General features: G+C 40.7%; 1 protein-coding gene and 1 long non-coding RNA gene across 2 annotated transcripts; one reads left to right on the forward strand and one right to left on the reverse strand.

Moving 5' to 3' along the window:
- Nucleotides 1–3623: 3623 nt before the first annotated feature.
- LOC116644815 lies at nucleotides 3624–48936 on the reverse strand. Its single transcript, XR_004301835.1, has 3 exons — nucleotides 48851–48936; nucleotides 46135–46234; nucleotides 3624–3810 (listed from the first exon to the last, which is right to left on the reverse strand). It is a non-coding gene; the product is annotated as an uncharacterized LOC116644815 (long non-coding RNA).
- ID4 (inhibitor of DNA binding 4, HLH protein) lies at nucleotides 47600–51031 on the forward strand. The gene is made up of 3 exons (XM_032424652.1): nucleotides 47600–48478; nucleotides 48881–48939; nucleotides 49516–51031. The coding sequence occupies exons 1-2, from the start codon at nucleotides 48038–48040 to the stop codon at nucleotides 48923–48925; spliced, it is 486 nt and encodes a 161-aa protein (XP_032280543.1). The 5' UTR covers nucleotides 47600–48037; the 3' UTR covers nucleotides 48926–48939; nucleotides 49516–51031.
- The last annotated feature ends 21058 nt before the right edge of the window (nucleotides 51032–72089 follow it).

A 72089-nucleotide genomic window follows, 5' to 3' on the forward strand; every position in this document is an offset into this window, starting at 1 on the left:
ATCAAACATTTGTCAATGTAATTAATTCATTTTCCTGATTTCATAGGTGTGATATCACACGTACAAATTATAACATACAGATCTGCTTCCTAGCAGGGAGCACCATGTGTTTAGCACGGCAATCTATTACGCCACACACACATTATTCATTAACACTAATGGACATCGTGTGCATAAAGCCGCACTCATTAATTAGGAAATTAAACCCCCTCGTGTATAAATAAATCACACCCCCAGCTATAGAAAGGCACTTATTTTTATCTTTAAATTTGTACTTTAGCGCTTGTCTAATAAATGCAATTGGACTGTTCTATATCTTTTATTGTAGCAAAGATTTAGCTATGCTGGGTACAAGTTCCATGTCCTAAACCTGTCCATTTCAAGCCCAACACAGTGCAGGCCCACATCAGAGATACTGTGGGTTCAGTTCAAGACCATTGCAATAAAGCAAATATTGCAATAAAGTGAGTGAAATTGTTTTGTTTGTTTGTTTGTTTCCCAGTGTGCACAGAAGTTATGTTTACAGTATACTGTGGTCAATTAAGTTTGCAATATCATTATGTCTAAAAGAAGCAATGTATGTACCTTCATTAAAAAAATACATTATTACTAAAAAATGCTAACCATCATCTGATTTTTTAGCAAGTCCTAATCTTTTTGGCTGGGGGAGGGTCTTGTCTTGATGTTGATGGCTGCCGACTGGTCAGGACAGTGGTTGCTGAAGGTGGGGCTGGCTGTGGCCATTTCTTAAAACAAGATAACAATGAAGTCTGCTGCATTGGTTGACTTTTCCTTTCACGAACAATTTCTCTGCAGCATGTCATGCCATTTGTTAGCCTTTTACCCACAGTAGAACTTCTTTCAGAATTGGAACCAATTCTTTCAAACTCTGCCACTGCATTGTCAACTAAGTTTATGTAATATTCTAAATCCTTTGTTGTCATTTCAACAATCTTCCCAGCATCTTTACCAGGAGTAGATTCCATCTCAAGAAACTACTTTCTTTGTTCATCCATCAGAAGCACCTCCTCATCCATTCAAGTTTGATCATGAGATGGCAGCAATTCAGTCCCATCTTCAGGCTCCCCTTCTAGCTCTCTTGCTGTTTCCACCACATCTGCAGTGACTTCCTCTATGGAAGTCTTGAACCCCTCAAAGTCATCCATGAGTGCTGGAGTCAACTTCTTCCAAACTTCTGTTCATGTCGATATTTTGACCTCTTCCCATGAGTCATGAATGTTCTTAATGGCATCTAGAATGGTGAATCTTTTCCAGAAGGTTTTCAATTGACTTTGCCCAGATCCATCAGAGGAATCACTGTCTATGAAAGCTTTACCCTCACAAAATGTATTTCTTAAATCATAAGGCTCGAAAGTCAAAATTATTCCTTGATCCATGGGCTGCAGAGTGGATGTTGTGTCAGCAGGCATGAAAACAACATTCATCTCGGTATTCATCTCCATCAGAGCTCTTGGGTGACCAGGTGCATTGTCAAAGAGCAGTAATATTTTGAAAGGGATTTTTTTTTTCCTGAGCAATAGGTATCAACAGTGGGCTTAAAATATTCAGGAAACCATGTTGTAAACAGATGTGCTGTCATCCAGGCTTTGTTGTTCCATTTTTAGAGCACAGGCAGAGTAGATCTAGTATCATTCTTAAAGGACCTAGGATTTTCAGAATGGTGAATGAGCATTGGCTTCAACTTCAAGTCAGCAGCTTCGTTAGCCCCTAACAAGAGAGTCAGCCTGTCCTTTGAAGGCAGGCATTGACTTCTCCTCTTTAGCTCTGAAAGTCCAACATGGCATCTTCTTCCAATTGAAGGCTGTTTCATCTACATTAGATATCTGTTGTTTCGTGCAGCCACCTTCATTAACTCTCTCAGCTCGATCTTCTGGATAATTTGCTGTAGCTTCTACAACAGCACTTGCTGCTTCACCTTGTACTTGGTGTTACAGAGATGGTTTCTTTCCTTAAACCTCAAGAATCCACCTCTGCTGGCTTCAAACTTTCCTTCTGCAGCTTCCTCACCTCTCAGCCTTCATAGAATTGAAGAGTTAGGGCCTTGCTCTGGATGAGGCTTTGGCCTAAGGGAATATTGTGGCTGGTTTGATCTTCTGTCCAGACCGCTCAAACTATCTCCATACTCCACAATAAGGCTGTTTCACTTTCTTATCATTCATGTGTTCACTCAAGTGGCACTTTTTATTTCCTTCAAAAACTTCTCTTTTGCATTCACAACTTGGCCAACTGTTCGGCGTAAGAAGCCTTACTTTCAGCCTATCTTGGCTTTCGACATGCCTTCCTCACTGAGCTTAACCATTTCTAGCTTTTGATTTAAATTGAGAGATAGATGACTATTCCTTTCACTCAAACACTAGAGATCATTATAGGGTTATCAGTTGGGCTAATTTCAGTATTATTGTGTCTCAGGGAAAAGGGAGGCCCGAGGAGAGGGAGAGAGGTAGAGAAACCGCCAACTGGTGTAGCAGTTAAAACACACATAACATTTAGCAGTTAAGTTCGTCATCTTATACCGGCCCAGTTCATGGGTTCCCCAAAACAATTACAATAGTAAAATCAAAGCTCACTGATCACAGAGGACGTATAATAATAACACGTATAATAATAAAGTCTGAAATACGATGAGAATTCCCAAAATATGACACACAGACACAAAATAAACAAATCCTGTTGGAAATATGGTGCCGACAGACCTGCCTGACGCAGGATTGCCATACGCCCCATACAAAAAAAAAAAAAAAAATCGTTAACATCTGCAAAGTACAATACAGCAAAGGCAATCAAACAAGCTATTCCTATAGTCTTAGAACTGTTATCCAGCACTTGGTCATTAATGTTTCCTGCCAAAAGACACACGGTTAAATTGGGCAAATGTTTTGCAGGCTGATGGTGATGCACGTAGGTCCTATTAGTAGGGAAAACTTTTGGTTGACTTTCAGGGGGGAAAATAAAAGGCTTTTGAACTCAAAATGCCACCTCACCTGTGTGTTTCTGTCTGAAATGGTGAGTAAATTACCATCCGCCTCTGTGTCCTAATATCCTCAGCTGTAAATGGGACAATAACAGCACCTACCTCACCAGGCTGTTGGGAGGATAAAAGAAATAATGACACGAAGTGCCTGCCACAACCTGGCAAAGCTGGGCAGCAATCAGAAAAGGAAGCTGAGATGTTCCACTCATTGAAGGCACTCCAGTCATGAGAATGAGGCCCTACTATGTGTCAGCCACTCTAAGTGGTGCTTTTCTTACTGGGTCCCAAGCAATCCTCCCAATTCTGACAGACAACTATCATTCTTCCCATTGTATACATAAAACAGCGTTATAGTTTATAGCCCTCCGGCCCAGAGGTTAAGCAGCTCTCTTCAGGCCACACAGATTTTGGCCCCAGGATTCCGTGATTAAGGTCTGTGCTCTTCTTCTGATCAGAAAAAGCTCAAGAACAAAAGCAAGAGAACTTTGGTTCCAGAACAACAGCCCAAACCCCATAAATCGCCACGATCTCTTTTTCGTAGCGTCTCAGAGAGTTTTTATAGATAATAGTTGTCTAAAACTGGATGCCATTTTTAACAATATCACCAAGTATAGATAGATTGGGGGGGGGGGTTGAAACTAGAATATTAAGCATCTTGAGAATGAAATAATGAATATTCATTATCAGAGCAACTTTAGGACCGCACACGCAATCTCAGCTCAAACTTGCCTTGCTTCACCCATGAGGGGAAGAGATATCCAGTCAAATTCTTCTATATGTTTGTTGAAATTTCCTGGTAAAATGGCAGAATGTCTAACCTAGTTTAAAAAAAAAAAAAAGGGAAAGAAAAGAGTTGGTTTGGAATACAAACTGCAGAAGAACAAGTATGCTTTTATCCGCATTTATACAGAGATTTTTAAAATGTTTACTTGTAATATGATTAGTGTTTGAAAAGATTTATCTAGTATAAAAATAGTTTTAAAGTTGTAAAAAAATGGTTTAAATAAATAAGAGGCTCTGAGAACCATCTAGCATTTACAACATTGTTAGTACTGATTGAAGTGTCATTTTAGTAATGCTTCTAAAATTTCCTGCATAAACTAGTGCCCTTATATGTCTATATAAACAGTTTCTCCCTTGCAAACAGTCTGTATTCTTGGCTCTTAACAAAGACGAATACCTTGAACAGGGCATTAGTATTAGCATTTCTTCAGCAAATGGTAAAAATTCATTATGACCTTCTCTTTTAATCTATCCCTACATATCTACTTTATATTTGGACCCAAGAAAATAGTGTAAGAATTTCCATGGGGAGAAAAAAGTGGCATTTTATTGTAAGTCAGAGAGATTTTTTTTCCATACAGGAATGGCTACCCTTCCTGTATGCAAAAATTAATAGAAAATATATTCTTTAAAACTTTACAGTTTTAAAACACATACCATCTATATGCAAATATATAGAGGACATTAATACTTTCTATTTTTTTCTCAAATTCATTTCTCATATTCTTTGATTTTGTATTTGTTACCACTCAGAATACCTAAGATTCTAAAATGCTGGCATTCTGAAACATAACCATTAGGAGAGTTGTTACATATTTAATTTCATGCTCCACTCAGCATAAAGCAGTTGTGGGATTACAGACCAAAGCAAATTAAGTGGCTTCTTAGATAATTTCCTGCTTAATTGAAAGCAGGTAGCTTTTTAAAAGTAATAATTGACATTTGTTTCAAATGATTGTAAGGTTATTTCTTTTTTTAATACATGGTTGTAGGATAACTTTCTGCTGAGTCCAAGCACAGTGGGTTGGGAGCCCTCCCTGCCCAGAGTCTAAGGGACATGAATGCGACTTGGTGCTGACAGCCAATAATTGGGAGCACTCCATGAAGGTATGTGGATGTGGGGACATAGGGGCAAGGTGAGAAAAAAAAAATACACACACACATACATATATGTACAGATAAATAGATAGATGATAGATAGATGATAGATAGATAGATATTTACCATTGACATGTATAATAGATTGGATTTCCTTTCTATCATGCTGCTTAACTCTTAGCATTGGTTTAATGCTAGCAAGTGGTCTATGATGCGGTTGGTATCCCAGTTCATATCTAACTGGTCTTCCTCATTACAGTATAAAACTGGCCATCAGTTGTGATACATTCTCCCTGCTGGAGACATAGTCCTAGCAGTGAATGTGAGCATACCAATAAGGAAAGATGAAAGCAATCAGTTTGACGTAAATGCCTATATAATGAGTGTAACTACGGAGTTCTGTTTTGTCAGGAGTCAGTTTTCAGATGTTTTCATATATATTGAACCTGCTAAAAAGCTTTTAAATTACAGAAAAGAGAAAATGCTTTCTTATTCCCTAGATTTAATAGAAAAACAGAGACAGAGAGAGAGACAAAGACAAATAGACATGGAGGGGAAAAGGTATTCTTCAGAACCAAACATTTTAAAACACTCAAGGGAAAAATATACACTGAATTTTTACATTCATCAATTGCCATGGTAATTCATGCAACTAACAACGACATCCATGCCCTAGAGCTATAGGATAAGGGCAAAGAGATGCACTTTGGGTCTTTGCTAAAAGTCTAATTTGCCTGCAGTCTCTTTAGGCCCTGATTCTATTATCTGTGCTACTTTAGATCACTGTGCATAGTCAGCCTGCACTTAGAATCACTAGCTAGGCAGTTAGAATGCAATGTATTAGCAAATCAATTTTTTTCAATACTTGTAACCATCCTGTAGTACTGAATGCTTAGCTTCCCATTTTTGCAGAATTCCCAGGAATGTTTTTCTAGTCATGTGCCAAAGGTCGAAGGAAGGAAGGAAGGGAAGAAGGAAGGAAGGAAGCGGGGTAGAGAGTATGAGACCGTAGGGGAAAGGAGGGAGAGGGAAATGAAGGAGAAAGAAAGACAGGGAGAATTGCCAGCAGAAGAGCCTTGAGTGAGTCATTTGAGATGTTCACCAGCTATACCAGTTTTCCATTTTCTTGGCATAGGGTAAAACTACACTTCCCAACCTACTTGAAGTTGGGCATGGTAACATGACATGCTTTGGTCATTAGAAGATGAGCTCAATAGATACATATCACTGCTAAGCAGAAACCTTTCAGAGAGACGTAAGATATATCTGCTTCCCCACTTCTTTGTGGCACAGCAACAGACAACCCTCCAGATGGTAGAGGCTCCATCACCCTTATTCACATTTAGAAGAAAAAGACTTGGAAAAAAAAGACACAGCGCAGTGTCTTTAGGCAACACATGATGGACATTTAGCAGAAGCAAGAAATAAATCTTTGTATCTCTAAGCAACTAAGATTTTACTTTAACATAATCTACACCCCAACTAATACAATGAGTGATAGGAGAGAAATAAGAGCTCCACTTATAACAGTGATTACCATAAAGTTGAAAGGAGAAACAAAAAACCAAAGATGGTATATGAGGATATGGAGTTCTACAAAGAATACGAAACTAAAAATTCAAATACTAGCAGTAACTTACTGGTCTAGATGCTAAGAACAATACTAACAATTCTATCAGGTGCCCCATTATGTAGACAGATGGTAAGGGGATATGAGTTTTGCAACTGGGGAGGTTATTTTACCTCCTCGCTGCCATATTTTGTCATCCTTCCAACGTTCCTTCCCTTAATGCTCTATAAGTTTTGAGGAATTCCCGAAGGAAAAATCAATAGGAGTTGCTTGTCGCCTAAAAAGATGATACCTGAGTTTCTGGCCTGAGTATCTGAATTAATGGAGGTGCTATTTAATGAGACAGAGAACACAGATGAGTGGGGGTATCTGGACATGTTGAGATTGAAAAGCCAGCGACACATCCAAAGAGAGACATCCCAGGATAATCAGAGACCCACTACATGAGTCTAGAGCTTAAGGGAGAGATTTAAGCTGAAGACATAAATTAGGATATTCTAGCTTTTTCAGACTACTTTGAATTGGACAAGATTATCCAGAGTCAGTACACAAACGAAGAGGAAGGCAAAACCTCAAATTACACCAATATTTAAGAAACAGGTAAAGAAAAGGAACTCTCCAAAGAGAATGGGAAAGTAAAGTGAAGTAGGAAGACTTTTACTTAATGAAACTTCTGCCCTTCACCTCTAACTGTTCTCCCAGTTCTTTAATTACCTTCTGTCTTGGATCAATAAAAAATAAAAAACATTTTAAAAATCCACATTTCTATTTTTACAATGGTATCTTCCCCAGAAATATTTTTCTGGCTATTACTGAGTCTGAGGTTAAAAGGCTTCCAGGGTAAGTCCTCTGATTCAAGAACCCAGCCCCAAGTATTTAGCTTCTATAATCACTATATACAAGTACTATATTGAGCATGACCAAGGGAAGAACTACCTAATATTTGAACATATATGTTGGTCTTGCTCTGTGATGTATCTTTCACATATAGCATATTTAATCTCAAAAATATGGTGAATTAATTTTTACTGACTTTTAGAAAGCTAAAAAGCTTGCCAAAAATCTCATTATAATATAGCTACTCTGCTTCCAAAAGTCTTACCCATGTCACTAGGCTCAGCTGCCTTCCAAAGAATAAGGTGTTGTTCCCTCCTTGAAAGTATTTTCAATGCTGGCCAAGAGAAAAATCCACTTATGTTAGAATTATTTGAAAATAGTCCCAACCCTAACAGAAATAGAAACTGAGACCCCTTCATAATCTACAATGTTAAACAGATAGGCATAGCCCAGTGGTTCTCAACTCCGACTATATTTTTTTAGAATCACCTATGCTGCTTTTAGAAAACACTGGATCTTCTGTTTCCAGAAAGATGGACTAGAAGCACTTCTCTGTATTACTCCCACTAAGTACAACTAAAATCTGTAGGCATTACGTAAAAAAAATAAATAAATAAACACAAGAAGACTTAAGACAAGGCAAAGAAAAATAGGCAAACGAGCTAGGGAAGTTGGCACCTAAGGAACAATATGCAGTACATTCCCTGGGCTTTCTTTTTGCCTCAAATATCCCAGATGAAGTGCTAGAAAGCTGGCAATCCAGAAATGTCAGAAAGCACAGACCAAAAAAAACCTCAACAAAAGCCTGCTCTCTCTAGGCAGAGGACAAGGGGGCATTGTAGCCAGACAGAAAATGCTTACTCCAAATACCACAGAGAAAACTGTGGCTCCATCCTCATCCCCACCAGCAAAAACTGAGTGGAAGCCTAGACTTCTCCCCTTGCCAGGCACCCCAACACTCTTACCTGAGTGGTGTCAGAGAAGGAAAGTAGAGAGCCAAGACTCTCATCCCCGCAAGGCAACAGGGGGACTCCCCAGTGGTGTCCATTGAAACTGTGTGAGGAGCCAGGACATGCACTCCACTCAGAAGTAATAAAGTTTTCCTTCCTTCCCCACTGGAGAGGTGTCAGAGAAGGCTTACTGGAGGGTCAGGACTTTCACCACCACTCAGCAATAACAAGACCACTCCAAGTCTACAATGTCAGTGGAAGCCATGTGGGGAACAGTAATGAAGCCCTCATGCCCAACAGAGGCCTAGTGGGGAGCCAGAACTCCCAATGAAAGGCCCATTCCTTTCAGATGTCAACAGAGGCATGGATTTCCACCCCACCAGACAGCAACAAGGCACCACCTTTCTCCCTCTCCCTCAACCCTATGTCCTCTGCCAGATCTGTGTTAGAGTCCTTCAAACACAGAAGTTCTAAGTAAGATCCAGAGTCTCAACATAATACCCCAAACATCTAAGTTTCAATAGAAAATCACTCTTCATAACAAGAATCAGAAAAATCGGGCACCTGGGTGGCTCAGTCATTAAGCGTCTGCCTTCGGCTCAGGTCATGATCCCAGGGTCCTGGGATTGAGCCCCGCATCGGGCTCCCTGCTCCATGGGAGGCCTGCTTCTCCCTCTCCCACTCCCCCTGCTTGTGTTCCCTCTCTCGCTGTGTCTCTCTCTGTCAAATAAATAAATAAAATCTTTAAAAAAAAAAAAAAGAATCAGAAAAATCTCAGCTTGAATGAGAAAAGAAAATTGATAGACACCAACAGTGATGACAAAGCTGTTGAAGTTATGACCACAGATTTTGAAGCAGCCATCAAAAAATGTTTTAGTGAGCAATTATGAACATGCTTGAAACAAATAAAATAGGAAGTCTCAGCAAAGAAAACAAAGATATAAAAAAGAACCAAAAGAATATTGTAGAAATGGAAAATACAGTAACAAAAAACGAAACAAAACAAAACAAAAAGCCCAGTGGATGACCTCAACAGCAGAATGAAGGGACAAAAGAATCAATGATTTTGAACATAACAACACAAATTACCCAATCTGGAAGATAGAGAGAAAATAGACTTTTTAAGAATGAGTTGAGCCTCAGAGACTGGTAGTACAATAACAAGACATCTAACATTCACATCCTTGGAGACCAGGAAGGAGAATAGAAAGAGGATGTAGCTGAAAATGTATTTAAAAAAAATAATGGCTGAAAAATCCCCCAATTTGGCAAAAGGCAATAACTAACAGATTCATAAAGGTAAGTGGACGACAAGAGGGATAAACCCAAGGAAATCCACACCAAGGCCCATTATGGACAAACTTCTGAAAACTAAGGAAAAAAAATAAATCTTTAAAATGTCAAGGAAAAAACAATATCTTATTTACAGAGGAAAAATAACCAAAATGACAGCAGATTTTTCATGCAGAACCATGGAGGCCAGAAGGAAGTGGTACAATATTTTTCAAGTCTTGAAAGAAAAGAACTGTCAAACCCAGAATTTTATATTCACCAAAAATACCCTTCAGGAATGAAGGGTAAATCCAGGCATTCTCAGATGAAGGTAAACTAAGATCATCTGTCACAGCAGACCAACCCTAAAGTAATGGCTAAGGAATTTTCTAAACAGAAAGGAAATGATAAAAGAAGGAATCTTGGAATGTCAGGAAGGAAGAAAAATCAACAGAAATAATAAAAATATGGATAAATGCATAAAAACATGGATAAGTGCACTTGAGTTTTATAAATAATATTTGACTACTGAGGCAAAAATTATAACACTATCTTATGCGGTTCTAAATGTATACAGGAAATACTTAAGAAATTATATTGCAAGTGGAGGAAGGTAAAAAGATATAAAAGAAATTTCAGCATATCACTTGAATTGGTTAACTGTTAATACCAGTAGACTGTGTTATGTATATACAATGCAATTCTAGAGCAACCACTAAAAATGCTATTTGAAGAAATAAACTCAAAAACGCTATACATAAATCAAATTGGCATTTTTTAAAGCTCAAGTATCCTGCGGGAAAGCAAGAAAAAGAATGCAGATAAATGAGGGAACAAATGTAAAATAAAAATAAGATTGCAGACTTGTCATAATATGTCAATAATTACATTTAATGTAAATGGTCTAAATACACCAAGTAAGGAAACAAAATCAACAGAAAGGATAAAAAATAAAAGAGATGACCCAACAATATGCTGTTTACAAGAAGCTCACTTCAAATATACTGATACAGGTAGGATGAAAGTAAGGATGGAAAAAGATATACCATGCAAGCATTAATCAAAAATGAGTAAAAAACTGGCTATATTAACATTAGAAAAAATAGAATTCAAGCAAGAAAAATTGTAAGGGACAGAGAAGGATAGGACATCACATAATAATAAAAGGGTTGATTTATCAAGAAGACATGGTGATTCTAAATGGCATGCACCAAATAACAGAGTTGCAAAATATGTCAACAAAAATTGATATAGGCAAGTGCACAATTATATTTGGGACTTCAACACTCCTCTCTCAACCACTGATTGAACAATTAGACAGAAAATCAGTAAAGGTGTAAACGAACTCAACAACACCATCTTCCAACAGAAGCTAATTGACACTCTGCCCAAGAAGAGCAACATTCTTTCAAGTAACCACAGAACATACATGAGGCTAGATCAGATTCTGGGCTGTGAAACAAACCTCAAGGAATTTAAAAGAATTAAATCACACAGAGTGTATTCTTTGATAAGAATGAAGTCAAACTAGACATCATTAGCAGAAAGATAACAGGAGAATAAACCACTTGGAAACTAAACAACAGCCTTCTAAATAACCCAAGGGTCAGAGGAAGTCTCAATGAGAATCGAAAAACACACTGAACTGAGTGAAAGTGAAAATGTAACATACTAAAAATTTATGGGAAGCAGCAAAAACAGTGCTGAGAGGAAAACTTTTAGTACTGAAAACATATTAGAAGGCAGGAAAATTCTCAAAAATCCAAGATCATATCTCAAGAACCTAGAAAAGAAAGAGTAAAATAAGCCCAAAGCAAGGAGAGGGAAGAAATAATAATGATAAGAGTAGAAATCCATGAAACTGAAAACAGAAAAATAGAGAAAATTAGTGAAACAAAAAGATAGTTCTTTGAAAAAAATAAAAAATAAAATTGACAAATCTCTGGCAAGACTAACAAAGATAAAAGAGACAGGACACAAATTAATAATATTAGGAATGAAACAGTAATATCTGATATCACTACAGATCCTGTAGACATCAAAAGAATAATAAAAGAATACTACACACATAAATTTGACAATTCAGGTAAAATGAACCATTTCCTCAAAAAGCACCACTAATCCCAACTCCCACAATATAACATAGATATTATGAATAGCCCTATACCTGTTAAGGAAATTAGATGTGTAATTTTCAAGTTCTAGGAGAAAAAAAAATCTCCAGGCCAAGATGGTTTCATAAGAAAATTCTACCAAACATTTAAAAAAAAAGAATTAACACCAATTACTATGCACTTTCTTCCCTACAATAGAAAAGGTAGAACACTTTCCAGTTAATTTTAGGAAGCCAATATTATCCTGATACCCAAACCAGACAAATACAGCACCCCCCCAAAAAAAAGAAAAAAAGAAAGAAAGAAAAGTAAAAGGACTATAGTCTAATATCGCTTATGAATATAAATGCAACAATCCTTGACAAAATATTAGCAAATGGATTTTAGCACTATGTCCGCTCAGAATTATATACCGTGACCTAGTGGTATTTATTCCTGGGATACAAGGATGGTTCAAGATTGGCAAATCAATCAGTATAATCTATCAGGTTTATAGGCTAAAGAAGAAAAGTCACATAATCCTACCAACTGATGCAGAAAAAGTTCTTGACAAAATTCAGTATCAATTCATGATAAAAACTCTCAGAAAACTAGGAATAAGGGGAACTTCCTCAAATTGATTTTAAAAAATTAAAAAATAAACCTATAACTAACACTGTACTTAATGATGAACAACTGAATGCCTTCCCTCTAACATCATTTCACCATTGCTACTCAACATAGTACTGGAAGTTCTGGCAAGTACAATGAAGCAAGAAAAGGAAATAAAACAAAGAACAAAAACCCCCTATTTGCAGATGACATGATTCTCTATGTAAAAAAATCCCAAAGAATCCAAAACAAACCAATAAACCAACAAAAAACCTACCAGAACAAATAAGTAAGTATAGCAAGGTCACAGAATACAAGATCAAACATACAAAAATCAAGTAAATCTCTACATACCAGCAGCGAGCACATGTTCAGAAATTAAAAATACAATTAAAATACAGAAATTAAAAAATACAATTAAAATTCAGAAATTAAAAATACAATAATGTTTGCAATTGCCCAACAAGGTGAAACACTTAGGTATAAATCTAATAAACATGTTCAGAACTTGTATGCTGAAAACTACAAAATGCTAATGAAAGAAATCAAACAAGATCTAAATAAGTGGTGACACATACTGCACTCTTAAGCCGGGAGACCTCACAGAGTAAAGATAACAATTCTTCCCAAATTGATATATAGTTTAAACACAATACCTATCAAAATCAGGCAAGGTTTATTGCAGATATACATAAGATTATTCCAAAATTTGTATAGACAGGGAATGGAACTAGAATATATGGATATATATTCTCTCTATTTGTGTATACACACACACACACACACACACACACACACACAGACACAAAGGAACCTCAGAGGAACCAGTCTACCCAATTTTAAGGCTTATTACATAGCCACAGTTGTCAAGATAGTGTGGTTATTAATAGAGAGATGGATATACGATCTATAGAACAAAACAGAGAAACCAGAGATAGACTCCCTATAAATACTACCAACTGATTTTTGCAAAGGTGCAAAAGCAGTTCAGTGGGGAAAGGATAGTCTCTTTCAACAAACTGGATATTCATAAGCAAAAAATGAAACTTAATCTAAACTTCACACTTATATAAAGAATAAAATTAAAATGGATCACGGACTCACATGTAAAATGTAAAACCATAAAACTTTTAGAAGAAAACGTAGGAGAAAACCTTCAGGACCTAGGACTTGGTGGAAAATTCTTAGGCTGGACACCAAAAGCATGATCTAGAAAAGGAAAAATCAAAAGATCAAATCTCATCAAAATTAAAAACTTTGCTCTCCAAAAGACCTTTTTAAGAGGATGAAAAGACTAAGACAGACTACTTGTAAACCAAACTTCTGATAAAGGACTCACATCTAGAATTTCTGAACTCTCAAAACAATGGTAACAAAACAAACAATCTAATCAGAACATGGGCAAAAGACATGAGGATACATTTCATTGAGGAGGATATGTGAACAGCAAATAAGGACATGGAAAGGTGTTCAACATCACTAATAACTGGGGAAATGCAAATTAATAATACCACAGCGAGACATCACTACACACCTATCAGAATAAACTAAAAAGTACTGACAAGGATGGGAGAAACTGGCTTTCTCGTGCATTGCTGTTGGGAAAGTAAAATAGTACAGCATTCCTGGAAAATAGTTTGGCAGTTACTTAAAAAACTAAACATATACTTACCATATGAGCCAGCAGTCCCACTCCTGGGCATTTATCCCAGAGAAATGAAAACTTATGTCCACACAAAAACCTTACATACATGAATGTTCATAGCAGCTTTATTTGTTAATAGTTCCCAAAAAGGAAATAACCACAGTGTCCTACAATAGGTAGATAATTAAACAAACTGTGGTACATCCATACAATGGAAGGCATCTCAGGAATAAAAAGGAATAAACTGCTAATACATGCAGCAACTTGTCTGGATTTCAAGGGCATTGAGTAGGAAAAAAAAAAAACTCAGGTCATAAGCTTGTAAGAATGAATTTATATAACATTCTCAAAATGACAAAATAATAGAGATGGAGAATAGATTAGTGGTTGCCAGGTGTTAGAGATGGTGTGGGGAGGGAGGTGACTATAAAGGGATGACATGAGGAAGCACCTTGTGGTGTTGGAATAGTTCTGTCTGGACTGTCATAGCAGTTACAGAAATCTACAGGTGATGAGCTGACACAGAATTGCAGGAACACTTTATAACAAAGTCAATTTCCTGATTTTTATTATTGTACTATAGATAGATAAAATGTAACCGACAATGGAAAAAAAGGAAGTGTAAATAGGACCTCTCTGCACTATCTTGCCAACTTCCTGTGAATCCACAATTCAAAAGAAAACTTAAAAAAAAAAAAAGTCGATGTTGGGGCACCTGGGTGGCTCAGTCGGTTAAGCATCTGCCTTCAGGTCTCTGGGTCCTGGGATCAAGCCCTGCATCAGGCTCCCTGCTCAGCAGGGAGTCTGCTTCTCCCTTTCCCTCTGTAGCTCCCCCTGCTTGTGCTTGCTTTCTCTGTCAAATAAATAAATAAAATCTTAAAAAAAAAAAAAAGGTAGATGCTGAGGCCACACCCCAGATCAAGTAAATAAGAATTTCTAGGGAAGGAACCTAGCCGACAGTATTTTTTCAAAGCTCATGGGTTAATTCTAAAGTGTGGCTAGGATTAGGAACCACTGGCAGCTAGTGCCATTCCTGAAAGGTGAGCGGCATACCTGTAAGTCTAGTGGGGGAAATGAAGGGGACAACTAAATATGCGATCTATTTTAAGTCTCTTGAGGGTTTTTTTCCCCCCTAATGATGAAACCTGGCATTTAAGTTGAATCCAAATAATGTGGATGGGATAATCAGTTATCCATTATGTTATAGACCATTTTATACAAAATGCCAAACCTGATAGACTGTTCTTTGGATTCTAAAGCATTTGGTATCAATGTTACAATTTTAAAATGCTAAGGAGCAATTACAATCACATTTAAATATGCAGCAATTTTAGAAAATTAATGTTTCACAGAGTCCTCATTTTTGATGGGTAACAAAATGAGTTCGAGGGTTTTTTTAAAAAAATTTTTAACAAACTGCTGACGACTACCAACTGTAACCCTGGGGAACATATGACAAGTATTTCCTATCTTGACCATGAATTCTAATATATTAATTATTTTTATTAATGATCGTCAACCATTGCCTGGTGGCTCTTTGTAATGAACTATTTGGGAAGTGTGTTGAAGACATAGAATCCAAGGGTTATTATGAGCCAATAAATGACATCCTGACCAACTAAATGCCTTGTGCCCTTACACCATAATCAAAAGATACTTACTGTGCATCTATTCAGCCAGGCCAGATTTAAAGTTTTTAGGAAAGAGTCCTCTGCCTTCAGAGTTTAAAATCTGTTTGAGGACTAGACAAAATATATAAACTTAAATAACAAAGCAAAGAAGGATATGCTGAAATCTGGGGCCACGGTGCTTGTTTTCACTAGAGGTATTTTTAGAAGAGGTGGGAAGGGAGTGTGCATCTTCTGGGCTCATTCATCCTGCAGATAAGCAGCTTCAACAATGCAGATTTATCCTATCTATGGGAGGATTGCCCTTAGTTCCAAAAATGCAGCTGTTTTGAAGCAAGAAGTTTGGCCAAAAAAGTGAAATGAGGCATAAGGAATCACCTCCCACCCAACTCTGGTCAAGTTATGTCTTCTTTCCCCCCTACCTTCAGGACTTAAAGATTTTTGGATGGGAATAGGGAGTGACGGTGGGAGTGGGTTGCTTGCGGAACTATTTGCCTTACTCCCAAACCACCAATCTCTTCCATCTCTTCTTTTTCCTCCTCCTCCTTGTTCTTTCTCCCTAGCTCCCTCTAAATAGGATCCTCACATACTCTCCATTCTAATTTACAGCACTACAATTTCCCAGATTTGGGAAAGATGTATCCATTTGGAAGAGTTCATTCCCAACTTTAAGTTTCTAACTATCGTGAAGTCCGATTTAAAAGCATAATAAGAACCACCGCGTTTTAATAGGGGATAGTGTGAATTCTTTTAAAGAAAGTTGTTTTGTGATTGTGGGAGGTAATCAACACCTACTCAGACATTCTTCCCTAAGACAGCTGAGGTTTATCATTTTCGTTATTATGGCAATGAATTTTTCCTCCTTTGCTTTATGCCTTTTGGCATGAGCCTCGACTCTGCAGGTGTTAGCGCTGCAAGGGCTGAACCCAACCGCCAGCAGTCTGCCGAGCCTAGCATGGGATGCTGCCCAGCAAAACACAGAGCCCAGGGAGACCGCGACAGAGAAAGGGCGCCTGCAAGCGCGCTTCAGAGGAGACTGGGACCAGAGCTCTAGAAAACTACAGCGAGTGCATTTCCCGGCAGGGGGAACCCGCAAGAGTCTGAAAAGAGAGAGAGAGAGAAGGAAAGAAAGAAACCCACCCCCGCGCTCTTAAGCCCAGCGCGAGCAGCAAGCGCTCGGGCTGGCTGAGCCGCTCCAGCTGGAAGTCATTGTGCCGGCTGGCGTCTGCGTTGTCAGGACGACCGCCCGGCCGGCGCCAGCGGAGGGGGGAGGCGGGCTCGGTGAATGGGTGACGTCACGCGGCCGGCGCCAGGCAGTCTGGGCGGCCTAGCCAATGAATCAGCTGTCGGGGGGAGGTGGCGAGGCGCGCGGGAGGAGGTGCAGGAATGCGCCGCGAGCCGCGCGGCCTGGGCGGGCGGGAGGCGCCTGCGCCTGCGCCTCGCCCCGCCCCTCCCTGGGCGGCCCGGGCAGCCCGGGCTCGCCTTCCCCGCGCTCCCTGTGCCTCGCGCCGGGGTTTGGCTCGGCGGCTCGGGCCCTGCTCTCCGCCCACGGGCGCGCGCCCTGCCGGGACGCCCGCGAGCTGGGCCTGGCTGGGTTACATCGGCTTTCCACTCGTTGCGACTGTGCCACTCACTCCAGAAAAGGGGAAAACCAAATAAAACTTGCCCTTGTCGATAAAGTGAGCTTTGAAAGTGTTGATGAGTTAATTCACTGTAGCCTTAACTCTGTGCTCTGCCTAGTGCTGGTATCACTAGAAAGGAATCAGAGGTTTGGAAAAGCTCAAAATTGCACGGGGAAGAAAGAAATGTAAAGACTTCACGATTCAGGCTTGGAGCCGATTGCCTTTACTTCCATTATTGCACTGTGCTGTACTATACCGTGCTTTTGAGGGTCCAGAAGACAAGTGCCTGCCTCCAAAGGGTTCCAGTATTCCAGCGCTTCTTGGTTTTGTTTTCCCTCTGTCTTGCTGTCTGTTACAAGACAGTGACCTCCGGAAGACCAAGTACTGCGTCATGGTCATTTATGTATCTCCAATATTTAGTGCTCTCAGATGCAGGACTCTAAATGTGATGGATCATCTACGATGCGAGAGCGAATGATCTCTGAGTAAAGGCTCGGGTAAAATGAATACCCTTGAATTCCTAACCACCTATTTGAGGTGCTTACTTACTGGTTTTTGGCGGTGTCCAACACTGATGATGCGTTGTTACTGAAACTGGTAAACTGGAGAGTGTGCCTGAGGATTACAGAAGATGTTACCTCTGCCCACCGCCCACCCTGCTGTAGTCGTTTCTCTTTCTGGGTCTCCCGTTTCTTCGTCTGTGAAAGAAGGTGACCCTGTGAGATGTTCTCTTAAGACCTCTAAAGTTCTATAAGCCCATCAGTGTATTTATCAACCTTTAAAACTAAATTTTGAGTTCACTATTCCTCTAATTGCACTTGGTAAACACGATAATTACTCTTTCAACAAAACAGTTCAGGGTGAACTGCTATGTGAATAGAAAGTATTAGAAATTTTAGTTAAACATTTTTAAAGTTGGAAGATAGGATCCCAGAACTGAAAACATTTCTTAAGCAAGTAAGAAATAAACTTGAAAACAAAAAGGTGGCGCCTGGGTAGCTCAGTCAGTCAAGGCTCCAACTCTTGGCTTCAGCTCAAGTCATGACCTCAGGGTCCTGAGATCACTCTCCGAGCTCAGAGGGCAATCTGCTTGAGTTTTTCTCTTCCTCTCGCTCTCTCTGCCCCTCCCCCCTGCACTCTCTCTCTCTCTCTCTCTCTCAAATAAATAAATCTTAAAAAAGGTAGAAAGAAAGAAAGAAGCTAATAAACTGTTATAACAGTTTAGGCCAGTGCATCTCAAAGTTAGATGTGCATTGAATCACCTAGTATCTGGTTGAAATGCAGACTCTGGTGAGGCCTGAGATTCTGGATGTATGTAACAAGCATCCAAGTGATGCTGGCCCATGGACCATACTTTGAGTAAAGAGGGCCTATACTACAAAGTACTAAGGAAATCCTAAAGTAAGAATATGATGGAGATAAAATGCTAACATTTCCCAATGGTGAACTTGAGCCAGGTGACTGAGAATGTGGTAGGGTGAGGGGAATGAAAACACTTCCAGAAAAGCAAACAACATTAAAAAAAAAAAAAAAGAAAATCATTGGAGGGAAAAGAGCATGAATTAAGTAAGGCAGTGGAGAGAATTTTGTTTGACTTCTGTTAGGAAATACTTTAGGGAACTACAAAAGATGAGATTGGTTATTTACTGGTGGGGTGGGTAGTACGACAATGAACTAGGGAACTTACAGTTTCAGAGCTGAAAAGAACCTCAGACGTTATCAGTCCCAACAATTGGGTGTAGATGAAGAAACTGAGCAACAAAATGATTTCATTAGGTGATGGTACAGTTTAGGTGGAAACCAAGCTGAAGAATTTAGATTGCATACATTCTGTAGACAGCCAAGTCCTTGATAGAAGGAAAACCATTTGTATTGTGGTGCAAGGTGGAAACAATGAAGGAAAAATGAAAGCAAGAGAGACAGACCAATAGGAAATAATTTAATAATCCAAGCATGGGTTTTGGGGTAAGGTCTGGTTTAGGGAGATTAGGAAATAAAGGGAAAGGTTTAATCTGAAAAATTTTGTTTGTGCATAAATTAAATGGCTGGAAGCAGCTGATTAAGTCATCTTGTCCTATAAGAGAATTCCCTCCATCCCTCTCCATTCTAACACAATGATTTTCAACCCTGACTCCACATCAGCATCACCCCTAGGAGCTTTAAAAAAAAAAAAAAATAGGAATGTCTGGGCTCCACCCCACATGAATTTAATCAGAATCTCTGGGAGTGGAGCCCTGGCATCAGTATTTTTAAAAGCTCCCCAGATGATTATAATGTGCAGCCAGTGTTGAGAATCACTAATCAGATATATAGTCCCCAGCTCATTTCATAGACTTCATTTCTGTCCCTGAACATTTCCCAAGTGTTAACTATTACACTGGCACTAGATCATTTTTAATAATTGGTGTGTTTTGTGGTGGGTTTTGATGTTCTATAGCACATTCTCTAAGCTCAATGTCTTCTACCCCTCCTTAACTGTCATGACTTAGTTGTGAGCATATCCTGATACCTCTCATTGGCAAGAAAGGGAAAAGTGATTTGGCATATTATTGGATGGAAATGATAGACCCGGTTTATGAATCTATATGGTACCATAGTGTGGCAGTGCATTGCCTTGTAGCCATTTTATTTGATTTTACCATTGCTTTAATAATCTACATTAACAGGATTAATCTTTAGGATTAATCTTTAGGATTAGAGCTGATGAAAGAGGTAAGTACTTAAAATCACTACTTGGACTCTTGGAACTTTTGAGTCTTCTCTCAAAAATGATTTTAGTTTTTGCCGAAAAAAAAAAAATATTGTGAAAGTGAGACGTTCTTGTGGCTTTTTCCTTGATGACTAACTTAACTTTTAAACCTTCAGTGATTCATTTATTCTTCTAAAATTAACTGAGTACCTACTATGCGTCAGGTACTTTTTCAGGCCTGAGGATGCAAAGAAGGAAAAGCATTTTCCATGCACTCAAAAAGGAACAGATAAGCACAGTTAATTTCAGATATTCTCTTTATTCAATTTGGACCCTTAACAGGTCCTTGGCTTTTCCACAGGATCTTACAGTTCCATTTTATGAGTACTTTACGAAATTCTTTCAAAAACCAAATTATAGAGCATATTCTCTCCTCATTCTTTTCCTACATTTGCCTAATTTCCCAATTATACCCTACAAAAGTCACTATTATTAATTTTTGAGATATCCTTCCAGAGTATTTTAATGGGAATATAAGCAGATGCAAATATATTCATATTTTCTCCTTTTTTACACTGTTCTCTATCTTTTTAAATTTTTTTAAAAAGATTTTATTTATTTATTTGATTGAGAGAGAGAGAGCGAGAGCAGGAAGACAAGCAGGGTGAGTGGGAGGGGGAGAAGCAGGTTTCCCGTCGGGCAGGGAGTCCAATGCGGGGCTCGATCCCAGGACCCTGGGACCATGACCTGAGCCGAAGGCAGACGCTTAACGACTGAGCCACCCAGGCACCCCTGTATCTTTTTAAATTTAAAAGTACTGGTGGGGGAGTTCTTTTTATATCAACCATATTCTTTTTCATTTTGTTCTTCCTCCATAATATTCTGTTGTCTGGAAGTACCATAATTTATCCTACTGCTATTGACAGTGACCTAGTTTATTCTTTTATTACAAAGCTACATAAATAACCCTGTATCTGTGTCATTTTACACGTATGAGTTTATTTGTTTTTGTTTTGTTTTGTTTTTTTAGCGAGAGAGAGCAAGTGGGAGGGGCAGAGGGAGAGGGAGAGAGAGAACCCCAAGGAGGTTCCAGGCCCAGCATAGAGCCCAAATTGGAGCTCGATTTCATGACCTGGAACCATGACCTGAGCTGCGATCAAGAGTCAAATGTTAAACTGACTGAGCCACCCAGGCACCCCTGTGCGAGTTTATTTGTAGGGTAAATTCCTAAGTGAAATCACTAGGTCTTTAAAGAGTACATGTTAACATTCCCAAGTGTTTCCTTAAGATAAATTCATAGGCATGAGATTGCTAGGTTGAAAGGTATAAATATATTTAAGGTTTTTGATACTTACTGACAAATCATCTTGTACCACTATATTTTCTCACTCTGAAACCTTGCCTGCACTAGAAACTATTTTTCATCTTTTTTTAAATAAATCTTTGTTCACTTGATAGGTAAAGAATGGTGTGCATTTGTATAAATATATATATATGTATATAAATAATATGGTATACCATTTAACTATATATATACATTAATATGCATTTCTATAGCTATTAGTTTGACCTTGATTTCATAAGTTTATTAGCCATTGCATGATCAGGGACTTGTTTGTTCATTTTGTTTGTCCAATTTTGAAGAATTTTTATTTTTCTTGTTGATTTGCAATACATAGCTTATATTTCTTAATATAAATAATAGCTTATATTTATTACCCCCTTACCTTGTTTAGGTGCTGTGCTAAGCATTTTTAATTGATTTTGTATATTGTAAATATTTTATCTGAGTTTGATATGTGTCTTTAATCCTTATTTAAACAGCATTTCCACTTAAAAACCTAGAGAGGCTTTAAAAATTATGTGATAAAATCAATCGATCTTTTATGGTTTTTGTTTGTTTGCTTTAACACATAAAAACGCCTATGCCACTCTAAAATCAGAATAGTATTCACCTTTATCTTTTTCTAGTTCCTAAGGATTTTAAGTAATGTTTAAAACCCAAATCAACCATAAATATGAGCACATAACTATGAGTACTTAACAAATGTTTTATGCCTACAGTGTAACTATCTTTTCTGTTTTAAGAAAATTTTTGTATCCTTTTTAAAAAAAATTTTTTTTAAGTACAGATAACTAGAAAAGGGAGCAAAGGGGGACTAAGATTATCCACTGTCCCATAAACCTGAGACAATCCTTATTAACATTTAGAGCAAATCCAGTCGGTTTTCTATACATAAATATATACACGCATACACACATATTAGTTTTCTTTTTTTACAAAAAAATGGCATTATACCATGCATATACTTTGTGCCTGCTTCCCCCACCCCACCCCACCCCCGTTAGCCACACAGGTGAATATCTTTCTATGTCAGTGACTCTACCTTCTCATTATTAGTAATCCATTGTATGGTGGAGAACTCCCTAATGAGATAATTTCAGCTCCAAGAGAAGGGAGCCTGGGCAGAAGCATTCCAGGGAAAACCTCACCTGTCTATTGGATGTTCATCTGGCCAGAATTTCCCGCAGCAGTTTCAACCTACTATTTCTCAAAGACTTTCAGTTTCTTTGAGGGCCTAACTGCCAGCAAAAAAAGAAAAAAGAAAAGAAAAGAAAGAAAGGAAAGAAAGAATAAAAGGCTAACATAGTGGTCAATCATTAACCCGCCCCCACAGGAGAGACAACTGAGAAAGAAAACACAAATCACTTCCTTTGCGAGGCGTGGTTCAAAATATTCTTCTAGACTTGTGTGCCTCCTTTTGCTTTCCCACACCAGTTCTCTTCCCCCTACCAGTCAACACACACATCTCCTTTCAGATAATTTTAAACGTATGCCCCTTATGTATTCCTTAACAAAAATAATGACATGAGTTGCTCTCCCAGAGATCTGACCTGAGGTTTGTTCTAGCTGCAATACTAGTATAGACCATCCCATCAATTATGAATGTATCCATGTGTGTGGAGGCAATAGTAGGCCAGTGATAATGTTACCTTATTCTGGAGACTTACCCTTATAAATAAATAATGAGATGTTTCTGCGAAGTGCCTTTAGCAAAGGCAGGGGAAAACATTACTTCTCAGACTGAACATTTTAAAGATTAAAACCTGATATTAAAAAAACTGATACCAAAGTTTTCTCAATTAGATATAAACAATTTATGTGAAAAAAAAGGAAACAAAATGAACTGTTAATTCTATAAGGCTAAATTGGGTGGCCAAAGTTCTCTAGCTGCAAGAATAAAATCAAAGTGAACAGATCAGTCTAAAATAGATTCTTGGATACACAGGGAAATTTATCTACCTCCAAGTATCTTATGTTGTACATTAAAAATAAATAAATTACACTTAAAAATTTGAGGTAAAGATATCATTTGTGATACAATGCTACATTCTTACCTATTAAATATAATATTGAAAATTACTTTCAATGAGAATGATAAAACCCAGCAATATATATGATAGATTTTTTATTATTAAACCATCATCTTTTTTTTTTCTTTCAACTAACTCCTATTAAGTTTATGTATTAAGCTAGATATTCAAGTCTAGGAACTAATTCAAATAGCTTCATGAAGTAGAACGAGTGCTAGCTTCCCAAGCAGATCTGTTCTCTACTGTGTATTCTAGTCCAACTGCTAGCAAAGTAGAAAATGCTCTATGGTTGCCACTAGAGGGCAAATAGCCTCCTGGACTTCTCCCCGACCAAGAAGCATCTCTGCAGGCAGCCAAAGTTTCAATGTCTCATGAACCTAGTTTTAAATCTGGCATTGCCAACTTCTAATCAACCCACAGTCTCAGCAAGTGAAGAACTTTTTACGTCAAGACTTTAAAATGGGCTCTTTTACCATTTTACCAAGTGGATAGATCTCTTGCCTGAGTGCACTAACTCTTGACCTTCTTATCCTAACCCTTTCCAATCCAGGTCTTAAACCTCGCTGCTCTACCACCAAGGTGAGCTAATGTCACAGCATTCAACAGCATTCTTGGACCTTAGAGTGGCATAAGACACCCTTTCCAATCTGTCCGATTTCTGCTTACCTTTCCAATCTCATCTCTTACCGCTCCCTGATATTCCCTCTACTACACTGCACCACTTTATAATTATTGGCAGTTCCTTAAATATACCATGTTATTCCATGCCCCCATGTCTTTGTTCGGGCTATTCTTTCTATCTGGGATGCTGGCACTGCCCACCACATGTTTTCCAAGACTTGGTTCAGCTATCACCTGTGAGAAGCCTTATAGTCTCTGCTGATCCCTTTCTTCCCCTTCTTCTTCTTCCTAAGCAATAGATTTAGTGTCTCCCTCCTCCAGCATCTTGCACACACTCTATGTTAACATTGCTAACTCTACCTTTGGGATTATGTCTGGCAGAGTAGGAACATTCATTCTCAACTGTTTTGTCTTTTCTTTGCTGCATTAGAAATTGTTAGGAGTTCTGGAAGGATGAAATACGAACACCCCCTCTCCTGTCCAGGAGGCAGATTCCAGCAACTGTGGTTTTTGAATACTCTGCTCTTTCTGCCCTTCAATAAGGAGGGACAAGATTTCTGCTGATAAAAATCTGGACGTCATTGCTACTTAAAAGAAATGACTAGGGTTTTAGTCGTAAAGAAATATTTGGAATCTGGAGAGACTGAGCTAGATTGGAAAAGGTTTTGAGAGGCCACACATTACTGCCCACAGTCAGGAGAGCGGTCTGAAAGCACAGCCGCCGCAGGGAGGTGCCCAGTGAGTGGGCTGGGGGAAGAGCCCCAGGAGGGGCGCGGTGGATATGCGCAGGAGCCGTAATGAACTGACTGCGCAGCTCCCACCAGGGAACCATCTAGTTGAACGGGAGTCTTGCCTCTACTAGACAAATAATCAGGGGGTGTGCCTCAGCCTAGGATTAAGTCTTTTTCCCCCCCACGCATAAACAAACTACTCCTCAAAACTATCGAAGATCATTGAACACAAGAAGTGTCTGGGAACCTGTCACCTGACATGGCCACTAAAGGTAATGTGGTAATCTGGGTGGGATCCTGGGACAGAATCAGGGTATTAGATGAAAATTAAGTAAGTGTGAATAAAGTGTAGACTTTTGTTAAGAATAATGATCAGGATTGGTTCATTAATTACAATTCTCTATATATCTTACTAAAGTAAGATGTTAACAACAGGGGAAACAGTGTGTGGGGTGTATGGAATCTCTGTATTATATTATCCAATGTCTCTGTAAATCTAAAAGTGTTCTAAAAACAGGAGTTTATGAAGAAGAAACAAGGAGGAGAAAGAGGAGGAAAAAGAGAAGGGGGAGGAGGAGGAGAAGAAGAAGAAAAAGGAAACACAAAAAAACAAAAAACCCTAACCTGTCAAAATGTCTCCTTCAAAACTCCCAGGACACTGGAAGAACCCAAAACACCTGCAGCCATGAATTCTATATGTGCAGGACCAATTCATGCTGATATCCCCAGTGCCTGGTTTTACTTATTTATTTTGAAAGATTTTTATTTATTTGAGAGAGAGAGAACACGAGCAAGGGGAGGGGCAGAGGGACAAGCAGACTCCCCGCTGAGTGGGGAGCCAGACATGAGCTCCATTCCAGGACCCTAGGATCATGACCTGAGCTGAGATCAAGAGTCAGATGCTTAACCAACTAAGCTACCCAGGCACCCCCCCACCCCCACCCCAGTGCCTGGTTTTAATATTTAGTCAATGCACAGCTGTTGAGTTAAAATTTCTTTCCAATAAGGAAGTAGCAAAGGGTAGCAAAGATAATGTTTTTCTTCTGCTGATACATAAAACTATAAAATATATTTTGTTTGCTTAAGTTGATAAAAAAATTTTGTAGGGCTACCCAGTTCAACAGAGTTTGCCCTGACATTTAGAAAGAATGTTATAAGACAAACTATTATCTTAGTGCAGAAAAAAAAAAAATCAAACTCCATTCTTTAAGAATGTTACCATTTTTCCAATGTTCACCTGGAGGAAAACCATCCTTATAATAATGAGATGTTAAAATTGAGGCAGAAACTACATAGAGATCAGGTATAAAATATCTAAATAGTTTTAAGTAAAGAATGAAGGTTCAATTTCTTTTTTATATAAAAGGAAGCAAACATATTAAAATTCTCCTAAGTACTAATATTTGAAGTACATACAGTGAAAATAGAAAGTGCTCATATATTTTTGATATAGAAATTGTTCTCTTGTATGTTTTTTTAGTTTAGTGAAAATCTCTTGGCAAATGATACTTATCACAAATAGCATTTCTTCTATGAGGGATATTTCAAAATAATTTGGAATATAGACATTGTATTTTTAAATTTTGCATATCTCATGATATTTGTCTTTCAATATGGCAATATGGTAGACATTTACACTTAAAAGAAGGTGTAGAAGAGAGGAAAGATGGCCAAAAAATAAAGGTTTCAGATAACAAATTCAAAAGCGTTTCTTCTGCCAGAGTTCTGTGCATTGACTGAAACAGTTGGGGTCTTGCTGATGACTCAGGACTCAGCTAAGCTGTCTTGCTTATCACAATGGAGGCTATCAACCACACAAATATAAAGCTGTAACCCTCTCTCCTTGGCAAGTAAAAAAAAAAAAAAAATAGATTTTTAGTTTGAACAGACAACCCATACTGATATTTTTGATATTCTGTGAGAAAAGCAAAAAGGTCATTTTTTGGTACTCTCAGAATAAATGTAAATCAATGATGTTTCAAAATATACTTGCTTCCAGGTATAGATTAAAATATATTCCAGGTAATATATTAAACTATATTAATCCCAGAAGATGCTAATTAATTACCTGAGATAGATGTGCTAATTAATAACATGGGATGAATTCTCCATTTCTCTCTTAAAATCACTAAGAGGAATGAGTAAAAGGAGAGAGTGAAGAAATGCATGTGATTAGAGGCAACCGAGTGGAAAGAGCTCTAGGTCATATAGAGATGGAAAAGGATGGAGAGGAAAGAAGAGTGGGTGGAGTCCTTACCTGTACCAACAACTCCATGAGTGAAATATCATGCCTACTCTATGGGCCTACTGTGCTTGGAAATTTTTTTATGCATTTTCTAATGTTCTTACCAACTTCAACAAATTAATGATTACCCACATTTTAGAAATGAGGACTGTGACATTCAGAGAGTTTAGTAACTGGTCCAAGGTCACCCCTCCCCAGTCCAGTAAGAAGTAGACCCCAGTGTCAAACCTAGATCTATTTGATCCCATAGATTATGGAACCCTACTATACCATCCCTCTGCATTTCCCTGTCAAAATGTTTCAGGTATGATTTTAGATTGGAGATTTTGGTAAAATTCATTCATATTTGTTAGGACTATTGAAAGTCTAACCTCATTATTGAAGCTAATTGAACTGTATCAATTCCCTCATCTTTTTTGATCTAAAATCTTTGCTATCCTTTCTGGGCCATAAAGAAAGATTTCATTACTTTTGCCAAATGCTTCCTGCTATATACCATAAGCCAGGGCAGTCTGGTACCATTATGGGTGTAGTGGCTACACCCGGAATGTTCAGAGCATTACTCAAAATCTGATTTCCTGTATATATTTTTATGGCTCAGATAGTTTTAATTCTGTAAATTTCTTGTGGTTCATTATTATTGTTTCCAGTCTTCTGTAGATATTTTTCATCTTGTCTTTTAACTTCTTAAAATATGAGTGGTTGGGAGGCGCCTGGATGGCTCAGTCATTAAGCATCTGCCTTCGGCTCAGGTCATGATCCCAGGGTCCTGGGATCGAGCCCCGCATCGGGCTCCCTGCTCCGTGGGAAGCCTGCTTCTCCCTCTCCCACTCCCCCTGCTTGTGTTCCCTCTCTCGCTGTGTTTCTCTCTGTCAAATAAATAAATAAAATCTTTAAAAAAAATATGAGTGGTGGTTGTTTTAATGTCTGTGTATGAAAACCCCATTATGTGGATCACCTGTGGGTCTGTTTCCTAGTCTATTTTTCTTCTGGATTTTGGTGACATCTTGTCTCCTTGTTTACCTGGTTACAAGGCACTGTATGTGAAATTTGTAGAGAGACTCTTAATGCTGCTATATTCCTCCAGAAAGAATGTGCATATGCTTTTACCAGGCAGCTAGGTTAGGGGCACTAGGGAAGCCTACACACCTTAGTCCAGGTGGCAAATGGAGGTCATCTGATGTTGGGCTTCAGTTCCTCTGAGAATTGATCTATTTCCAGGTCACTGTTGTTTCTAGGGATAGCCTTTCCGGGTCCAAATTGACTTCCTGAGGTATTTACCAAGATCCCTCCTTCTTGGCAAACAATGACCTCTAATTTTTGGTCTCCCACTTCCATGAATCTGTCTAAAGCTTTCTCAGATTGCATCCTCTCAGCCACAGATTTCAAAATCACCTTTAGGGAAAAGTAGACCCAAATATCAGGTTCACCTCTATGGACTTTCATCCTCTGTCAGATCTTGACCTTACAATTCTTCATGCCTTGCTGGTTCTGCAATGATTTTAGATTTTTTATTTTTGTATTACTTAGTCCAGCTTTTCTAGCTGCTCTTGGTGGGAAAGTAGGTCCAAAACAACCTGGTCTGTCATTCCTGGAAGTGGTTTTAAATACAGTATTGATTGTGGGGTTTTTTTTAATTATTTATCGCCAATATAAAAATACAGTTTCCATTAAAAATTGAGATATTTGACTTCTCATAAAAAAAAAAGTTATAGCAAACTGACCCCAATTTCCTGCATGTTAGCAATCTGTTGATTGGGGTAAGGGCTGTCACCTTGAGATGGATCAGGCATGATTCTATTTCACAAGGCTTTCCAACATCCTAGTTTATTACACCAGTCACCTTTGTTCATTTCTGCTACTTGCCTGTCCCCTAATGACACTTCCTTTTGTGACCCCTGGTTCCAGCGACTATTTATAAATTTGCAACAGGGATCCAAAAAGGCTAAATCAAGTTCTTTTCCCAGAAAATTAGCACCCAGCAACAACAGATTTGTTTACCCCCATTGATAACCCTCAGAATTAAAGAAATTTCTGTCCACAGACTATGGTTGAGGTAAATCACACAACATCATTTTTATAATGTATTCTGCAACAAGTTTGCATCCATAAACATCTCTCTTACTTGCTAACTCACAAATTTTGATTATCTCAATCATCACCAAGCAATTCTAATCCATATCAATTGCCTAAAGACTTACAATTTCTTCTTTAATTGAGTCTCATTTCCTTGTTCCCTCAGTTGAACTAATTAAGTGTTTGTGCATTGAATTTTGCAAAAATTAATTTGGGTGATGTGAACGTTCGGTTTGGGGGGAAAGGTCAACTTTCTCATGCATTCTATCCATGGCTAGCAAATACTCATTCTGTCTCGTATCCATCAAATATATTTGAGCAGACACCCTGTGCCAGACACCGTGCTAAATGCTGAAGGTGCCAAGATGAATAAGACACAGGCCCTGAACCAGAAAAGCTCATTGTAATGGGAAGACAGACACAGAAAACAATTTTTGCAACACTCCAGAGTGACTATGGATAATGGAGTTATAAACAAATAGCTATGGGAGTGATTAGGTATGTCTGAAGAGTAGGAAAAAACAAAACAAGGCTTTTCAGAAGAAGTAGCGTTTCAACCTACCATTAAAATGATGATTTAGGTGTTAGTCAGGTAGAGAAGAGGAAGGAGGTCTTTATGGTTTCTTGTGTAAACCATCCTCTTCCAAAGCTCCCTCTGGTTTCCCCGCCTCAAATTCTTTCCTCTAGCACTCTGTTCTCTAGACTGACCTTTCCAAAGCAAAATCAGAGCACTGGTTTCCCATCCTCTTCATGATTAATTCAGACCCCTCAGCTGACAACCAAGGCCTTTGTCATTTTGAGCCCTCTCCCATACATCCAGTCCCAGCTCCCACCATGTCTTCCAGGCAGGCCATGAACACTCAAAAGACCATGCTACCTCATGCTTCCATGTCATCTGCATGAGTTTCCTTTGTCTCATCATGGCTTCCATGCTTTCTTGCACAGTATTCTAGGAATACCTCTATTAGCACCTGCCCACTGTGCTGTGAAGCCTGATTATCTTACCTGGGTTCATTTAAAAGACTCAGAGGTCTATATAGCTCAGCCCAGGGCTTAGCACAGAGAGGTTCCCAATATCTGTTGGGGGTGAATGAATGAATCAAAGAAACATTGTGATGTTTCCTGTAGCTACAGGTCAAGGGAGAATGGATAAATTGGAAGGAGATGAAATACGTCAGGTACTATCTATGTATGAAGGTAAATATATCCCAGAATATTATATACCACATTTTCCTTTAGATGATACTACTACATCTCTGAGATACTGTCCTTCACTTAAATCCACAGTGTTTCATGGTAAACAGATTTTTCAATATTTTGACTTAAAAGAACCCTTGTTATATTCTGATAATAAAGGAAAATACGAGATGACTGACAGCAACATCACAAACATAAATGGCTTGAAATAAAACATAATGATGGTTACATCCTTAAAGTCAAGGTTTCTCCAAGGCTTACATCTGTGCTATTTCTATTTACTCTTCCTCATTCCAAATCTCAGTTACTATCCCTTAGGTCTAAGGTCTTAATAGCTCTAACTCTGGTCCTAATTTTCCTCAACAGTTGGGAGTTTTAGACACCGTTTGGTATCTTGGATTGGATCCTGGAAAAGGAAAAGAACATTACTGAAAAACCTAGTGGACTCCAGATGAAGTCTGTAGTTAATAGTAAAACAAGGTTAAGTTCTTATTCATCACAAATGTACCATAGTTTTGTAAGATGCTATCCCCTGGGGAAACAGCAAAGGTTGCACAGGGACCCTCTGTTCTATCTTTGGAACTTTTCTGTACACCTAAAACTATTCCAAGTAGAAAGTTCATTTTTTTAAAAAAAAAGTTGGTGTGAGAAGAATTATGTTCAGAGCATATAGAGAAATCAAATTCACTGGAAGATTGACCATGGGGTAATCCTACAGGCTGATCGGTCTTAGGCACCTGAAAAATGCAGGGTATTGATGGCTTCCTTCATAAACATCCTTCCGTGCCTCTCTTTGCCTTCCAGACTGACTGGCTTTTAGATTTGTATTTGTTTGTTTGTTTGGTTGGTTGGTTGGTTTTGTTGTTTTGGTTTTGCTGGTTTGTTTGTATTTTTTATTTAAATTTCAGTTAGTTGATATATAGTGTGATATTAGTTTCAGGTGTACAATTCAGTGATTCAACACTCCATACAACACCGGTACTCATCACAGCAAGTGCATTCCTTAATTCACATCACCTACTGTATTTGTATTTCAGGGAAAATTCCCATGTATCTTATTTTTTATGCTTATTGTCTTCACCTAGAACTGATACTCCAAGGATCCCTCATTAAGCTAGAAATGTCACTGGGAAGTAATCCATGCTCTTTTAATAATAACACTAAATAAAGAATAGCAAAAAATAAAAACATTTACAGTAGAAATTCTTTGGTAGTGCATTTCTCTTTTTTCCTTTTTTTCTTTTTTGGTAACAGTAATTCATGTTTCATGTTGTGGAATTCATGTTGTGAAAAATTCAGGAAGTAAAGACAAAAAATTATTTTGTTTTTATTGTTAAAAATGAGTACTTAATTTGATAAATAAGAGGAAAAGGAAACATTTGGTGCATTGTCATTATATGGCATTTAAGGTGACTGTGGAAACAGAATGAAATGCTGAATTATGTTATGATAAGCAGATATTTCTAGGTAACGTCAGGTAAACAGTACACAACTTAATACAGCAGGAAGCACGTTTTAACCAGGTTACTCCCATGGTTTGCACCTACACAAATACGATCTGCATAACTGATGACCAAGAATTTTAAACATCCAGTGACTTGACAACTCAGATAATTAGCAAAACTAGCTGCATAATCTGCATTGTAGAAAACCTAAGTCTAATGATAAAGTTAGTAAATGATTCATTCTTCCAAAGATCACAGGCCAGTAAAGGGGCCTCTTCTCCCCAAAGCCACCAAGAAGAAGCCTTCTCTCCAAAAATATGAGAAAATACCATGTTCATAAATGTGATTCTGAAATCCACAGGCAAAAAGGATCAAATAAAGGAGGGACAAGAGGGAAAGACTTAAATGGGAAGAATTTCGTTTGACCCCTACAAAGCAGATGGGCAAGGGAGGAGACCAGACCCATAACCCAGAGCTTCCGGGTGGCGGTCAGAGCTGTTTCCTGCTGGTAGTTGGGGAACTGTAAAAATACAAGTGACCTCATGGACCACCTGGCAGACACCTGATGGGGCTAGTCAGAGGTGAAAGGAGAGTGACAGATAAAAGGTGTTCTAAATGACAGATCTCGGGGTCAACGTGGGCTGGCTGCAGACGGTGCTCGGAGATCTGTGGGTATGCCTACCAGGTACCCTTTAATCGATAGTCACTCTCTTAGAGCTCATACACTCATTTCATGTATCCTATTTACAAGGAAATCCTTGTAATGATGAATAAGAACAAGAGGGAATTCTTTCTCTTCGAGATTAAAAAAAATCCTTCTACGATGCCTTCTTCCAGTTGGAAAGTAGGCTCTTTGGATAGTTGCATCAACTCCATCAAAACACAGAAAAACAAAATTTCTCCTTGGAAGACGTTAGTACACGGTCGGTCCCCTTGCATACTACATTTAGAAGCAGGAGATTTTTTTTTTTTTTTAATGCAAACAGATATGTTTCTGTCTGAATACATCAAATTAAAAAGTCTTCCTTTTTTCCTGTGCTTGCTGTCCCAGGGTACAAAAGATAAACTGGAAGATGAGGTAGATAAAGCAGCTCCCATTCCTAATGGGTTTTTTCCCTGGTGAGGTTTCTTCCAGCTTGTACCGTATTAACCTGCCTAAGGCGCTCCCTGCCCTTTGAAGCTATTTCTTCCCTTGGCTTCCATATTTTCACTGGTCGTTCTTCTCGCACTATTTTCTGCTTCTTCCTCATCTCCCCAACCTTTGAGCACTGAAGTGATACAAAAACATGATCCCTGGACCCTCCCCTCTAGTGACACTCTCTCCCTAGAAGATGGTATCCAGTCTCGTGGTTTACACACCCTTCCTGTGGAGACGATCACTCCCAAATGTGTATCACCAGCACAAACATCTCCCTTGAACTCCAGATTTAGATATTCAGTTACCTACTCAGAATCGCAATTTGGATGTTTAGCAGGCATTTCAATTTCATATGGGTGGAACTAAACTGTTCTTGCCCCAACCCAGCTCCACACACAGTTCTCCACCAATAAATGTCAACTCTGTCCTTCCACTTGTTGAGATAAAAAATTACAGAAGTTTTTCACTTCTCTTTCTTCTGACAACCCACATTTATTCCATAGGCCATAGTTTCAAAATATATCTAATTACTTCTCACCACTTCTGCTGAATCAGCCGAGTCAAAGCCTGGATTATTAAAGTAGCCTCCTGCCTACCTCTGTCCTTTTGTTCTAGAGAATGGTGTGAACACGGCTGCCATAGGCTCTCTACTGACCATTGCTTAAAAACCAGCCTGAAGGCTTTGCTATTATTCTTCAGGAAGGTAAATCACGATGGCTCACAGCCTAACTCTTTTTGAAAACAACACCCCAAACGAACAGATTAATGAATTAATCACAAGGATAGAGTACTGGAGTTGCACAGAACCTTACGGATCCAGCAGTTCTAGCCTCTCATCGCACTGACAGATGGGGAAACTGTAGGATGAGATAAGCCTGACCCAGTCAGTGGTATAGCCAGGACTGCGGGTTAGGGTGTAGGTCTTATCATGTCTCCAGAGCTGGGAAGCAAAGGCATGGGTTTTTCAGGATATCTTGCAGATTGTAAATCACACATCCCCCCATTAGCTGATGTTTTTCTTTTTTGCTGTACATATTTAATGTATAACAACTTGATGAGTTTGGTGATAACTATACATCCATGCAACCATCATCACTATCTACGCCATAAATATATGTATCACCCCCAAGTTTCCTCCTGTCCTCTTGATTATTTTTTTATTACTATTATGTGTGTGTGATAAGAATACTTAATGTAACATTTACTCTCTAAGTAAATTTTTAATTATACAGTACAGTGTTAACTATAGGCACTATGCTTTACTACTATCTGTAAATCTCTAGAATTTATTCATCTTGCATAACTGAAACTTTGTGCCCTTTGATTCTATCTTCAGTTAACTTATTAATTATATAAGTCACGTGGTTCTGCTTTATAAAAGGATGTTGTTATAGGTAACTTCTGTTTTAAGATAAATACTAGAGTTAGTAATATGTTTTTCATGACTTCTAATTCTGTTGAATTTTGAGATATTTTAGGGAGTGAGCTCATGTTGTTCTCACCAAACTCTGTGAAGCGTTTTCATTGTCAGGAAAAGGGCTCCACCCTCCCTTTTGCTGGCTACAATCAACAGTAATACCAAAGCTGCGATGGTGGTTACTCTGGACTGGGAGTTCTCCAAAGTGAAACTTGGCTGGGGAAATGCTACTCCTCCTTTCACTCCTAAGAGTCTATATTTGGAGAACCAGTTTACCCTGCTCATCTTGGTTTTTTTGTATTTATTTTTTGACAATTTCTCCCCCATGGTTAATGCCTGGCTTAGTTCTAAATTTGAAAATGCGGCATGCACAGGAATACTAGTATTGACATGATTCATGTTCAGACCTCTGAAAATGAGTAGATAGGATATTGACATAGTTATAGATACAGATTATTAATCTTTTTGCCCGATTCACCTTTTTTTCTTTTGCTCTTTTAAAGTTGTTCATCTACATTGACTCTGTTGATTGCAACTGCTAACTAATTTCACTCAGTCCTTCATTTTGGCATACCTCTGAGGATGGTGAGAATTATCTATCTAAATGTGAAGGCATCTCAGAGAGCCTCGTGTGTAGTCCCAGTTCAATAGATGGTAGCTGCCATATGCTGTCACATCATCGACCTCTGTCTCCACTTTGTTCCCTCCCCAATTCATTTCCATTCATTTCTGCACATCTAACTCTCGAAAAATTCTGTCTTGAATTATCTACCTTTACCCTACAGGCTCGAGGATATCTCATATGTACAGTGTTTGTTTTGTTTTTGTTTTTGTTTTTTTTTAAAGATTTTATTTATTTATTCATTTGACAGAGAGAGACACAGCGAGAGAGGGAACACAAGCAGGGGGAGTGGGAGAGGGAGAAGCAGGCTTCCTGCGGAGCAGGGAGCCCGATGCGGGGCTCGATCTCAGGACCCTGGGATCATGACCTGAGCCGAAGGCAGAGGCTTAACGACTGAGCCACCCAGGTGCCCCTACGGTGTTTTTTTTTTTTTTAATTTATTATTCTACTCACTGTTGACTAGACCAGTTATTTTTGAAATGTGGTCCTTGAATCACCACATTTGAATCACCTGAAGCAGAATGAGGTAAGGGGTGGTTCTCGGATATCTGTATATAAAACAAGGATGCAGGAGATCATTATGCGCACCATTTGGGAACCAGCATTAATCTTTCAACCCTACTGTTTCATCGATGCCATCACTTTTGCCAGTGATTTTTAAGATAGTGAAAGAGAGATTGATCTTACACATCCTTAAAGTAACCCATATTTGTAGAGTATAATTCTCTAGAACTTACTGATCAGAATAAAATACATATTATGATTATAAAGATTTAAATCTCCAGAAGAAATAGAAGGACCTAATACAAATTGGTAGATATTGAATGAATGATAATACAATGGATTCAAGCCTCCTCAGGTTTAAGTGCCTTTGGTATTTGAAGAGATGAAAGAGTGAATGCATGCAGTGCCCTAAATTGTGAACTCCAGGTGACATCATTTATAGGGAAACTGGCTATTTATTTCCCTGCTTTAATTAGAAGATGAGTCCAACGATGTGTTGTTGTATATGAGGTGAGTTGTTGCAAATCCTTTCCAACTATATAGACACTCTACTTCCTGAAAAAAAAGTCAATAAAAATGTGGAAGATAACCAGGATTTATCTCTGCAATAGGACTATGGAGTAATGAGACTAGTTTTCTTGGATGACTTATGGAAATCAGAACTGATAATAAAGATTCATACTTTGTATTTCAAAAATGCAGCCACTACATGAATATAAATGTCTTCCACGTTATAGATGAGACTCTTGTGCTAGATGGTAATGTACAAGGCTTGCACAAAGCAAACAGGATGCTTTAAAATAAGTGCTGAATCTCTTGCAAGATGAAATATTTCTATTACTGACATAGGTCAAGTACCTTCATCACCAAGGTACCTGTTTAGCTCTTTGCTGCCTGTACTAAAGTGGTGTTAGGCATTAGAAAGTGAAGACCAGTGAAGCATTTTACTAAAACTATAATTGCAAAGCTAATTGGAGATTGCAAATTAAGAAGGAATAGCATGCACAGTGATAGAAGAATGTCATGAAATCACAGAAATTTACATTTGGAAGGGACCTAGATAATTTCCACTCAAACCTTCCACCCAAATCATTTTATTCTGCTTTAAATATGTGAATACAGGGAAAATTCTACGGGTTTACCTAGTAAATATTTGTATCACATTCTAGCAACTCTCATTAAAATAGCTCATTCATTCAAAATACCATCTCTAATGTTTTTTGCCTTTTTGTATTTACTTTCCTAAATGTCAGACCTGGATTCTTGCCCCACCCCTCATATTTTCTTTTCTATGTGATCTCTGAAAAGTTTGATCTGAGGTATTATTTGCTGTTAGTGTCCAGATACTTCCCAATCACTAATCCAAATTCTTCTGCTGATTATAAGTAGCCCTTAGTTAGCATGTTACAATCATTGGGAGAAATATAAAAATTAAATATCCAAGAGGAAAAGCCATATTGATTTAGATGTGTGATTTTTATTCATGACAAGGGAATGAGAACTAACAGGGAGACCTTCAGCCAGTTTCCCTCCTCTGCCATATACGATCCCATAAGCAAGTTGATGATCTATTTAGGAATGGTCTTTGGAGCTGGCTCTCATACCTGCTCCACTTGCCTACTCACCTCTAAAATCTGGAATTGTCTGAAAATTCAGTGACAAAAATCGAAGAGATAGAGCTGTGGCCAACACTTCTTCACATTTTTTGAAACAAGTCTAAGTTTGATCAAGACCTAGAACAGATAACACTCTATTTTTTTAGGTTACCCAAGGCAGAAGGAAGGAAGAGATCCCTTGCTACGCCTGCAGTAAAGACCTTAGCACCACCATTGTAGTAAAATGATAACCACACTTCCTCAGTTCAGCAGGACAGATATAAAGATGCATCGGGAACCCGGTGGCTCAGCAAATATACTATGACAGGATGAAAAAGAGTGCTTTGCTTTTGTGATTTCATGTCCTTTCAGAAATTAAATAACGGATTTCTGACCACCCGGATTATAAAACTGCTGTCTCATCAATATGTTAAACATTAATCATATTACAATCGAGACAATAAAGAATCATCCTTATACTAAAGACATTTCTATCCCAAGACAAATTTTGCCCAAATAAATGATTATATTAGTGACATTGTTATAATAGGCATTTTTTTTTTTTTTAAGATTTTATTTATTTATTTGAGAGAGAGAGAATGAGAGACAGAGAGCATGAGAGGGAGGAGGGTCAGAGGGAGAAGCAGACTCCCTGCCGAGCAGGGAGCCCGATGCGGGACTCGATCCCGGGACTCCAGGATCATGACCTGAGCCGAAGGCAGTCGCTTAACCAACTGAGCCACCCAGGCACCCTATAATAGGCATTTCTAAACTCATATCATTCAAGGGGACCTTTATACCTACTTGACTTACATAGTTCTGTGCTTGGTTGTTCAATAAAATGAATGAATACCTGAATTTCCAAAAAGAAACTTGATAAAAATTGTCTTCTCTACTTACTTATTCCTCGTTTACATTTTAACCAATAGGACAGGCAGTTTATCATTTGCTATTGGATTACAGTAGGGTGGTGACTACGGACTTCAAAAGAAAACTGGTTTGGCCTCCAGGAATAAAAGGGTTTGGGTCAATGTGGGTGAATATAATGATTAGTTGGTGTGCAGGGAGGACATAAACTTCATTGTCAAAATTGTTTGCAACTGCATTTAAATTCAGGTTGTAGGAGACGATTGAGCAAGAAAATAAAGAATTGAAAGAAAGGACTGAGAGGCTCAGCCTAGAAATGAACCCTGAGTAGAGAGAGAACCAACAGTAGCAGAAGTACTGACATGATCCTACTCATGGTACCCATAACAGTTCCGGCGCTCACTCATGCAGCCCACATGCTCTGCTTTCTATCCCATGATGTCTCCTTTCCACCATTTCCCTCCCTTGAGAAATCTCCAGCAAATTCATAATTTAAAGTCTTAGCAACTTTTCTAGAGCTTTTTTTGTTAAGTAGACCAGAACCTTCCTGGGATGTCAGCTGCTCCAGTGGATCCACCATTACTTGGCTCCAACACTTCCTCTTCTCATTTCAACAAGCCAACCACTCTCTGAATATGTGGGAAATCTGCAGGTCACCTCTGAACAGCTCTTCATTAGGATGTCATCCTGAGAGATGGTGCCGAGCCACCTGAGTAGCCACTTGAGCACTTCCCAATAAATCTCCTTATTGAGCCATAAAAAGTAGCAAAAAGAACTGGCCTTGCCTTAAGATGTTTTGGTAGTTGACGATCCATCCCGACACAGCTTGAAGAGAACTGCGCAGTAGCATGCCAACAAATGCAAACCACCGTGTAATACTGAGTTAAAAGAAGTGCATCAGATGTGATGAGAATACGCAGCCAAAAGTTGGAAACAATACAAATATTTATAATAGTTTGTTAAATGAGTTATGGCATGTCCACATAATAGACTACCATGCAACCATAAAAATGATGACAAAGACAAGTAACTATTGATAGGAAAATGTATCCATGCCATATAAAGTGAAAATTAGGTTTCCAAGAAGTATGCATTGCATGTCAAAAATCTTTGCTCAAGAAATAATATCTATATTCACGGTGTGGTTATTTCTAGGTGTGGGTTATTTTCATCTTTATGTTTTTCTGTAGTTTCTCAATTACCTTGCAATTTTTATATCCTTAATTATAAAATGGAAAGTCAATAAAGTGACTTGTAAATAATTATAGTGAGGGAATTCATGATCAATAGCTTCGTGGATGCAGAAGCCATGGTTTTTGAAGGAACTGGTGGTTGCAGATTGGAAGAAAAGAAAGTGAAAAATGGTTTTGAAGGGAAGAGTATATGATGAGATGAGGAAGAAAAGTACTAGTCGAATGTAAAGCAATGGATGTTGAGTGTTTGGACTGAGGCAGGAAGAATGACAAGGGAGACCCTTGCTTTTCACTCCTCCGAGCTTCTGCTCCTGCCATTGCCACTACCTGGAAAGCCTTCACCACTGAAGAAGTCATCTTTCAGGATCGAGCTCAAGTCACTCTTCCTCTTTCAAGCTTCCTTTGACCCAGGCTTTGGTTTTTGCCTCCACAGTAGCCCATACATTCCTGTATTATAGCACAGAATGCGTTGTATTTCATTAATGAATTTTTAATTTGTGTAAGCCATCATCTCAACAGCAAGTTCCATGGGGGCAAGAGACTTAACTTTTCTTGAATGCAGTCTTGTCATATAACAAATGTACAATACATATGTTGTAGGCTTGACTCGAGTTGACTTGAATCGAAACCGTTTTGGAGAAGGATCAGTTGACAGAGAGCCTTAAAAGTAAGGCTGAAAAGATCGGTTTTATATAATTCATAATGTAGAAATTTTAAGCATATATCTCTTTGGGATATTAGGATGCTTTTCCTAGAAGTTGGATAAAAAGAAAGCTTTATGAGTCTTCCAACTGTGTTCACCAGAGATCAAGAGTCGGCGGCTCTGGGAAGACTGTTGATGGACAATGTGGGAAGGTGCCAGACTTGCCCACTTAATAATCTGCTAAAGGGCAAACTCATTTTATGTAGTACAAGTTGTAGATTCCTGATAAAGACAGCACAGTGGGTTGATGACCAATGTGAAAGCATTTTTAACAAGTTACTTGGATATCCTAAAATTCCAACCTAATTATTCCCCAAAGCCTCAGACAATATATGTAGCATGTTTACAATGTCACAGGAATTGTCTTATTTTTCCTTATAATATGTGTCTTGCCCATTTTTAGAACATAATGCAAACAAAGAGAATCATACATTGATGTTGACCTAATGAACAAGTTGTTTTGAACATGGTAAATAGGGTTCCCTTAGACCAAGTAGTATTATCTAATGTTTTATCAAATTTTTAGATTATTCTGTCAAATAGACTTTTAAGAAAATATATTCCATCCAAGATTTTAGTCTTTAAAGATTATAAATATCATTTAATTCTATTCAAGGAAAAGTAGTAACTATAATCCCTCCCAAAGGGATGGTTTTATTTAAACTGGACAATTTTCACATACAATCACCAATGTTGATAAAGCTCAGAGTTAACTCAGTCCCTTTTTCCTTTAATCCTGCATCTTGAATTCCTTTAGTAATTTGTTGCACGTGTTTTGCCAGTAGAAAAATGTAGGAGTTTAATTATTTCTCATATAAGTGGGTTTTCATGCTGTTCATCTACTTTCCAGAGCCATCTTGCACTGCAGGTACACAGTTCACGGACATCATGAGCCATCCAACGACAATGACAACCGTGTGAGATCTGCAAAAAAGGTCTCAAAAATTCCTCTTCAGGGAAAAAATTGCAACCATTTCTTGAACATTGTATCCATTCTTAGGAACCATGACCTAGATATCAACAAAAGGGGAAAGTTCTCCTCAGCAAAGGCAGATTTACTGTGTGACCAGCTCACGTCCAGCATTCAGATCCAAGATATGAAGCAAATTACTGTTTAGTTAGCATCTTTCCTTTAAGTAGTTAAAATACATCTCATTGTGCTTTTTCTAGACTGGGGGATTATTTTGCATTCACCATACAAGAAAGGGAAATGTAGCTGAAATCTTTCATCAGTGGAAGGCTAGCACCAGTTTGTGCTGTGACTAGAAGAGATCTTAGCAGTGACTTTACTTGTGGTATTGCCTGCTCAAAGAAAGGATGCAGCAGATACAAATCAGTAATTATTAGGACGAAAGTTTTTGTAGATTTTATCTATTTGAGAGAGAGAGAGAGAGCAGAGCAGGGAAAGGGGCAAAGGAAGAGGGAGAGGGAGAATCTCAAGTAGACTCCCCACTGAGCGTGGAGTCAAAGGCAGGGCTAGATCTCCTGATCCTGGAGATCATGACCTGAGCCGAAATCAAGAGTCGGATGCTTAACTGACTGAGCCACCCAGGCGCCCCTATTAGGATGAATTTTAAATAGTACACACATACATGCATACATTCTTGTCTTGAATTTCTCCTCTAATGGATAATGATGAGCTAACACAATAACTTGTTTTCTTTGGCATCTTTATAACCATTTACCTATTACAAGCCCCTTTCAATAATGGTGCAGACTTCAGGGGACATTGAGTATCTTTTATACGCAAGTCTACTGCCTCCTATTGTTTACTTACTGCCCTTCTCCTAGGGTGTTCAATGCAGCTACTCCTCATTCCATCCTTATAAATCCCTCCTCTTGCCAGATGAAGAAGCTGAGGCGACAGACTGAGCCATAGGATTTTAGAGGCAAAACTAGGATACCAGCTGGGATTTTTTACTCCCTGTTCTGGAAGGGAATGCATTTAATCCTGTTAGATTGTTTATTTTCTTGAGACAGAAAGGGTAAAGAGGGGAAATGGCAAGCCCTCCTGAATATAGAATGATGGAGCTTCTTATCATCCCCATCCAGTGTGTGTGTGCCCCCAGGCAGCTGTTAATGTGGGGTACCTGAGGCGGCAGATGCTGCAGCTGGGGTGAAGCACTGAGATGAGAGTCCAGAGCTTTCATTCTGCACAAGGGAAGAGTATTTCCAATAATCAGGTTGAGTCCTCCTCAGAGCCTCAAATCTATGTCACATTAGAACAACACAAAACAGGGAGGAGTGGATGTGGTTTTAGCAAAGCCCATTTCTAGCAGGTGATTGACTATGTTAATGGATCCCTATGACAGCTGACATATTCAAGCATACATGTCTCATGTCTGCTTTGGAGGGCATCTCACCAGCATTCAGCTAATGCTATAATCCCCGACAGATAGCACTATGATACAGAGTTTAAGAGAGAGAGAGAGAGAGAGAAGATAAAATACCCATCTACAGAAGTTAAAGAACAAACTGGTGGATTCATGGAAGAAGCTCTTCTGAGATCGAAATATTAATTTTAAAAATTAATACTTTTTAAAATCTTTATGGAGATATTATTGCCATACCATATAAAATGATATACTATATATATATATATATATACCTATATATAGATATATATATTGCACAACTTGATACATTTTGACATTACCATTACCACAATCCTGATAGTAAATGTACCTGTCATTCTTGTGTCCCCTCATGGCCCTTGGATATATTATTTTACTCCTCTTGGATAGATGCCTAGCAGTAGAATTATGGTATGCTATGTGGTGTGCATATGTTTAACATTTTAAGAAACTGCCAAACTATTTTCCAAAGCGGTTTTTCTCAGTTTACATTCCCACCAGCAGTGTGGAGAGCTCCAGGTATTGTGCATCCTCACCAGTATTTAGTGTAGTTAGTCTTTTTAATTTTAGCTCTTCTGACAGGTGTGTAGTGATATCTCATAGTAGCTTTGAAGTGTACTTGTACCCCAAATGACGAGTGATATTGAGCATCTTTCCTGTGCTTATTTGTCACTTGTATATTTTATTTAGTGGACTGTCTGGTCAGATCTTTTGTCCACATTTTAATTGGGTTGTTTGTTCTTTTATTATTGAGTTTGAGAGATCTTTATATGTTCTTGGTAGATGCTCTTGATATATTTTGGATACAGGCCCTTTTTTGAAGACATTCACAAACTGCTTTTAACATCCGTATGGAAATGCAACATATATCCAGAATAGCCAAGCAACTTTGTAATGAAGAACAACAAAGCTGGAGGATCAGTCAATCAATACTACCTGATTTCAAGACTTACTCTAAAGCTATAGTAATCAAAACAGTATGGTGTAAAAACAGACAAATAGACCCATGAAACAAAATTCAGAGGCCAGAAATAGAACCATACATATATACACAACCAATTTTTGACAAAGGTGCAAAGCCAGTCCAATGGAAAAAGGAGTCTTTTCAACAGAGGGTGATGGAACTATCAGACATGCATATGCAAAAAATAGAAATTTCAATTCATATCTTGACCCACATACAAAATAACCACAAAACGGATCACAGACCTAAACCTAAAACCTAAAGCCAGAACTGGCTACATAATTTGTGGGCCCAGTGCAAAATGAAAACATGGGCCCTCTTGTCAAAAATTACTGAGAATTTCAAGATAGTAACATCAGAGCATTAAACCAACGAGACCCTTCTAAGCTTGGGACCCTGTTTGGCTGCATAAGTTGTGTGCCCATAAAACCAACCCAGCCTAAAAATTATAAAACGTCTAGAAGAAAACACAGGAGAAAACTTTCGTTACCTTGGGTTATGCAAAGATTTCTTAGATATACCAAAAGCATGCTCCATTAAAGAACAAATTGATAAAATGAACATCATCAAAATTAAAAACTTGTGCTCTCCTAGATTGTTAAGTGAATGAGAAGACAAGCCACAGACAGAAATAATGTGCCAAAAATAATAATAAAGTCTAACACTCATTAAGTGCAAGATACTGTTCTAAGAATTTTATATAAGTTTAAATATATATATGAACACATTATAAAGCAGATATAATTTCTATCCTCATTTCATGTAAGAAAGGCACAGGAATTTAAAAATCCAGCTTAATGATATAAAATTACTAAACCAAGGGGCCAAAATTGGAGCCCAGGCATTCTGACTTAAAAAAAAAAAAAAAGATTTTATTTATTTATTAGAGTGAGAGGGAGAGAGAGAGAGAGAGCATGAGCAGGGGGAGGGGCAGTGGGAGAAGGAGAAGCAGACTCCCCACTGAGCAGGGAGCCCAACGTGGGGCTCAGTCCCAGGACCCTGGGTTCATGACCTGAGCCGAAGGCAGACGCCTAACCGACTGAGCCACCCAGAGGCGTTCTGACTTTTAAGCCCACATTCTTGGGGTGCCTGGGTGGCTCAGTCGGTTAAGCATCTGCCTTCGGCTGGGTCATGATCCCAGGGTCCTGGGATCAAGCCCCATGTTGGCGGGGGGGGGGAGTGCTTCTCAGCAGGGAGGCTGCTTCTCCTTCTACCGCTGCCCCTCACCCCGCTCGTGTGCTCTCTCTCTGTCTCTCTCTAATAAACAAATAGAATCATTAAAAAAAAAAAAAAGCCTTACACTTTTACTCTCCTAAGGTAAAAACAAAGGACACCTCTTTCTTCTTCACATCAGCTCCTTCTTATTTCAACAGACTACCTTTCAAAATTCCTGAAGTAGGCATTTTTGCTGGCCACGTCTGCTTGGCTATGTTCAATATATAACGTCCCCTTCTTATAAGGCTTTCCCAAGACTGGGCAAATCAAAAAGGTTATCAGTGCTTCCGGGACTGGTATCAGCAATCCAAGGGTAGCACAAGTAAGTCTGTAACACTCAGTGCCAGATAAAGCAGCCTTGAGCATGAACTGCCACATTGCCCAATGTACTCTTTTGGAGCAAGGGACGCTCCTGCAACAGAGTACATACTGGTTCCTTGTGCCTGGAAAGAATGCATGTGCCTCCTTCCAGTGACCATTTACATCTAGAGAGGCACCAAGGCATGGGAATGCTCCTGTTTATCTGTCTGAGCCCACCCACTGCTTCCCTGCAAGCCATGGGGAAAGAAGTATCAAGTCCTAAAAAGGCATTTGGACTGAATAGCACAATATGCTTGGATACCCTTGCTTCATGTAAACACAGGGTGCTTGTGAATTCTAAGAGCCTGGGTGTTGCAGTTCAGCAAGGCTCTGATTAGCGTCTAGAAAGCATCCCAAGAAAGGGCTGCAGAACTCTTTGTCTGGAGGAAGGGTGTACACATGACTCTGGGCACCAGGGCTCCCTGGCAATTTTCCCAAGACTATTTCATCCCAGGGTCCCTCTAAGGAACATTTTGGGAGCCTCTAGCACTTTCATGGCAAAGGGCTTTTGGCTAGCTAGCCCATCTTACTTTTACAAGTGCCAGCGAAGCATTTTGATGTAAAAGGAAGAGTCGTGGGAAACTAAGTTTCCCTTTCCTTTGCGTTACAAATCACGTAGCTTGCAAGGTTTTCCCAAAATCTAGTCATTGCTGAGTAAACTCCGGTTTGAACGATCAGTGCTGGGAGTCTTTTATGACTTCAGCTTTGACGTCATGCAAGTGACTGTGTCTAAGAATCAAAAACATACATTGGTTAGCCCCTGGTGCTCTCAGGTTTCGGAGGCCAAAAAGCACAAGATTTGATACTTTATTTCCATCGTATAATGTTTTCCTAGCTTTTAATTGATTAATGTCTTCCAACCTGGCAGGATTTGGGGGATCACATTTTTCCTGGGTGTTCTTGATCATGTGGCCAGGGTACATTCCTTTGAACTTAGGCTCCACAGTAACCCAGCTATTCTGACTTTGAGCCAGTCACACAGAGCAACTCCAACAAAACCTGAAACTCTGGCATTTGGCACTTGTCACACCCAGGGTACGGCTCTCTGAGATTTAGCAAAGTCCAACAAGATGGATAGGTTTGTTCCTTTGTGTCACGTATTTAAAACTTACATTTTAAATCGAATCAACTCAGGATCTGTAAAGTTTTGAAATGAGTGTGCCCTGGGTATAGTAGCATTGTTCAATTTTGCCAGAGAAAAATCTTAGGTTTTAAATGTTGAAGCAGCTTTTAAACTCTAACAAAGAAAAAAAATCAATGGAACAGAAACATCTGTACATATCTCCACTTATTATTATCATCTGTGATGATATGACAAGCTCCACGGTAGTAGCTTAATGCCCTCGAGTGCTCCTTGGCCCACCTTTGTCTCTAAAACGAAAATATTCTCTGTGTTTATTCATTCTAATTTAAGAATATATAAAACTACGCCTGTAGTTAGAAGAAAGTCTTCTTGGAGGTTTTACAATTCTCCTTTTCTTGATAAGTGTGTATGTAGACCACCTAAGTATGCATGTAAGTAAGTGAGAATGTCCCTCGTTTCCAAACAATTAGTAGAGATAGTAATGTGTAAGTATTAGGGGAGAGGAGGGATGTTGCATCTTCCTGTGAAACCAGCATTACATCGTTACTCCTCATTTCATCAGGAAAAAGGAATGTGCTCTGGGGAGCTAGTAGTTTAATAGTTATAAAATACCCACGTGGCTAAACAAAGTACCTACCTGCCTGATGCAGGTATTTCAGTTCTGGGCAGGGAGGGAGAGCTTCCTTGAAGAGGGTAGACAGGAAGAGGTGAGGTCCACATCTCTTTCTCTTAATGATCTATAAAAATGAAGGCACCAATCTATATCAGGTACACAAAAGAAAATTCCTGAGTTAACTCCTCTCTTAGCTTGTCTAAAGGTGGGAGGTTTGCAGGGTGAAGGCACTCAAAATTTATATCCTCAATGACCAGAGAGTCTTAACGCTCATTTCTCAACCAAAGGGCTCAATTTTTCCTTGAAGAGTACACACAGGGTCCTATCAAAGTTCATTGTGCAATTTTGTTTGAACCCTTCCAGGACAGCTTCTCTATTAGTAACCTCAGAAACGTCCTTAATGAACAGACTTTTCTGCAGGGTGTGGCCCAAGCAGGACTCCAGGAACTGGAAGTGTGAATTTTAATGCTTTGCTGCAAAAGGAGACTGGCCATTCTTAGCATCTTATTTAAAGCGGGGTACGCTAACACGTGAGGCGGTGCGTTAATGGCCTACATCAAGTCACAGGTATGAATTTTACATAAAACGGATTAATATTATATGTCATGGTGGAATTTTAAATACTCCGTGCCCATGCATTTTTAATATTTACGTGCCCTCATTTAATGCTTTGAGGAAATTGCATTTCTTGAGCCCACTTGTGCATCTAGATGGGTGAAAGAAAAATCCTACAACGTTTTGATTTGTATGTCCCTTCACCAAATATCTGCGTTCGGCACTTTTTTTTTTTTTTTTTTTTTTTTTTTTTTTTTTTGCTAAGCTTTAACCTTTTTTAAAAAAAGAAAACGGAACGGCTGCACATTCCATTCCGTTCCATCGTTATGGTTTCGGCGATTGTGAAAAGGCGAATAATGAAACGGAGAGGGAAAATACAGAAGAGAACGAACGTGCCTTCTTGAACAGCGTCCTTCTTAAGGCACTGGAATCCCAGGGCTGGAGTGATGGGTGGCGGAGGGTCCCTGGTCGCCGCGCTCGGATCCTCGAGCAGGGCCCAGCGCTCCCTCAGCAGCCTGAGCCGGGGGAGAGTGAATTCCAGCCGCACATTCCCGCAGTTCTTCACAGGAACTTCTCCCTCTCTTTTCCCCTCCCTAGGGCACACACCAGCCTGGCCCGACTCCCACTCAGCTCTCTTCTCAGAACCCCGACCCACAGCGTTGACGGAATGGAGTGTCCTTCCCATTGGCCCGAGCGTCATTCCCTGAGGTGGCTCCGTCCGCCCGATTGGCTGGCCACTCCCGACCCCCCGCCCACCCGGCCGCTCGGGTTGCCCGGCTCCCCGCCCCCCAGCGCCGCCCGGAGCCTCCGCCCTCGCCGCCTCCCTCCGCGCACCCGCCCGCGCGCCCAACCCGGCTCCGCTCGGCTCGCGCGGCGACCCCGCCAGCGTGCTGGCCCCGCCCCCGGGGCGCGCGGCTCTATAAATACAGCTGCGCGGCTGGCGGGGCGAGAGCGTAGAGGAGGCGCGCTTGTGAGTCTGTCTGGCAGTGGGGAAGCCTCCGGGTAGGGGAGCGCGGCGGCGGCGGCGGCAGCAGCAGCGGCCGGGCTGTAGTCGGAGCTCCGAAGGGAGTGACGAGGGAACCCGGCGGGCTGCTTTCCTTCCGCTGCGCTTGATTTTTCTTGCCTTTTGGTCCCGGCCGAGTGTCGCCCACTGAGCAGAGATCCCCTCGCAAAACCCGGAGCGACCCTGCCGTCAATTCTTGGGCGCGGGATCGCCGGGAGCTTCGCGGTGCCCCGAGCGCGGACCGAGCGCGCCGGGCGCGAAGGCAAGGGGAGCGGAGCCGGCCGCGGGCGGGGGCCCGGAGCTTGCCTGCCTCCCTCGCTCGCCCCAGCGGGTCCGCTCGCGCAGGGCGCAGGGCGCAGGGCGCGCGCGATGAAGGCGGTGAGCCCGGTGCGCCCCTCGGGCCGCAAGGCGCCGTCGGGCTGCGGCGGTGGGGAGCTGGCTCTGCGCTGCCTGGCCGAGCACGGCCACAGCCTGGGTGGCTCGGCGGCCGCGGCGGCCGCGGCGGCGGCAGCGCGCTGCAAGGCGGCGGAGGCGGCGGCCGACGAGCCGGCGCTGTGCCTGCAGTGCGATATGAACGACTGCTACAGCCGCCTGCGGAGGCTGGTGCCCACCATCCCGCCCAACAAGAAAGTCAGCAAAGTGGAGATCCTGCAGCACGTTATCGACTACATCCTGGACCTGCAGCTGGCGCTGGAGACGCACCCGGCTCTGCTGAGGCAGCCGCCACCGCCGGCGCCACCGCACCACCCGGCCGGGACCTGTCCGGCAGCGCCGCCGCGGACCCCGCTCACGGCGCTCAACACCGACCCGGTGAGAGAGGCCAGACGCCGGCCCGGAGCGGACGCGGCGGGGGGCCGGGAGGGCGGTGGCGGGGGGGCCGGACGCGGGCGCTCCCCTTCCACCGGGCAGGGGCGGCGGGGAAATGACAGCACCCCCCCCCCCTCCTCCGGGCGCCCGGGGCCACCAGCGGCGGGCTCCGCGCGGCGAGCGCAGGTCCGGGTGAACGCGCCGGGCGGGACTGGGGCTCTGCGCATCCTGGGCTGTCAAGTCCAGCCTGCGCCTGGGGTGGGGTTGGGGGAGTCCCCCCAGGGCTGCAGGCGGGGGTGGGGGTGCCGGCGCGCCTGCCCGGTTTCCGAGAACGAATCCAGGGCCGTGCCGAGTGCGACGTTTGTGCCTGCTAACCTTTGCCTTGGTGTTCCGTTGCTGTTCCAGGCCGGCGCGGTGAACAAGCAGGGCGACAGCATTCTGTGCCGCTGAGCCGCGCTGTCCAGGTGAGCGCGCGTTTCCCTCCTCCAGTGACGCCCGTCCCCAGGGGCTTCCGGTGCCAGGCACCGCAGTGTTCTGTGCCCCTAAGCCTTTCTGAGGGCAAATCCCAATGAAGGGGACAACCCCCGTCCGTGCCACCGTACTTCGCTTTGGTAATTGGGGGTTCACTCTAAATGGAGACGGGTCGGCAGCTCCTGTCCCCGTCGTCCCCGCCACGCCACCCCCGTGCCTCTCCCACGACCAGCGGGCTCTAACTGCCTTCCTCCCCGCCGAGGGAGGGCACCCTCGCGGGCGTGGAAACTGCCCGATGCGCACCCCCCCGCCCCCCACCTCCCCCCCACGCCGTCTGACACTCACAAAGTGGGATGCGGGCAGGGCCTGGGAGTGGATCCCCAATCCGGGCTTCCCGGGGGCCAGCAGCTGCCTGCCGCTCTCCTGGACGGCCGCGGGCTGCGGGTGTTGTCTGACCTGGTGGTTTGTTTTGGGTTGTTGATCAAGCATGTCTTGAGTTTGGTCGGTGGCGCCAGTTAGTCTGCAGCGGGAAGGTTCACACACCCCCTCTATTCATTCCTCTTCCACAGGTGTGCGGCCGCCTGAGCCCGAGCCAGGAGCGCTAGAAAGGGAGGGGGAAAGAGCAGAAGTTAGAGAAAAAGCCACCCGAGGAAAGGAGGGGAAAAAAAATATCAGCAAACCCTAGAAACGATTCATTCGTCATTCCAAGAGAGAGAGAGAGAGAGAGGGAAAAGAAAAATACAACTTTCATCCTTTTTTTTTTTTTTGCACGTTCATAAACATTCTGCATATGTATTCTCTTTTGTCTCTTCATTTATAACCGCTGTGAAATGTACATTTCTGTGTTTTTGGAGGTGCAGTTAAACTTTTAAGCTTAAGTGTGACAGGACTGATAAATAGAAGATCAAGAGTAAATCAACTTTAGAAGCCTACTTTGTGACCAAGGAGCTCAATTTTTGTTTTGAAGCTTTACTAATATAAAAGAGCATTGTAGATATTTTTTTTTTTTGACATCTATTGTTTAAAATAGATGATTATAACGGGGCAGGGAACTTTCTTTTCCCTGCAAGAATGTTACATATTGTATAGATAACTGAGTGACATTTCATACCATGTATATATAGAGATGTTCTATAAGTGTGAGAAAGTATATGCTTTAATAGACTACTGTAATTATAAGATATTTTTAATTAAATATTTTTTGTAAATATTATGTGTGTGTTTTTTTTAATCTATGGGAATATTTCTTTTGGAAAATTATTTTTCAGCTCCATTGCAGAGCTCTTGATATCTTGAATGTCTTTTCTGTTAGGCCTAGCTTTTAATTTGTTTTTGTTTTATGCAGTGTCGTGTAGACTTGGAAGTAATAGTTATAGCTAGTAGTCCTGCATGACTGCATGAGATGTTTAATCACAAAATAAACTTGTTCTGAGTCCATTCAAATGTGTTTTCTTTAACCTAGATTGAAATCTTTGTATTTGAAGCATACATGTTAGAAATATACTTTATCAGTTTTTAAGTACAGGGTTTGATAGTGTAATATATAAAGAGTAAGTGTTTGCTTTTTTGTTTTTTAACTGAGGTCAAAATGGATTCTGAATGGTTTTGCATATGGGATGGGGAAATGCTTGGATCCTTAAGGAGTTTATGAAATCTGCTGTTTTATGAAAGTGAAAAAAATGCTTATCATTCTTCATTTTACACTAAAGCTTAATGTCGCTACGTTTCATGTCTGTACAGATTATTTAAATCATAGAAATGAAAAATGTTCTCTGCTTGCTACCAAAGGACAAACTCTTGGAAATGAACACTTTCTGTTTTCCTTCCTCCAAAGAATATTAATAGGCAACAGTGGGAGAAAAAAACAAGGCATAATGGCAAATCCTTCAAGCAGGGATAAAAGTCGATCTTCAAACATTAACTTAAGTAGACCAAAAATTCTGATGACCGCATCTAGATTATTTTTTTATAAAAATGATTTTCACTATAGCTATGTTAGTTACTGCTAAACTACTGTCCAATCTCTTGTGATGTGTAACTTTTACATGTGACTATTAAAGTAGATTTATCTGTCTTGTACTGTGATTTCTGGTCTCGTTTCTTCAAAACCCTTTACTTATTTTTTAAGATTTTCTTTTCTCTTTAACGAAGTCAATATTTTCTAGGTTGGATAGGACCATCAGGGCCTGTGAACATTATGCATTTAATGTGATCAGTACTTTGCACACCAGTTAGATGGAATTTTTAGAGTGAGAGAGAATTAAGTAGGATTTAATTGGGTGCTTTGTAAATAGTTAGTCAACTGTGTGTGTAACGTGGTCTGTTTGATTTTTAAAAGGAAAGGATTTGTTTCCGATTATACAAGAATAAAAGTATTATAGACCCAAGGGACTTTTTATGAGGTCAGAGTCAAATATTTATATGAATATGAAATCTCGTGGTCCCTAGTAGTCCACTTAAGTGGCAACTATGAACATAACAAAGTTCATACTAGTAGGTTCCAATAAATCAAAAGGCTTAAGAATCTGTCCTATCCCCAGCACGTTATCCTCCCAGCTTTGACATTTCACTGGTCTTTGGTATTTTTAGAATTTGATATATTTGATGTTGAGCCTTATAAAGTCAAAGGACTGCTTGTTTAGATGAGGCTTATTTTTATTTTTGATAGTATTCATTCTCATCACACATCAAGAGGAAAACAGAAAAACACTGCCGGAATTCCAAATCTGAAGAATTCGAACGATAGTGTTCTTTGTTATTAAATAAAGGGGACAATTCCTTCTTTTTCCTTGGCAGTTTAATTTCAGTAGGAAGCAAGTCACATGTGTACTGTTGGTTGGACTTAGGCATCCACCAGGCCTGACTGCCAAATCCTACCTAAGCTGTTAGGTACAGTTTAAACATATAGTGGGAGGTGACGGACCTTAAAACAAAAGGTTAAATATTTTTGTTTCTGCAGATAGATGTTGCTCCTTAGTTAATTTTAGATTTGGGGCATGAAAAACCACTGAAAGGGAAGAAAAGTGTTACGGATATTGCCTTTTAGAGACTTGGCATTTTCCCCTTGGACACTTGCATAGTTTGGGTATCTTTAAAGACACTGCCACTATTTTTTTTTTAATTATATAAAGTTGTATAAGATACTCCATTCTATTGTATTGGCTGTGACCTAACCGAGCAACCAGACAACAAAAACATTTCAAGTCATTTATCTAGTCCTAATTATTCAGACCTTTGGTTTAACAGATGAGATGTCCTGCCTTCTCTCTTAGTTTACCTACTTTTCATTGTATAGGGACAAGCAGAGAGTATGAAGCATTTAAAAACTTCAAAGGAAAAAAAAAAGGTATCCCACAGTGGGATGTCATTTCTAATTCGGTTATAAAATCCTGTACATCTCAGATGTTTTATGTTAAAGGAATGAAAAAAAAAAAAAAACCTTTTAGTTTCAAAGAACTATTATACTACTGTATAAATCTTATGTTGATTGTCAAGTTCTAACTGAATTTTTAGAACTTTAAAAAATTTTGACCCCCATAATCTATCGTATTAAATGCCTCCTTTAAAAATAAATCTTCACTGAGCAAAGAGGTCTGAAGTTTGTGGTTTTTAATTGACTTCTACTGAGTTACGCAATTTTTCATTATCAAGAATGGGTCTCTTGATGGATCACCTCAATTATTTACAGTGTTTCTTACCCTGTGATGAAAAATGTGGCTTAAAATTGGTGATATGAACGGAAAGAAAAATCTAGTTTGAATGCTAGGCAAAGCTTGTCTACTCTTTGCCGTCTGCCAGGATAGGAAGCAATAATCCTAAACAAGGTAGGAGGAGGATGTCCAGGGAAACCAGACCACCTCCCACAAGCACACGTACACAGAAAGTAAATAACGTAGAGAGAAAGAAATTATTCATAGTAGTACAGAGCCAAATAAAACTGATTCTGCCTTTCTAGCTGGTGCACTTTAATTACATATATGTTAATCAGCCCAGATAGCCCTTGGGTCTCAACAGGGCCAAACAGCAAACCCTCCAGGCTTATAAGGAAGGAAAACCTTCCCTTTCCTGCTTTGCAAGTCCAGGAAATTAATCTACACACCTCTGAGTTCATCTTAACAGGGCTGCCCTCAGTAGGCATTCTTCAGACCCAGATGATTTCTTTCAATTACAACCCATGATGTTTTGCTAAAATATTAATTATATTAATTAGAAGAACCATTGCCCAAAAGGTGTTAGGACTGTAATGTTACCTAGTTCTACCTTGAGCACTGACCCAGTCGATACTTTAAAAGAGAACTAATTTGTTCAAGGGAGACAAACTGCAGTCATATCTACTTCATTGATAATGCTCTCAAATTTTCAGTGAATTTTTAAAAGTGTGTGTCGTGTTTAAGTGCCTTCGGATCCTGGCTTGCTCTACGTGCTAAAGCTCAGGCCTGAGCCACACTGCCAAAGGTTTTCTACACTCACCTAAGCAAAGCAATTCGCTAGTAGGCTACTGAAGGCAGTTCCATCATTCATAAGCCTCCACAGTAAATTCACACACGGGATATGAAAAAAAGGGCTGTAAAAATTTGAAGTTAATTTGAAAAGCCCCTCTGAGTCCATAAAAGTAAACACACCAGTTTCTGTGGAAAGAAGAACAAAACATGTTACCTGTATTCGAGTAGCTAAAATGTAACTAAAGAAAAATTGAGCTTAAAATGTTTAAATAAAGAGATGCAAGACCAATTTTCTATGCCAATCCACTTGATTCTGAATTTTTTTCCCAATAAGGAATCTCATACTTTAGAAAGGAATTTTCTAAGAGATTAATTCCATAAGCATTGGCAAAATAGGTAAATTCCTGGTGAAACTAAACATCTTTATTTGCTTTAAATTAAGGTTTCTCAATTTTTTATGATATAAAGTGTATATTAGCACTTTAAGTGTGTGTATTCAGTTCACACTGTGAAATTTTCCCTTATTGTGAAGTTTAATTTCCAATGGAAATACTGGAGTCCACATACAGTTCTCCTGAAAATTCATATTTTAGAATGTTTCTTAAATTTTATTTAAATATTTGCTTAAATTTTTTTAATGTTTTCTTAAATATTTTAAGCATTTTCTTAAACATTTACTATTTCTTCCATAAACTGTAGCAGTCAGTTGAGAGACTGTAGTTATGTTTATATTTGTGTGTGTGTTCACCTAAAAATAGTTAATGAACATACAGAAAACTATATTTCAAAAAGGAGTTGCACTTTAAAAAAATAAGTAAACCGTGTTAACCTTCGTCCATTTTCTCTCCACTTTAATTCCTAAGATTGAAGAGTTCCATAAAAATACACTCCCCATTTTTTTGGACAGCTATAAGTCAATCCTATTATGTTTAAGCATAAAGCAGGATGGAAAATAACAAGTAAATCAAATGTCATGTTTATCATATCCTAGAATTTGGTCGAAATTCATAAGTAATCTGAAGAAAAAAAGAAAGAAAAAAAAAAAGAGGGACGTACCTGTATGTCCAAATCACAGAAAGCCCAGGAAACAGACCTAAACTTGTAGACATGAATTTGACACCTTATTTCAGCAAGAATTCTTAGAAACACTTTTCATAGATGCCGAACCTGAGTCCATGGCTATAGTTAAAACTAGGTAGACTCCTTGAAGTAGAAGGCTCTGTGGGATTCTTATTTGCCTGTCTTTCAGGGCCTAACTGGGGCCTGGCAAAGTATTTGTGGACTTGAATAAAGAATGTCCCCCAAAGGGAGTCTCTTGGGAGTGCCCTCGGTTATTCCTTCTTGGCCTTTTATCTACACTGAGTCTCAGCTGAGCTTCAGACCATTACATCTAACTCCCTTCTGGTCCTCTCTACATCTGAAGCACAGTAGATTTGAAACAAGCTTTTACGGTGTCCCCCCAATGTGGACTCTCTTTCCACAAGTGGAAAGCCACTCTTTCCACATTCCTTATTGTCTCAGTCAGCCATAAACCTGGTGGCTTAAACAACAAATATTTATTTCTCACAGTTCCGGAGGCTAGGAAGTCCAAGACCAAGGTGCCAGCCAATTAAGTTCCCAGAAGTCACTGCCGATGCTGGATGAGCAACAGCAAGCCCCATGCTTCCTTCAGATCCCCGTAGTCACACCTGGCACGTGGCCTCCTCCTTGGAGCTGCGCCGTAAGATGCAAAAAGAACCTGGGGCTAAGCAAGGTCCTCTTCCTGCCCCAGGCCCTGGATGTAAGGATCTTCCAATGTCATGCCCAGCTGTCCTTTCTCTCCTCCACTTCTGGCTGTCCTCAAGCACACCTTCTATGCCTCCGCCATAACTAAGGTTTTCTCCTATACATGCTACACAGCAAAGCATGCTTATCTCCCTAGTCTTGACAGTGTAAGATTGATTTCCTGAGAGTTAAGAAGAGAGCAGACTCAGGAAGGGTATACATGGAACACGGGATGGGGGCTTGGGGGAGGGGCACCTGCCCCGCCAGCCAAACTGGCTAACTTGCCCATCTGTGGGTAAGGGCTAATCTGTCCACTTCCAAAATGATGTGCTCTTTCATGCTTCCCTTCCTTTGCAAATGGTGTTACCCCTGCCTGGATCCCTTGAGCCCCCACTCTCAGTCTGGGTTGCTGTTAAACTCCTCACCATCCTTCGACTGTCACCATTTCTGCAAAAATTATATGATGCTTCTCTTCCTCACCCCCAAAACAGCCACCCCCCTAACACACACACTATAGCGTAATTATTTTCACATGTCTGTGTTCCTCATAGATCCCTGACCCTCCAGGAATTCCAGACCACAAAGTACCAGAAGAACATTCCTATAATTCTCTGCGCCAGCAAATCTAGCAAATTCTTTGCAACTCAAAATTGCGGTTGAGAGGTTTTCATTATCTTTTAAAAGGCTTTGGCTGCCTTAAACATGAAAAATAGATAAGCTGTGTGTTCTTGAGCATGAGGGACTGTGGTCAGCCTTGGGCCAAGAGAATTGGAAGGAGAGACTGAGGAGGAGAGGAGAGAGGCCGAGCGATCCTGTATCCCGAAGAAAGAAATATGACTGACCCATGTTGGGGTGAGTCAACAAAGACCCCTCAGCGCCAGAGATGAAAACATGGGGCAAGGAGGGATGACTCCATGGGTATAGGCTGGGATGGGTCTGCAGTGGAAGCAGCGGGCAGGGGGCACTCAGGAAGATTGTATGATCAGGTCTCCGCAGATGTGCCTTAGGTCTCTGTTCTCTTAGCCCAGGGAAGAGGCATGGGATAGATCAGCCGCAGTAAATGCAATGAATCCTCATGAGTCAGTTCTGAAAGGGCGAGGCTTGCCGCACGAATGGGAAAATCTTCTAGGGACGAAAGTTTCATTTCCACTCCTATGATCTGGGGCCCTGGAAGTAGAATCGGATGATTAGTCACCTGGAATACATCTGGTTAACATGTGTCTCATTTTCCAGGGAAGAAGACAGAAGCCTGAAAGGTGGAGTGGTGGAGTCAGACCTAGAACCTGATTTCTCTCTCTCTAATCCACGGCCACAAATTCAATATTGATGGATTCTATTTCAGTTTTCTCTTACTTAGGTGGTTTATCTCAGTCTATATTCTAATCTACAACTTGCTCGTGTTCTGTCCTAAGAAGCTGGGGTTCAAATCTTAAGCAAGTAACTATTAAATATAGCACCAATCTGGCTGCCTTTTAAAATAAAAAAAAAACAGAGGTAATGTACTTTTTATTTTTTAAGACTTTATTTATTTACTTGAGAGAGAGAGAGAGTGCACGCGCATGCACACAAGCATGGGGGGAGGGCAAAGGGAGAGCAAAGGGAGAAGCAGATTCCCTGCTAAGCGGGGACCCTGACATGGGACTCGATCCCAGGACCTGGAGATCCTGACCTGAGCCGAAGGCAGACACTTCACTGACTGCGCCCCCCAGGCGCCCTGGTAATGTACTTTTATAACAAGTATCAAGTATTTCAAAGCGTGTTGACAAAGGGGCTCAGGCCATTCCATGGAGAAGGGATAGTCTTTTCTACAGAAGATGATGGAATGATTAGATGTCCACACGCAAAATCTTAACTTTGACCAAGACCTTGAACCTTTCAAAGAGACTGACTCAGAATGGATCTTAGACCCAAATGTAAGTTCAAAAGTGTAAAACTTCTAAAGGAAAACATAGGAGAAAATCTATGTGACTTTGAGTCTGGTGATGAATGTTTAGATCCAGCACCAAAAGCATGAAAGAATTTCAACCCTGTGTTATTCTCCCGCATCCGTGAGAGCAGACCCCCCGCGTCCTAAGGAGACAGTGCCGAGTGGGGACGGGCTCCGAGCTCCACAGCCTGCTGTGTCCACCCAGGCAAGTCACTTCTCCAAGTTCCAATGGCCTCATCCCTAAAATGACTGTGTATTAATAATTACCGAACACACAGAGGGCTCCTGAAAGACAATGAAAGTAACATAGATGAAAATATTTTATATAATACTGGTTATAATTTGGAGATATAGAACCATTATCTCGAGAGATTTTTTTTAAATTTTCGATTCCTGACTTCCACCCATCCCTCTCCTCTTACCACTGAGATTCTGATTGAGCAGGTGGAGGGTAGGATGCAAGCATCTGCATTTTAGCTTTTTCCTGGCAAATCTGAGACAAGTCTCCCAGGAACCCCACTTTGAGAAACAGTGTTGTAAGATAATCCGACGTTACAGGGGCTTGGACTGCTGTTGTTAGGCCACACGTGGTGTATTTCTCCTGCTTTTTGACATCGCTTTCCAATGTTGCAGGAGCTCTGATCAAGTGAAGAGGAGAGGTCAATATAATATCAACAGAGGTTATGGCAAAAATATCCAGTGGGAGAAAGGAAGTTGGTACTGGTAGGGGATGCCTAGGAGGGAGCTGCTTGAAACACGAGACTGTGGCGTGGTCCCTGAGACTTGTCTGCCATCAAGATGCTGAGGCCTCCACCCTCTCAGTCCAGGTCTTTCTTTGAGTCAAAATATTCACCATAACCTTGGCTTTACCTATCGCGCTAAACCTTAAATTTTCTAAAGAAAGGCGCAAAAGAAGGAGGATGTTTTCTACCCTCTTTTATGTCCTTCTAAATCATTACGTCCTCTCATTACATCTATGTGATGGCCTAGAAAATGTCTGGAGAAGGTCTGCCTGTGCAGGAAGCAATGAGCAATATTGTTTTATTTTATTTTATTTATTTTTTAAAGATTTTATTTATTTATTTGATAGAAAGCACAAGCAGGGGGAGTGGCGGGCAGATGAGAGGGAGAAGCAGACTCCCCACTGAGCAGGGAGCCCGATGCGATGCGGGGCTTGATCCCAGGACCCTGGGGTCATGACCTGAGCCGAAGGCAGACGCTTAACCGACTGAGCCACCCTGAGCAATATTATTTTAATGGTCAAGAGAGTTTTCTGGAGGGGCACCTGGGTGGCTCAGTCGTTAAGCGTCTGCCTTCGGCTCAGGTCATGATCCCAGGGTCCTGGGATCGAGCCCCGCATCGGGCTCCCTGCTCAGTGGGAATCCTTCTTCTCCCTCTCCCACTCCCCCAGCTTGTGTACCCTCTCTCGCTGTGTCTCTCTCTGTCAAATAAATAAATAAAATCTTAAAAAAAAAAAAAAAGAGAGAGTCTTCCGGATAAACAAATTCAGAAAAAAATAATTCATTTCCCCCAGTGTATCATATGATCCTAAAGGATGACCTATAACATGGTGTAGAAAAATAGTCCAGTCTTGCACCAACTATTGTCCCTGCTTTTGAGCTGTCCTCCTTAATGCTTATCAAATGTTAAAATACCATGAGTGTGTAAAATTGGGATAGAGTACAACTGTGCCTTAATTTCATGTAATAGTTTTCTCCTTGGTAAAACTGGATATGATTTTTTTATGAATTTAAAAGGAGTGGAAAGAATAGCTTCAGTTCTTCAGAAATTGAATAAGAACTCTAGAAAAGGAAACATCAGTAAATCTGTGGAATTCGATTCTGAGCTCTGCCACTTACTGTGTTCCCTTGGGGAAGGTACTTTGCCTCTCTGAGCCTCATTTAAACTTCCTTTTATAACGGGTCACAATACTTAGCAAGAGGAGTCTTTATGCGAATCATGCGTGCAAAGCTCTTAATGCAGTGGGAGGTATAGGAGCTATTCATTCAGTATTATTTAGTTCCTTTACTCATTCCTGCCCCTACTCATCTTGTAAGACCTAAATATATGGGTTCCCTCTAACGGTATGAGAATGGGGTTCACAGGGATGAAGGAGCAAGGGGGTGTACATGCACCTGGGTCCTCAGTGTGGAGGACAAAGAATTCCGTAAATGCACCAACATATCTGGGAGACCCCGATTTTCAACCCTGTGTCATTTGTTTCTCTCTAGAATAAACCAGAGGTACTCTGCCTGCAGAAGACATAAATGACATAAATGTTAATAGAAGACGAAGGGTTTGAGGGAAGATGGGAGTCTGAGGAGCAAGAAGGAACTGCAGGGGCCAGAAGGCAGAAGAAAATAGATGATTATGGGAAATTAAAGCAGGGAGCCTTGATAGCTGTTGATTTTTCTGTTAACATGGTCAGGTGCAATGCTTGTTTGCTTTTTGGTCTATGTTCTAATGCATAGCTAAGTGCTGCAGGATGGAGACAGATGCTGAGGATGGGGTTAGGGGAGGAACCCTACCTACTCCCATACTCAGGGCTAAGTAATCGGGATCCTCATAATACTCTCCCAGGAGAGAAACAATTTTGAAACCAAAGACATCACACACGGTGCAATACACGGCATCCCAAGTCATATGTGAGAAACAGGCTAAGGTTGAAAAGAGCATAAAATTTGTGCATTTCTGCATGGCTTAGCAAAGTATGCCCTTTATAATATATGTTTAACATAATTTCTGGTAGCTATGCTCTGCCGTCAATAAAGCCAAGACGAATTCTACAAGGTAGAGAGACCAATGTTTGGGAGTTTGTTGTTGTCAATTGCAACACTTCAGTGAATCATAAAATAAGAATTTTGAAATGAAATCAAATACCCTCATTTTACTGCTAAGGAAACCGAGGCTCAGAAATGTAAAAATGTGCCTTTTGTAAGAAGACCTGAGGTAGGGACAGAGCTGCCAGCAAAACTCAGGTCTTCCAAATTGTCTCCTTAACTTTATTAAGTTCAATTGAGAATACAGTTATTTATATTATCAGGCTCCCATTTATCCCGACGCATGTATTTTGTATTTTTTTTCTTTCTTGCAGATCAGTTTCCTCTTTAAAAAAATCTGTAAACACAGCCTTTTGGTTTTTTTGCATTTGTAATTTGAGGACTGAGGTCATTCCCAAGAGGGCTATATTCCTAAGAGAACAAAACTTTTTTTTTTTTTTTAAGCTCTAGAGATGATGCTCTAGAAAAGAGAAATGCATCTTTTCGTCTAGAGTTATTTTCAAGTGAAAGGTCTCATGATCATTCTAGACTATTCTACAAGCGGGCTCCAAGGATACCTACAAAAGCCCCGTAAGTCCTTAGTGATCCTGCAGGACACTGGGGACCTTCTCAATTTGTTCGTCAATTTGCAGTTCTAAATTCATGACATGTGAAACACCAGTAAAAAATCACCTCCTGCCTCATTTATTTTAGGGAATACAAAGAAATGCACAATCACTGCAGACCTGTGCATCTTGCCAAGTCTGGTTTTTATTATTATACATATAAAGAGAATCCTCTGCTCACCAGCATCTATAAAGGGGCTGATTTTCTCAGCTCCGTAGTAATTGTTTAATATTAAATCAGCCCAAAGTTTTAGGGCATGTTTCTCAGAAACCCTTTGTTTGGCATCAGGTATGCAACCAGCTGTTAATTTTTAGGTGAAAAAAAAAAGATAATGTGCATTTTCTCAAGTCTTAATGGAAACTCTTCATAATTTGAGCAGTCTAACTTGTTGATGGAGTAAAAAAAAAATCTTCAATTCTTTCTAGAAATCACAAACATGCTAAAAATAAACAGAGTTCAACTTTTCAGAGGCAACATCTTCCAGATTCCTGATGCAGTTTGGTGCCCTCTTGGTAGATTGAAATGATTTTTAAACGCTTTAAAAAAAAAAAATCAAGGGTGGAAATAATTACTTAAAACCGGGTCAAATAAAAGAAGACTCTCATAGATCTCAGAAGCCTTGCAATCTCATTTCAGGGTTTATTTTAAAAATAAGATTTCCTTTTTGTTCACTGTTACTCCCTGCTAAAAGACACAGGAGAACTTCTCTGTGAAGCTGTGTTTGGGGTCGACACCGGATCACCCCTCTTTTTTTTAGGAAATAGGATCGTGAACAGTCCACTGCGTGATCCCAGGGATGAAATCCTACTACTTGCATTCTGCAGGATTGGGTTGAAGACTGTGATTTCAACTGAGAACTTCAGCCCTCTTCCCCTTCAGCAATTTTCTCCTCTTTTCCATTCCATGTGCCCCCAGCCTCTCCGAAATCCCGACCTCCAGACTGGGGTCCAGAGTGGGCCTGTCCTCCCTATGACGAACTTTCTGTCTTCTGGAAGCCCTAGCAACGTCAAAGAGAATTGCCTTCTCCCACCTCCTGCGAGTCTCACACTCTGTGGAATTTACCAGGTCAGAAGTGACCGCACATGCTTGCGTGGGGAGGGTCCTGCTCATTTCAGAGAATCAGGAAAAGCACGGACCGCAAAGCACCAAGCACACAGGTAGTCTCTCCACCTCACAGGGCGTGGCCATTTCTCTCGTCCTGGGGCCCTGACCTGCAGACATTGCCATTACAGATTTTTACAGCCCTAAATCCGTGGCAGAGGCTGCTGAGGTGGGCACTAGGCCTACACTTGCCCTCACCAGCACCAAAGCTCATCAGAGTCCATTAATCAAATATCTGCTTTTACATTAAGCACACGGTGCTGGAAACATTTCTGGCATGGCTAACCCTTGCATGACGTGAATTTTGATAAAGCAGCAAATTTTCCTGCTGACGTTCCTCAGGTTGCAAGCCTTCCTGGTGCGACAAGCTGTTTCAGTTATCTGCTGCCCTCTTTTGAATTTTAGGGCACACTGCACTCGTAAACAGGGTCCGCCGCCTGAAGGAGCCTCTTCTCCCTGTCCTGGGGCAGGTGGAATCTTCTGGCCCAGTGTTCTGATGTCCAGCAAAGGCTAGTCTGGAGCTGTTAGAATAGTACTTCAACCTCCCCACCTCTAATGAATACAATCTCTCTGCTGGTGTCCTTCTGGGGGCCAAAGCAAAACCCATTTCCCACAACAACAAAGCCATACCTGAGTTACAAGACAGGCTGTTGTGTTTTGGGTTTTTTCATTTTCCTATCTTAACCAAATTTATCACCCAGACCAGTGCCCCCCCCCCCCCCCCCCCCCCCGGGCTGGTCTATTCAGTCCCTGAAATGGCACGCGTACAATTCTGGTGATCAAGAATCTGGAAGAAGACATTCTGTAGGCCTGCCCAGCTACACGCATCTGTCCTTTGAGGACGACAGGGAGTGCTGGAGGTCCTCCCAGAGGTGGCAGGATCACAGAGAAATCCAAAGGCTTTGCAGGAAGTTGAGACGCAGAGACGTCATCCCTCCACGGCTCCTAGTGGGGAAAAGAGTGGGTAGGACTCACTGTCTTTTCCCGGGCAGAAGAAATGCTGTAAGTATCTGATGGCCCAGTTTAGCCACTCGAAGATGAAAATGCACCAAAAATACAGAAGCCTTCCCCCCACCCCCAACCATTGGGCAAATGTCCCTCTGGTGGAGGGTCGGCTTCCTGGGTATGCGACCTGCGCCGTTGTACGGGGCCTGCACTCAGGAAAATGCTCTGCTATCACAGTCTTGAAACTCTTCACAGTTGTTGAATCAAGGGGCCCACGTTTTGTTTTTGCACTGTGCCCCACAAATTACCTGAATGCTGGTCCTTCACAGCATTCAGGGGCAGCCCAGTTTGGAGGCATCCTATTCCCTCCCGAAATGGTGGGTTTATAAACATTTATGTTTGGAGGCAGGCAGAGGGGTGTGTGTGTGTGTGTGTGTGTGTAATGACGTGTGGTTTGCCTCATACCTGTTCCTAATTCTCTTAGCTAGAATGGCTGCTTGTAAGGATAGTGATGCATGGCTGGCAGGCACTTACATTCCCAGGGACGGCAGGCTTGGTCAATTATGGAAAGAGAAAGTTTCCACGGAGAACTGTGCAGAGTGCCTGGAAGGAATCATCGTGGCAGGTAGGAAGCTACGGAGAAATTCTGCATGGGGGAGATAGTTTGGTAAAAAGAGAGGCTCACAAGCAAATCCCAAGGGTGATTCTGTTGTGTCTAGAAGGAAGAGACAAGAAAAACCGTTTCTTCCAGATTTTTTTTTTTCCAGCTGAAGCCACGAGACCCCTGGCACATCCTCAGCCGATATGTTGTATATGTCCTACTGTTTACTCTGAATTCTTCCTGAGCCGCTGTAGAGAAGCACTACATCAACACAATTTATTTGATTATGATGCCATGTCATCCAATCCATCTCCTGCTCACATTAGGTTGACACGGCCCCGTGTTTGTGTATGAGCATATATGGATGCACATTATCACCATCGCTGCAGAAGAGCATTTACCCAGTGACCACTACCATATTAGATGCTACACACAGAACTGGGAGGGCGCATGTAACAATTTAATAAGAGAGGGGGGAAAAAAGATACTCTTTCTATTTAATTCAACTTGCAGAAAAACAAAACAAAACGCAAAACTACTTGATATTTCCTCTCCATGCCTGCTGCATGGTGGCAAGAAAGACCTCTAAAGCACATAAAGCTCTTATCTTTGTTCATTCCCCGAAGAATAATAGATCACTCAGAGCTCTGATGCTGTTTTAATAATGCACAATTTACAATTCATTGGTTACCAAGCACTCACAGTATAATTAATTTTACAGACCTGTTCAGCAAATCCACATGGTTTTGTACAATATGGGGGGAAGGAGGAGGGAGGGGAGGGCAAAGGGAGAAAGGCATCTTCTCTCCTTTTTTATATCAAAACAGCCGAGGCCTGCACCAGCTGGACAGATTGGCAGGCAACGCTTATGACTGTAGGAGGGACAGAGTTTGAGGTACAGTCTCCCCACCAAAAAGTTTTGGACCAGCGAAAACTACGATCCTTATGGGTACCCTGGTCAGTCCCCTGGGAACATCTCACTAAGCATGGTGACTAAGCCACAGAGGTATGTCAAGAATCAACTCTTTTAGAAAAAAAAAAAAAAGCTATCTCCCTCTCCTTCTTCTATACTCTTGCAAACAAAATTTAAGCTGCATGTGATCACTCCCTCCCTCTCGAAAGTGTGTAGCAAGAGCAGGGGTACCAACTGGGGCAGGGGTGGGGGGAGCAGAGACAGAGATTCCCTGCCTGCTTTCACGACCCTCCAGAGGACCATCATTGACTTAAAGGGGTCTCTGGAAATTCACAGAGAATTCTCAAAACCAAATAAAATTCATTTGCAATGTGTCTAAGTATATATATATATTTTTTATCAATGGCCTGCTTTGTTTTTTAAATCTCTGTTCTAACCTTTCGGATTTCCCAAATATATACATAATGTCTTAGCTTAGAATCAGATTGTCCAAAAAAGGAGACTGCCTGATGGTTTATTGCCATCCTTAAAAACGGGACATAAAAAAGAAGGTGCAAATGAGCTCCGCATACCTCCGTTTATTCCTAAAGTCTGTTTTTCTCTTTGTGGTGGTTTCTAAGATCCTCAGAATGGGGCTCACACACATGTAAGCTGGAGATTCTACACAGCCACCAAGTAGTTGCCGTTTGGGTTCTCCTGTCCCATGCAGTGCAGAAATCAAGAGCTTGGGCTTCCCAGGCACACAGACCTGGGTTCCGATCCTGGCTTTGTCACTTGTTCACTGTTCAGTTTGGAAACGTCGGTGAACCTCTTGAGGCCTTAGCTTCCCCATCAATAAAAATAAAATTGAAAATATTTACCTCAAAGACTTGTGGAAGGACTAAAGGAAATAATTTGTATAAAGCAGTCAGCAGGATGCCTTGTTTTGGGGGTTATATATAGTAAATGGTCATTATTATTTCGTTGATGTTAATCAGTCATGGTTAGTCATTTTATGTTTAGCTTTTTGCTCTTTTTAGCAGCCCAGATAGTAACCAGAGGATACACGGATCAGCGTCACTTCATTCTGAGCTACGATGTTGACACAATGGCCATGCTTTATGGTCTACCATTAGGTGAAATGGGGGAAGGGAGGGTCTATGATCATTTCAAGGGTAGAATCTAAAATAATCCTACTTTGAGTAGCCTGAACTCCCTCTCATTGGAATTCCAAATGGGTTGGTCAACAAATGTGGGATATCGTTTCCAGAAAAATCAAAGTTAAAATGGACTCCTCTGCAAAAGCATATGAAGTGCCTTCCAGACATATACAAAATAAGTTTGGCAATGGAAGGAGAAGGCACTCAGCATAATGAGGGTGTCAGGTCAAGGACATCAGGCATACCATAAAGGGACACCATCACCTCTAACAGGGATCCAAGTTAGGGGGGTGGGTGGGTGCCTTTACGAAAAGAACGGAAGTCCCTGAGAGTAGAGGGGGGCATGCAACACAATCGCTCCTGTGTGTTAAGGGTTTAATATTCGCTGGATACTCTTCTAAATGCTTCACATGCGTGAATTCATTTAATTCTTCATAGTTATGGTTATGATCACCATTTTACAGATAAGGAATGTGAGGCACAGAAAGGGCAAGCCCAAGGTGACATGAACTTCTTTTCTCCTGGAAACCCAAGCGTTAGCTCTGCAACGACTTGAGTTACTGCTCAAGAGCATCTGGATAGGTGTTCTACTTGGGACTGGGGCTGAAATTAACAATGGCTTAAAATATTATTGCGAGATTATAAATTACAGCAACCTATAGTTGGAAAGCTGGGACAGCTGGTAGAATATTCACAAGCCAGGAGGCTAGTGTGGGGTGGGGGGAGACTCCAAAGAACCAGAGAACAAACAGCACCAAGAAGATGCCCAGAGCACTGCTGTGGCACTCCAGACCTGTCACTATGGTGACCCACTAATGGTATTGAGAAGAGGGGGGATTTTTCTCAAGAGTCCATTTACTAGGAGCCTGTCCCACTGGGAACCACAGACCGCTTTGTGCCCTTCTGTTTTCGTTGGATGCTTGTGGTTAGGGCAACAGAGATCCATTCAGAATACAAGAAAAGGGGACAGAGTGTTGTTGTAAGGATCCTCACAGGCTGGAACTGGACCACAAACTGCAAAACTCTAGAAATTAACACAGCTCCAGGGATCAGCTACGCTCCCTCTCAAAGTCAGCATTATCTCTTTTCTTTCCATGTCTCCTCGTTTCTTGGCACATCTCCGTCATTTTATTTTCGATCATCAGCTGCCTTTGTGTCATCAAGGTTTCCAACCCCCCCTAAACACAACCCACCGTGGCCTCTCTTGCCCCTGCTTTACCCTGAGCACCCCCTTCCCACCATCTGAATATATTTGTTATAAGAGAGAAATCTGATGGGCTCTGTTTCTCTTTTTCTGAACAGAGTTATAGGTAGGGGCCAGCCCAAGGGCTTTCTGTCTTATAGTAGGATACCCTCTCCTATCCCAATCAGCTGTGAGATGGGCAGTGTGGGGTCACCTGGTGCAAAACATGGGCCTGGGGGCTGCTCCTTCTGCAGTGGCCCTGGGCAAGGCGGCCTCAGGCCCAAGAGACTCTGCCCGAGGCTGGTGCACCTGCAGATCCAAGTCTGGATCAGGCCACAGTACGACGCTCTCAGAGGATGGTCACAGGGTCCTGGAAGGAGGCTCTGACTCAGCAGAAAGCTGTCCAGCCACTTCCTCTGTAATTTTAGCATGTATTTCCAAGTTTTTCTTGTTTTACCTACTCCTCAACTCCTGCTGCCCCTCACTTGGGATCATCCTCAACACATATACACACGCATGCACACAGGGGGGCTCAGCATCTCCTATTTTCTATCAGACCCTGACTCTAGCCCAGCTGCGAATCTGCTCCTACTCTTCTTCCTACGGAGCTTTGGCACCTGCTCTATGTTCTCCCCAGCATATGACCTCTGCCAAAACTGTTCTTAGCTTAGTTACTCTCTCCTCGGGGCTAGTATTTTAAGAGGTTCTCATTTTCTGGACCACACAATCTATGACAAATAAACAAATAGGTCTTGCTGTAAGGCCACATTGGGTAACAATGTGGGTCACGAATGAGACAGAGCTGATATCTATCAACTGTCCATTGTCGGTTTACTCAACAGCATTTGTCAGTTTGATTTCAGCCAACTTTGCTCAGACATGCTAGTCCCTCCCAGTTACCCCTTGTCACTCAGACATATCAAATTCTTAAGTTTTGTTTTGGTTTGTGGCCAAAAAAAAAATCCCTTCTCCCAAGCTAAGCTTAATTTGGTTCATTGGTTGCTTCTTAATAGTTTCATTCCCAACCCGCTCAATCTTTTTGTGGAATTTTTCTCTCCTTTGACCAATTTTTTTAGGCTCTTTCTCCCCTTGGTTTTCCAGATCTCCTGATAATCATTTCTTTCACGGCAACCCCCTGATCTACCATTCTGGCTCAGCAAGATATAGTTTAATTTATTCCTTTTTTAAAAAAAAATGCTTTCGGGGGGCCTGGGTGGCTCAGTCATTAAGCATCTGCCTTCGGCTCAGGTCATGATCCCGGGGTCCTGGGATCGAGCCCCGCATCGGGCTCCCTGCTCAGCAGGAAGCCTGCTTCTCCCTCTCCCACTCCCCCTGCTTGTGTTCCCTCTCTCGCTATGTCTCTCCCTGTCAAATAAATAAATAAAATCTTAAAAAAATAAAAATAAATAAAAATAAAAAAATGCTTTCAATACTGCACAGTCACATCTGATTTCTTCCCCCCAAGGCAACTGTCAGGGGCATCCTAAGTGTCGCTGAAATATAAAACCCTGATTTATATCGAGCAATAGACAAATTTGCTGCCACGGAGGGGGAAGATGGACTCTTTTTTCATAGAAACCAAGCATCGCGGATAGCTTTCTATGTGGGCACAGTAGCACCCCCGTGTGATTTACAGAGTATTGGGATGACCCATTGCTCCTCAAGACACACTTTTGCACATCTTCTAACTCAGTGGTTCTCTATCACCCAGGGAGGTTTAAAAATTATGGATGCCAGACTCCCACCCAGACCAATTAAGTCAGAACCTCTGGGGTTGGGGTCCAGACATGAGTACGTTTTTTTTTTTTTTAATTCTCTAGGTGGTTCTAATGTGCAGCCATGGTTGAGAACCCTTCCTTAGCTCAGTGGTTTATAATCTTGGCTGTACTTTGGAATCACTAGGGAGCTTTAAACAATACTGATGCCTGGGTCCCACCCTCAGAGATTTTGATTTAATTAGTCTGGGTTTTGGCCTGGCCATTGTGATTTTAAAAGCTCCCCAGGTGATTATAATATGCAGCTAAGATCGAGAACCAGTGCCTTAATGGATGCCTGAAATTTCAACATTAGGCTCCCTACTTCTCACCTAAATTCCTAACTGATAACAAAAATACACATGCCCTTGGGTGAAAGATGAGGCTTTTCTCAATTATGTATACCTAAGTGTGACTGTGCTCCAGAAGGAGGGTGCCAGATTGAATACAGGACACCAGTTAAATTTGAATTTCCGATAAACAACAAGTAATTTTTGCTGTAAGTATATTCATGTAATAGACACGCTTGTTATACTAAAACATTATTCACTGCTTAAGCAAAATTCAAAATTAACTGGGCAGCCTATATTTTTATTTGCTAAGTTTGGTTAAGCCTATCCTGAAGGCTTTCTGAGAGCAGGCTGGGGTCGGGGGGGTGGCACACAGAGAAGGCAGAAAAAGCACAGAGACATAGGGACCCTGAGGGGAGTCAGAGGACTATTGTAGAAAGACCACCAAACAAAGAAGGGCTGTGCCAAACAGGAAATTATTTGACTTCTCAAACTCATTCACGTACCATACTGCCACATCCTTGTAAAAAAAAAAAAATCAAGAGAATCTCCCCTCCCTTAGCAGCTTGGACGGCAGGCACGCCGTACTTCCAGACACCAGCGTCGACCCACCAGCAGTGACCCACAGGAGCTAACAGCCTCACTCTAGAAGCCCGTTCCTGCCGGGGTAAGTGCGAAGTACAGGTGTAACCCATGGCGAACATCTTCACTAATGTTCTGAGTTGGGTTTTTTTTTTTTTCATTGAAAATTCACTACATTTAGAATTACAAATTTATGAAAATTCTAAATATAGAATTTAATTAAGAATTTAATTAAATCTCAATATAAAATTTAATTATACTCAAAGGTTTCAAAATAGCTGGCTTTGACTTAGGATAATTGTAACCTGCTTCCAGAAAGTTAGGCAGACAAAGACGCCTTCAAAATTAGGGAGAGAAGGGAGATATGTAAATAAATATGATAAAGGCCTCCCTAAACTAAATTCCCAATAAGCCTATTACAAGGTCTTGTATTCCTGTGTGCGCTAATCCCATCCTCCACATGAATTCACCTGTCATTTTCTCAAGGCCATTTTTTATTCCACTTTTCTTTTGAACCCCTTTTTACATCTGTGGATACCCAGGGGATTGTCTTCTCACTGGTTTCCAAGTTATCCAAACAGAACGTACTTACATCTGGTAACGTGAAATGTCGGTGCACCTAGGAGAAATGGATCTACATCCCTAAGCCCCTCCTTAGATTCCCGAATTCAACATATTTCAATATATTGGGTTGCCAGGGTCTAGAAAAACAAGTTTATTTATTTATGAGAATTTTTTCCTTTCCCAATTAAGATGACGTTTGGATTGTTAAATCTGAGCATGACGTCAATACCTCAGAAGAAAATGGGAGACATTCCTCTGACCCAAACAAGTTCCACAGAATACCGGGGTATGTAGAAAGTTCTTCCTAGTCCATCTTCTGACTCCCCCAAGCCCCTTCCTCTCCATCCCCACCAATGTTTATGTACCTCAGTACATAAAAAATCTCTTACCATTACCTCATTGTCTCATCTGACAACTCCGAGGAACGACACTTCCCAGGTATCTTTGAGGTCATTCAACCCTGGGTCTGACTGCTGCCTGAGACACACAGGGCCCCGTGGCCCCTCCACAGCCCTTCTCTTAAAATAGAAGTATTGTTTTCCAAAGATGGTCCAGAAAAAAAAGTGAGGAACATAGCCTTTGCTTTCCAGCAAAGCTAAAGAGAGTGGTTCTCTATTCTGTGGCAGGGCGATGCAAATTAAGTGTTTAAAATATAAGAGACGTTCCTGCTTCCTTTTGCACTGGGCATGCCAAACCTCCCACTGACCTTGTCCTGTCCCCAGGATATAGCTACATAGACAGGAGCGGTCGGTTTGCGATGAGAATACCAGGTAACGTTGCTGTTCGGCTTATCGATACTTACCAAATCAGTTTCCTGCAGGATCTCTTTCCGCCTCGCCCTCTGCATAAAATTTAAACCACTGGAACTCAGAGGAACTGAGCGAACCACCAGGGAGGGCACATTTGGTCAAGAAAGGAGCTGCCAATCATTTTAAGACCTGTTGGATGAGCTTATCAGGTTCCCGATTTCTCCAGTATAAAATGCCTGGCGGTTTCAATGATCGAGATAAGCACAGCTGTAATCTACCATGATCCAGAGCTTATTCACAGATCACAGCTGTGTAATTTCAGGTAACATGCTTCCCTTGTTTGGATTTGTTTAACATTGTTAAATATATAGTCAGACCATCTGCACAGTATTTTTTTTAAATTGGAAATTACAACCATAACTTCCTTTTTATATATCAATAAACTAAACAGCAAAATTTCAAAGGGATCCTTCTGCACCAAGCAGTGAAGCAGAATGCCTGTCCCACGCCACACCACTGCCTAATTGCACACTAATTGGACAAACGTGATTAAATATTTCAAGATCTTTACTAATTGCCTCTATTTTAGCTTTAAAATTTGCTTGCCACCAACAAATTTAATGACACTGGTGTCTAGTCATCAGCAAAAAGCCCAAGAGTTGCTCTTTAAAATGTACCTAGTCAGAGTATTTACTGATTGTGCATTGTTTCCAATGTAGCTTAATTAGAAATCCAATCAGTTCGCTAAGTCTAATTATACTTGATTTGTAGATTCAGACTATGATACATAATGAAGCCAAGCAGCTAACAGTAAACGTGCCTGAAATGTAACAATAAGAGAAATATTTTTTAATATACGTCTTGTCACTTTAGAAAATCAAGTAATACACATGATCTTTCATGATGGGGATTTTGGAGGTTTGAGCTTTTCAAAGTTTCCACGAGCTGGGTTCCAATTCTATCAGTAAAACCTGCTTTGAAAGATGATGGTCAGAAAATATTTGTGTCTCCGTACTGAAGAGTAGAAAGAAAAGAGAAACAATTGCTTCCTTCACGTTGACTCTGTGAGAAACTTTGTGGCATTATTTCACAGAGGTTGCCTTGATGAAGCTGATAGAGTTAGAATGGACACATTCATGTAATTCTTATTAGAAAAAAATGTCATCTTCCCAGCAGTTTGATTTTACTATTTCAGAAAATTCTTACCCAGTGCCTAAAAACCAGTGTTTATAGAAGCTTGTAGTCAAATATGTGAAGTTATAATTTTGTATCTGCACAGAATTTTATTAAAGGGAAATATTTCTAAACATATGGCAGATACGTAATAATTTGCAGTCGATTCTTGGTCTATGGAAATAGGCTAGGTGAAGTAGAGAAGAGAAGCTTTAAAAAAAAATAAGGCAGACCAAGATGACAATGACCACAGCTTCAAGCATCCGAACAATTTCAGACGGAATTTAGAGGGCCCTGAATACCCATTACGCTACACCCCAGAATCCCAGCATTTCCGTATCGTTGTGCACGATGCATATATGCCACATTCACAGAATAGGCCTGTGTCGAGAAGGGTCCCTCTCGCTTTGCAACTGTCATCCACTGAAAACTGCAGTGTTTTGGAACTATAAACCTGCTAGTGGTGAGGTTGGTTCAAAACTAACCTCAAGAGTTAGGATCATTTCACTTCCATTTTGAACACAGTGGGGAAAAAAAATCAATACATGAATCAGAGTGGAGAGGAATGGGTAGAAAAGAAATGTGATTTTGAAGCATAAACATAACGCAGGGTGACTCAAAACATCCCGA

Source organism: Phoca vitulina, unplaced genomic scaffold, assembly GCF_004348235.1.
Source record: "Phoca vitulina isolate PV1807 unplaced genomic scaffold, GSC_HSeal_1.0 scaffold31, whole genome shotgun sequence".
In the NCBI taxonomy this organism is placed as follows: domain Eukaryota; kingdom Metazoa; phylum Chordata; class Mammalia; order Carnivora; family Phocidae; genus Phoca; species Phoca vitulina.

Excerpts from the sequence above, each read along its gene's own strand:
- ID4 (XM_032424652.1), top strand. The coding sequence starts at position 48,038 with ATGAAGGCGGTGAGCCCGGTGCGCCCCTCGGGCCGCAAGGCGCCGTCG. Across the intron at positions 48,479-48,880 it reads CGGCGCTCAACACCGACCCG|GCCGGCGCGGTGAACAAGCA; the intron begins GTGAGAGAGGCC and ends TTGCTGTTCCAG.